This window comes from Theropithecus gelada, chromosome 2 (genome assembly GCF_003255815.1).
Source record: "Theropithecus gelada isolate Dixy chromosome 2, Tgel_1.0, whole genome shotgun sequence".
NCBI classification, from domain to species: domain Eukaryota; kingdom Metazoa; phylum Chordata; class Mammalia; order Primates; family Cercopithecidae; genus Theropithecus; species Theropithecus gelada.
Genome location: NC_037669.1, coordinates 185,812,846 through 185,884,934, shown reverse-complemented (window position 1 = coordinate 185,884,934; position 72,089 = coordinate 185,812,846).

Here is a 72,089-nt window from a genome sequence, read left to right as displayed (position 1 = left end):
AATTTTCATTTTTATTGCAATTGCCTTTGGGGACTTAGCCAAAAATTACTTGCCAAGGTCGATGTCCAGGAGGGTTCTCCCTGGGTTTTCTTCTAGGGTTTTTTATAGTTTGTGGTCTTACATTTAAATTTTTTATCCATCTTGAGGTAATTGTTGTATATGCTAATGAAACTTTATTTCTGGATTCTCCATTCTGTTCCATTGGTCTATACATCTGTTTTTGTACTTGTACTATGCTGTTTTGGTTATTGTAGCATTATAGCATAGTCTCAAGTCAGGTAATGTGATGCCTTTGGCTTTGTTCTTTTTGCTTAGGATTGATTTGACTTTTGGGGCTCTTTTTTGGTTCAAAACGAAATTTTAGAAATAGAATTAGTTTTTTCTAATTCTGTGGAAAATTATAGTGGTAATTTGATAGGAGTACCCTTGAATCTGTAAATTGATTTGGGCCAGGTAGTCATTTTAGTGATACTGATTTTTCCAATCCATAAGCATGGAATGTTTTTCCTTTTATTTGTGTTGTCTCTGATTTCTTTCAGCAGCGTCTTGTAATTCTCCATACAGAGATCTTTCACCTCCTTGGTTAGCTGTATTCCCAGATATTTCTCTTTTTTGTGGCTATTATAAATGGGATTATATTAATAAAATGACTCTTAGCTTGAATGCCATTGGTGTACAGAAATGCTACCGATTTTTGTACATTGACTTTGTATCCTAAAACCTTACTAAAGTAATTTATCAGTGCTAGCAGTCTTTTGACAGAGGCTTTAGGGTTTTCTATGTACACAAATTAGGAAAACTAGAGAAAATGGGTAAATTCCTGAAAACCTAAAAACTCCCAAGATTGAACCAGGAACAAAGTGAAAACTTGAACAGACCAATGACAAGTTCTGAAATTGAATTAGTAATAAACATCGTACCAAACAAGGAAAGCACTGGACCAGATGGATTCACAGCCAGATTACACCAGATACCCAGTGAAGAATTGGTACCAATCCTATTGAAACTATTCTTAAAAATTGAGAGGGAGGGGCTCCTCACTAACTCATTCTATAAAGCTAGCACAAGCCTGGTACCAAAATCTTGCAGAGAAATCATGGAAAAAGAAAACTTCAGGCCAATATCCCTGATGAACATAGATGCAAAAATCCTCAAGAAAATAGTCATAAACCGACTGGGTGCAGTGGCTCATGCCTGTAATCCCAGCACTTTGGGAGGTCAAGATGGAAGGATCACCTGAGGTCAAGAGTTGGCTCTACTAAAAAAAAAAAAAAATCTATAGATAGATAGATAGATAGATAATGCTGGGCACGTTGGCACAGGCCTGTAATCCCAGCTACTTGGGAGGCTGAGGCAGGAGAATTGCTGGAACCCGGGAGATGGAGGTTTCAGTGAGTCAAGATCACGCCACCGTACCCTAGTCTGGGTGACAGAGCAAGTCACCATCAAAAAAAAAAAAAAGAAAGAAAAAAGAAGAAGAGAAAAGAAAAGAAAAAATAGTAATAAACCGAGTCTAGCAGCACATCAAAAAGTTAACACACCATGATCAAGTAAGCTTTATTCCTAAGATGCAAGTCTCATTCAGTATACACAAACCAATAAATATAATTTATCACATAAACAGAATTAAAGGAAAAAAACATAAGATCATCTCAATAGATGCAGAAATAAATTTTAATAACATCCAACATCCCTTCATTAATAAAAGCCCTCTCAACAGACTAAGCATTGAACGAACACACCTCAAAATAATAAAAGCCATCTATGACAAACCCACAGTCCATATCATACTGAAAGGGCAAAAGCTAGAACCATTTCCCTTGGTAACTAGAACAAGATTAGGACGTCCACTCTTACCATTCCTATTCTGCATAGTACTGGAAGCCCTAGCCAGAGAAATCAACAGGCAAAAGAAGTAAATAAAAGGCATTTGAATAGCAAAATGAGTCAAACTATCTCTCTCTACTATAGAAGCTTTAAAAAAAAAAAAAGAAAAGAAAAGAAAAGAAAGGACCTTTACCAAGGTGTCATCCTCAGAGACTCTGATTTAATGGACCAAGACATTAGTATTTTTTAAAAGCTCCTAAATTGATTCTCATGTACAGCCGTAGTAGACAACCACTGCCTTAAACCAAATTATCCCAGCCCAGACCACAGAACAAGCATAGAATAAAACGGACATCAGGTCATACTGCTTTACTCTCCACACTGACCTGGTTAACAGACCACAGAGGAAGGTTAGACGTATCTCAGCAGAAAGAACAGGTTCTTCCTCATCTTTACTGGTGTCATTGAAGTGACCCAGCTACAGGGGGAAGAAGGGAACCCCCGCTTCAGACTAGCAACACTTTATTAAACTGAGAAGGAAAAGAATACATTACTGAAACAGGGTAAGAAAGGAACTTGATCCCTGTAACTCCATATGTAGGGGCGGCATCCTGTAAAAAGCGTATAGAAACCCAGAACTCCTAGCTTTAAAACCTCATCTACTTCCTCTGCAAACAATGACCCCTAGCAGGAGGCTTCCTCTCGTCTAGAGGCCTGGAAAAGTATCTCCTATTAAGAATGTGAACTGACATTTTGTGAGTGTTTGCTAGGAGTTGAGAACTCTGCTAAGCATATGCATGGATAGCATCCAGCCCTCTAGTCCCAAGGAAGAGTCTGCCAGCTTTCAAGGGGATTGAAGGTTAGTGAAGGTAAAGCAAGACCTCTCCAAAGGACTATAGAACAGACTTATTTCTGCCTGCCACACACTTGAGATCTCTCAGCTACTAAACACTCCAGGCCAAGTGGTTTTCAACCTTTAGCATTCATCAAAAATGGCTGTGAGGCTTTCAATTGACCATTTACGATGTATTGAGCCACAAAGATGAGCTCAATACATTTAAGAAAGCATAAATCATATAGATCATATGAAACAAATATAAAATATAAGGACATAAAAATGTAAAAATGCTCACCTAATTAAATATAGCCTTCTGGTCTTACCCCAGAATTTCTGATTCAGTAGGTCTGTGGAGGGGCTCTATAGTTTGAGCTACTGATGAGCTCTCAAGTGATGCTGATATTGCTGGACCAGGGACCAAACCTCTGATACCCTTCTTTCAAGGGCACTTGCACAATGGAGCTCTCTTCAGTGGGTTATCAAGAATCATATATGTTTGCTTCCCAAATTTGTTATGATTTTCCTCTTCTATATGTACATTAATTAAATATTATGTAACCAACAAATTACAAATATAAACAAGAAGGCTTGTTTTGGAGTTCTCTGAAAGTTAAGTAGAATATTTGGGAAGTTTCCCATAAGAAGTGTTGCTTTTAAAGAAAATGCTGTCAGATGAGTTTGCTGTCAGGTGAGAGGAGTGGGAGACTAGGAGACGGGGAGTGGGAAAGAGAACTATAAAACTCTTTAACTTCTGCACTCACGATACTTCAGGGGTGTTTTCTATTTGTTTTTTCCTTTTGCTCTTTAAATATACTGAACCTGGAGAAGGCCTTGGCACTACATCAAAGTAGTTTCAATTCATTGTATATGTACATGCTTTAAATTTTTAAAAATGTTTTCAAAAACCCTTCTGAAAAGGTGTGTATCATTTCTTATTCTCTTTAATTCACATATTTTCTTCATTCTTTATTTACATTTATATTTAATTCATAAATCAACTAATTATGAATATATGTAAATACTGAACTTAGAACTAATCATTTGCTTACATAGGAACAATGAAAATTTTTTACTTTAAGTACTAGCAAATAAAATTAATGTGGGTGGTATGAAAGTATTCTGAAGCAAAAGAGAAAATGAAGCCTTGTCCTGAGAACTTAGAAGAAAAAACTTTCATATATGCACATGTGCACGCACACATGCACACACACACACACACAGATATAGTGTATCCATATCTCTGGATACATCACAAATATTTTTATTCAGTTTTTTTTTTTTTTTTTTTTTGTAAATTGCTTCTGCCTCCTTTACCCAATATTTAATTAGGTGAGAGTTTAAAAAATTTCTAGATGCTATAACTTTGTATTTGTTTAATATAATAGATTCTCTTAAAAGTATTACTATTATTATTATTATTATAAATTATCCTTGAAGACTTCAGAAAACATTTTCTTTCTTGCATTCAAAGTCAGAGGTATGCCTGATAGTCAATTATTTGGTGCCTAATTGATTAAATAGTGTGATTAACTTTGACATATTTCCCTATTTAGACTTAGACTGTTGTGTTACAGTCTTCCATTGCCATTGTTTCCTCTACTACTTAAAAAACTCCTGTTAATTCTTAAAGCATCAATATAAACATTTCTTCTTCTTTACAAAAATCACAAGCATTCCTATACAACAATAATAAACAGAGAGCCAAATCATACGTGAACTCTCATTCACAATTTCTACAAAGAGAATGAGAATACAACTTACAAGGGATGTGAAGGACCTCTTCAATGAGAACTGCAAACCGCAGGAATAAGAGAGGACACAAACAAATGGAAAAACATTCCATCCCCAGGGATAGGAAGTATCAATATCATTAAAATGGCCATACTGCCCCAAGTAATTTATAGATTCAATGCTATCCCCATCAAGCTACCATTGACTTTCTTCACAGAATTAGAAAAAAATACTTTAAATATCATATGGAACCAAAAAAGAGCCCATATAGCCAAGACAGTCCTAAGCAAAAAGAACAAAGCTGGGTGCATCGCGCATGCTACCTGACTTCAAACTATACTACAAGGTTACCATAACCAAAACAGCATGGTACTGGTACCAAAACAGATATATAGACCAATGGAACAGAACCGAGGCCTCAGAAATAATGCCACACATCTACAACCATCTGATCTTTGACAAACCTGACAAAAACAAACAATGGGGAAATGATTCCCTATTTAATAAATGATGTTGGGAAAACTGGCTAGCCACATGCAGAAAACTGAAACTGGACCCCTTCTTTACACCTTACACAAAAATTAACTCAAGATGGATTAAAGACTTAAACATAAGACCTAAAACCATAAAAACCCTAGAAGAAAACCTAGGCAATATCATTCAGGACATAGGCGTGGGCAAAGACTTCATGACTAAAATGTCAAAAGCAATGGCAACATAAGCCAAAATTGACAAATGGGATCTAATTAAAGTAAAGAGCTTCTGCACAGCAAAAGAAACTATCATCAGAGTGAGCAGGCAACCTACAGAATGGGAGAAAATTTTTGCAATCTATCCATGTGACAAAGGGCTAATATCCAGAATCTACAAAGAACTTAAACAAATTTACAAGAAAAAAAAGCAAACAACCCCATTAAAAAGTGGGTGAAGAATATGAACAGACACTTCTCAAAAGAAGACATTTATGCGGCTAACAAACATGAATAAAAGCTCATACTGGTCATTAGAGAAATGCAAATCAAAACTGCAATGAGATAACATCTCACTCCAGTTAAAATGGTGATCATTAAAAAGTAAGGAAACAATAGATGCTGGAGAGGATATGGGGAAATAGGAACACTTTTACACTTTTACACTTTTGGTGGGAGTGTAAATTAGTTCAACCATCGTTGAAGATAATGTGTCGCTTCCTCAAGGATCTAGAACCAGAAATACCATTTGACCCAGCAATTCCATTACTGGGTATATATATCCAAAGGTTTATAAATCACTCTACTATAAAGATACATACACGCATATGTTTATTGCAGCACTATTCACAATAGCAAAGACTGGAACCAACCCAAATGCCCATCAGTGATAGACTCCATACACAAGTATGGAATGTTTTCATTAATGCATAAAGTAGTAAATAATATTTGTCAGTTGGATAAATATAAGTTAGATTTGCATTTAATACTATACATTCTTTATTTATAAACTTAAATCATTAAAAATGTATAATCATGTCAAGATGTAATCATGGAGCACATTTCAAACTTACTCTAAGTACAAAGGCCTGTGGCTAGAAATTGAAATAGGAAAACAGCTAAGACAGAATCTTAAATGAACATTTCTGTTGTCCTGGTGTATATTTGCCTTGAAGTAATCAATATATTTTTTAAATTATTTGTTTAACCACCACTTATATAGAACTTACCATGTGAAAGTTATTGTTCTAAGAATTCTGCAAACATTAACTCACTTAATCTTCATAACAAAACAATGAGAGATATTCTAGTATCCACATTTTAGTGGTGAGCTTAGGTAGCTTGCTCAAGATCACACAAGTAGTACATGATAAAACCAGAATTCAAATCCAGACAATATGACTCCCTGGTCTGCTCTCCAAGCTGCTAGGCTTTGCTGCCTCTCTCACCAAACCAAGGGAGAGAGGCCCATTAGTGTTATTTTTAATCCTCTCTCATATTAGTATAGCACAATTTTAATTTTACATACAGCAGTCACAGTGATTAAAAATAGATTCTCTCCATAGTCACAGGAGGCAAATAAGAGGGTATTTACTCTCATTTTACATATGAAATTGAGACTCAGAGAATCCAAGTAACATTCACATAGCTGAAATTCCGGCTCTGGTTGTTTGACTACTGATTCACTATTTTTCTCCTTCACTCTACACTAGCTTTCTCAATTCTCTATTTTCCTTTAAGGAGAATTTGAAATAAGAATTTTTTTTCTTCATCCTCACCAACACTGGCGGCATGATTAAATCAAAGAGATGACCTTTTTTTTTTCCTTAAACCAGAATGTTACGCGATTCTCAAAATTACTAGGAATGTTTGATTTCAATCTTTCAAGTAACCTATTTACTCATTAAGAGTCATGAGGGCTTTTGAAGCTTGACACAATTGTACAGGATGACTGGGTAGAACATGGCAGTCCCTTTTCCCCCTTCATCTTCAGCCAGGACGGTGGATTGCTCCTTTGCCAGCTAGTGAGGCAGGCATGTTGCAACACTGAATAGGCAGGAATCAAAAAATCTGGTAGAGGAAACCCTGGGGCTGCAATAAGGGGACCTGGGTTCAAGTCCCATATGAACTCACAACTTACTGGGGGAGCTTCAACAAATCACCCCAGCAGAACCCACCTCGGTGTTTTCATTTTTCTGAGTATACATATTTGACTAGGTGATTGCTGAAATCTGTCCCAACTTCTCTTCTCTTTTAGTGGTCTGAGCTCTTCCACCGTATGTGCATGTGACTTTTCACAAGTTGCACCTGGGTTTACTTATCAGTAAACTAGGACTAATAATATTTGTTATTAGTTATCATCCAATGCAGATTATCTCTCTGGATTGATGAATGCATCAAAGATGATACTAAATATCAATGTTTTCAAATATAAAATATACTTTATGATTTGCAAATACTTGCTACCATTAACTAATTAGAAAAATTAGTAATTAAGATTTCAGCAAATGAAAAAATTGCTACTGATCTTCATAAAGCTCTCAATGGGTTAACTGCTTGGACATCTGGTGAAATACTAGCCTCAGCTGTTTGAGTGACATCTTCTTGGGTCAAATTTCTCTCCTCACTTCAGTCCATCTGCTCACAGCCTATCATAATAAACACTTCTAAGTTAGAGAGCAAAGAGTACACAGCAACGAGAGAGGGACAGCATCTTGGATCTTGACTAGACAATAATATCAGAGCAAAAACAACAGCCAGCTATCTACTCTTCTTTCCTCCAGTTCCATTCCACACTGCCTATTCACCCCTGCCCTGACCCTTCCCTGCCCTGTGTGTGGCAGCCACATGCCAGGCAGGAGATAAGCTGAAGGTAAGAAATCAAAGCTGCCCATAAGTGACTGAAGAGAAGAGATAGGCCTAAGGGTAAGAATAATGCCAGGTGGAAAATCTACGTGTCACTTGCTTTTGAATCAATGAAAGTAGAATGTGTTATGTGACTGATACTACATAGAATAGAATCTTTTTTTTTTTTTTAATTATACTTCAAGTTCTAGGGTACATGTGCACAATGTGCAGGTTTGTTACATATGTATACATATGCCATGTTGTTGTGCTACACCCATTAACTCGTCATTTACATTAGGTATATCTCCTAATGCTATCCCTCCCCCCTACCCCCTCCCCACAACAGGACCCGGTGTGTGATGTTCCCCTTCCTGTGTCCAAGTGATCTCATTGTTCAATTCCCACCTATGAGTGAGAACATGTGGTATTTGGTTTTCTGTTCTTGTGATAGTTTGCTGAGAATGATGGTTTCCAGCTGCATCCCTGTCCCTACAGGGAGGGGATGCAACTCATCCTTTTTTATGGCTGCATAGTATTCCATGGCTTCTTAATGTAGTGTCTTGGGGATCAGAGCACTTGGCCTATCTAGGAACCATATCAAGTTATTCTGAGACTTTAGTAAAAAGTCTAAATAACTGAATATTCAACCTCAGTTTTCTCATTTGTAAAATAAGGTGGTAATTGTGGTAGCAATAAACACAACACTATTGTCATTGGGCTTAAATTTAAAAAAAAAAAAATCTGTGACAGAATTTGGCACATAGAAGGAGGTAAAATTTTTTTATTGACTTTGAATCTGGTATAATGGACAGAGATTGATACTGAGACACCCTTGGATGCTCACCTGAGGACACTGGCCTTTCAAATCTCTGGGAGTGATCTGAAGTTTCACACCAAGAGAGTACAATCATCAGAGTTGGGATCAGTATTTCTGGCTATTTCCTCTTACAAAAAATAAAGGGCCTATATAGCCACATGTAAATTCCTTCCTTGCTCTGATGTTCTGCGAGTCCATATGTTCTACTCTCTTGAATGTCTGATTACATTTAAAATCAAAAGGCACTTCATTCTATATACATTCTGTGTCAATATGCACATTCCCAGAAGCCACTTTTTCTTCCCTGAAGTCACGAACATAAAAATTACCTTAGTAACAAATAGATTATGGTGCATCCATACGATGCTCATAGTGGTTCTTTCTTTTCTTATCTCTTTTTCCTGAGATGGAGGCTGGCTCTGTCACCCAGGCAGGAGTGTAGTAGTACAATCTCAGCTCACTGAAACATCTGCCTCCTGAGTAGCTGGGATTATGGGGACGTGCCACCACACCCGGCTAATTTTTGTATTCTTAGTAGAGACAGGGTTTCACTATGTTGGCCAGGCTGGTCTCAAATTCCTGACCTTGTGGTCCGCCCACCTCAGCTTCCCAAAGTGCTAGGATTACAGGCATGAGCCACCATGCCCAGTCAATAGTGGTTATTTCTTAATGATACAATTTCTGATGATAATTTTTTAAAAAATTATCCATCACTATAACTTCTTCTTATTCATCTCTCATGAACACACATTCCTGACATGATAAAAATAATAAAAGAGATAGAGTGCTGTCCGGGGCAGGAAAAAAGGAAGAAATGATGGTAGCAAGATTCAGAGCCCAAGATGGAAATTGACTCAGCACTTACCCCACTAGGTGCAAAAAAAAAAAAAATGTAATTTTTTTGTGATAGTGCCTTCTTTATCAATAAAGTCATCTGTCTCCTCCCATTGGTGACACATAAATAAGACGGTCTTTGCTTTCAAGGACTGAAGTAATAGAAGTTTTCACACACTTCTGGTGGGAGAATAAATTGGCAAACTCACTTTGAAAAAAGCAGTTTGATTAGTTGTTACTCTTACAGGTGTGATTGCATAGGCCAGGACACAGCATTGCCATACTAGATCAAGCTCCTGCAAATATGCAAATGTTCAGTGTGTGCGACTAGCAGTAACATATAAACACGTTTAGAGTAGCACTATTTGTAACAGAAATGAATTAAACAGAAACATCCCAAACATACATATGAATGAACCACAGCTACATGGATCAATATTAATGAATTTTAAAAACATAGTGCTGAATACAAAACAAGTCACAAAAGATAACATCTATCATAGTTTCATTTATATAAGGTCAAAACAGTCAAAACTAAACAATATATTGATTAGGGATACCCATATCTGTGGTAAACTGCAAGAGAATGAATAATTAACTTTCCAGATAGTGATTAGTTTGGGAGTGAGGAAGTGAGATAATTTAAAAGATGAAGGACACTTGAAGAGCTTCAAAGGTGATGGGAATGTGATGGATATTGCAAGAATAATTATATTGTTATTCTTAAAATAATATAAAAGCAACATATATAGTATTTATATGTATAATAATATTTCAAGCAAAAGAAATAAAATAATATGCACAAAAATGAAACAAATCCATACCCCCCCAATCCATCTTTTTTTCAAAGCCCAAATCAAATATTTTCTGCAGTGTAGTCTCCCCTTACCTCACTGATATTTTCCTTCTCTCTTTTAATTGCTTTTTCTATTTTGTTTGTTTGCTTGTTTGTTTTACTTGTCTTATGATAACCTTCCATTTCTACTTTATGTGAGTATAGTTCCAGTAAAGATTTTATTTCCTGGAGACCACACATATCTCAAGTGTAGAATCTGTAACTCATTATCTCTGCTTCACCCACAGCAGCTATCTTGGTAACCGGTTGTGATGTAGTCCATGAATACTGGGGCTTATCCTCAAGAGTTTTGAGTTCAAATGCTTATTTAAAAAAAAAAAAAAATTTTGAGACAGAGTCTTGCTCTGTCATCCAGGTTGGAGTGCGTGACACAAGCTTGGCTCACTGCAACCTCCACCTCATGGGTCAAGCAATTCTCCTGCCTCAGTCTCCTGAGTAGCTGGTATTACAGGCACCTGCCACCACACCTGGCTAATTTTTATATTTTTAGTAGAGATGGGGTTTCACCTTGTTGACCAGGCTGGTCTCAAACTCCTGACCTCGTGATCCGCCTGCCTCAGCCTCCCAAACTGTTGGGATTACAGGCATGAGCCACTGCACCCGGCCTCATATCCTTATTTTATGGGTTAAAACTCCTGAGACCTTGAAAATAAGTCTTTACTTCTATGAAATGCTAATAACGTCTAACATTTTTTCTCAGTATTTATTGACATAATGTTTTAAATTGCGTTATGAAGTATTATATAAATGTATATTTGAACCCTTGTACATAGTAGGTTCTCAAAAAATATTCATTGACTGACTTTGACACAGTCTTAGCTTGTTACATTTAAGGACCCTAATCAATACACAGGACCAAGACAATGACTCGAAAAGGGTGAAATTACTTGTTCCATGGGAGGAAGACACTGAAACACACTAGAAGGACGCATCCAGGGATATCAACTTCACTGAAAAAGGTGGGTGGGACTTTTTCAACCTTGAACCTTCAGAGCTACAAGAGTCTGTTGAGCCCTTAGCTTCCCAACCTCTTGTGAGAAAGAGCTGTGAATGGCCACCACACATTGAAGGTAAGGCTACATAAAGTATGCTCTCAGACATAAAAGAGAATAATTAGGAAGCCAATGAATGATACATGACAGCGTTAATAGAAATTAAAGTAAATAGAACCTGCTTTTGCTTTGAAATGAAGTCATTATTTGTCAACTCTTTCCTGAAGATATATTAGTTATTTTAGACTCACTATCCTAGACGGTGTTAGAAAACCTTGGAAATTTACTTCCTTTTTTAAAAAAAAAATCTTAACACATGTTCTAAAGCTATGTATTAATGTTTTTCTCAAAAAAATATTTAAAGAGAATATTTGCAGCAAAATTGGGTTTATTTTGGATGTATGTACTTCAAAATGCTGACTTAATTAGTATTATCTTATTTCTAAAGTATTTTAGGAAATATTGTTTTATTTAAACATCTGTGAAGTGAGCATTATAAATCCCACTCTACACAATACAGATGAGAGGTGTAGACAGTAAGTGACAGAGCAAATGTCAACCTGAGTTTACTGACTCTAGATCCATACTATCCCACTTGCCACCCATTTACCTTCAGCATTTACCTTGGATAGATTACCTCTTCTTATTAAGACTCAGGCATTCTCTTCGAATGTGGAAACTATGCCTAGTATATAGTGGGCATACAGCACATAATTACTTAATACATGAACTCATTTTTTCACTCAACATCTTCAAGGACTTACTTGTGCTAAGTTTTAAGGAAGAATCACAGAACGCCCCTACCTTTACAGACACAGCACAATTAAATTAGCAGATGTAAACTAAAAATTACAAATGGCATTCATGTCCTTTAAAAAAATAATTCTCTGAATGCAAACTGAAATGTATTATTCATCTTTATATCCTCAAAGTATCTACCATCATATCCAACCCATAGTAGATGCTTTACAAAGATTTGCCAAAGAAGTTGGAGTGTTAAATCCTGTTATAATGGCTAAGGCCAGTAAGTAAGAAAAGGAGCAGAACTGTGTGTGTGTGTGTGTGTGTGTGTGTGTGTGTGTTTAGCAAATTTTTTATTTTGAAGTAATTTTAGATGTTTTAAAAGTTGCAAAAATACTATAAAGAGTTCCCATGTACCTCTCACCCAGTTTTCCCTAACATTAATATCTGACATATTTGTCAAAACTAAAGGGAAAAAAACATTAATCATTACTATCAACTAAATGTCAGACATTATTTGGATTTTATTAGTTTTTCCACTAATATCTTTGTTCTGTTACAGAATCCAACCCAAGGTACATTGGATTTAGGAATTTCTTGCTTGCAGAAATAATTTTAGAATGTAAGGGAGAGTTTGCATTACATTAGGTCTGTTGATCACTGAGGAATGTTTATGAACCCAAAATAGCAGTAGTACATACACACAAAAAGGAGCTTTGTGAAGATAAGGAAGGAAGACAATGAACTGGTCTCAGCTGTGTCTGGCAAAGCTTGAAAAACAAAGTCCTTGTATGGTATGTTCTGAACCACATTTGCATGCGCTATCCCAGTAAATTTACATGTAACAAAAAAAAGTAAACTATAGTTATTTAAATAACAAACAGTTCCTTTTATCAACTAATTTTTGACAAGGTCTCAAGAAAACACAATTGGGAAAGGACTGTCTCTTCAATAAATGGTGTTGAAAAAACTGAAAATCTACATGGAGAAGAACGAAATTAGACCCTTATCTTAGACCATACACAAAAATTAACTCAAAATGGATTACAGACTTAAATAGACCTAAAAATGTAAAACTACTAGAAGAAAACATAGGGGAAAAGCGCCATGACATTGATCTTGGCAACAATATTTTGAATATGACTCAAAAGAGATAAGAACAGACATTTTTCAAAAGAAGGCATACAAGTGGTCAAAGGGTACATGGAAAATGAGAAAATGCTCAACATCGCTAACCATCAGGGCAATGCAAATTAAAACCACCATGAAATGTCACTTAGCACCTGTTAAAATGGCTTTTATCAAAAATAAAAAAGGTAACAAATGTTGTTGCTAGGAATGTAAATCAGCATAGCCATTATAGAAATTGGTATGAAGGGTCCTCAAAAAACTCAAAATAGAATTACTATATGATTTAGTAATTCCACTTCTGATTATATAGTCAAAGAAACTGAAATCAGTATATCAAGGGATATCTGTTCATTGCAGCATTATTCACAATAGCCAAAATATGAAATCAACCTAAATATCCATTAATGGATGAATGAACAGTGAAAATGTGGTGTATATGCATGATGGAATACTATTTAGCTTTAAATTAAATTCTGTCATTTGCAACAACATGGATGAATCTTGAGAATATTCTATTAAGTGAAATAAGCAAGGTACAGTAAAACAAATACCACCTAATCTCACTTATATGTGGAATCTAATAAAGTTGAACTCAGAAGTAGAGTAGGCTGGAAGGTAAGAAGGGAGAAAATGGGAGGCTATTGACCAAAGCATACAAAGCTACAGGTCGACAGGAAAAATAGGTTTTGACATCTGCTGCACAACGAGAGGTGACTATAGTCAACAATAGTGTATTGTTGATTTCAGAATAACTGAATTTCAAATGGCTCATGATAAAAAAATGATAGGTAAGCCAGGTACTGGATATGTTAAGTAGCTTGATTAAATCATTCCACAATCTATATACATACATCAAAATATCACATTGTACCCCATAAAGGTACGTAAGGATGATTTGTTAGTAAAAAATAATATTAACAGTAAATTTAAAAATTCCTTTTCAATAGTCAGTCTTTTTAAAAATATAAAACAATACAAAGGATATCAGTTTTTGTATACCTCCCACACTACAAATAGTACCATTACAAAGGAACTTGAAAATCTCTTATAGTTTAAGTTAGCTTTCTGTTCAACAGTAACTAGAACACAGGTATTTTTTTTCTCTTTCTCTGGAAGGAGATTCTGTTGAAATAACAGATTGGAATTTTATTTAATGACAAGCTAGTAATAACAAAAAGAATAGAGATGTATGAGAGATTTTAACAAATTTCTATAATGTTAAATCTTATAGCTATGTGGAATGTAGCAGACAAAATCTCTGCCCATAATACTTGTGGGAGACAGTTTCCATGGAAGAAGCTAGAAGTTTCAAGGTCAGAAAATTCAGAAATTAGAACTCTCTTACTAACTACTTAGAGTCAGAATTTTAGCCAAAATTTGGGAGCAACTTTCTAAATAAAATGGATCCTTGGGATGGCTAAGATGTCCAAGATGGGTACTAGATCTCAAAGTGGGTGCTAGCAAACCCAAATTAAAATTCCTTTTTATTTTGCATTTGGAAATTCGTAGGTTAAAGGTTCATTTCTGGCCTGCCACTCAAATGTTAAGACTGGCAATTGATAAGTTTTGGTAAGTGCATTGAATGTCCCGTCAGCCTTCCATTCAGAAAGAAGTCCAGCAGGAAAAGAGCCCACATGTCACAAGGATGAAAGCAGGAGAGATCCACATCCACACAGTCAAATTGCCAGATGAATCTCTAATTTTTCTGTATGAATAGAAACACAGCAGCACGAGATAATGAAAAATACCATCAAAATAAAAGATGAGGAAAGAATAATGGATCCGGCAACACATACTTGACATAATAGGAACAATTTTTAATTATACTGTCGGAGTGTGTTGAGAAGATATTTCACTTATGAAATTTGAAAAAAGGTAAAAATAAATCATCAATTAATGAATTCAAAAGAGATATTGGGGACTAAAAATACACTCTTAGGAATAAAATTCAAATAAAACTTTTTGAAGAAAAATTTGAAAAAAAAAAAATCCCAGAATGTAGAGGTAAATAAAAAGAAATAGAAAATACAAGAAAAACAAATGAAGGAGACATAACGAAATAGTCAGGAACTATGGTATCCACCAAGAAGTTTCAGAAAGAGAAAATTATGGAAAAAATTATCAAAGCAATAATAGAATCTTTTACACAGGATCTTAGCCAAAAGGCTGAGAAGAAACAATAGAATATCTTATAGAGATAAAAGTGGACACCAGTCTTCTTATTCAGAAGGTTCATAAGGTGTACAGAGAGCAAAAATGAACAAATTAATATATTGACTACCTATGCCTTCCTTACTTGGGAAAATGAATAAAGGGAGAATCTTAAAATCCCAAAATCGGACAGAAAGAAAGGAAATAAAAATATACCCACAGAAGAATGAGCATGAGACTGACAGCAGGCTTCTCAATATTAGCTTTGTAAGTTAGAAGGCAGTAGAAAACACCTTCAAAGTTGTGAGGAAAGATTATATATAACAGAGTTTTATATCCTGTCAAATTGTTAGACCAGTGTTGCTATAAAATAAAGTGATTCTCAGATAAGCAACAACCCCAAAATTGTGTCTCCCATATGCTTTATATGAGCAAGTCAATTGATAACATACTCCAGAAAAACAAGCAAAAAAAGGAAAATATGGAATACAGGAAAAGAAGTTCTGATTTAGGAGCACAATGAAGCTAAGGTATGACACCCTTGCAAGTAGACATAAAAGATAAGTAGTTTCAACTATCATAGAACATGGGTGAGAGGGTTTCAAGAAAGAAAAGGAAAGAGAAGAGAAGAGAAAAGAATAGAAGAGAAAAAAGAGAGAAAAGAAAAGAGGAAGGGAGGGAGGGAGGGAAGGAGGGAGGAAGGGAGGGAGGGAGGAAGGGAGGAAGGGAAAGAAGGAAGGAAGGAAGGAAGGGAAGGAATTCCATGCAATTGACTGACCAAAAGCCTGAACAATGTCAGAATGGGGGAAGTCATGTTACATAGTTTTCAAGAATGACAAGATGTTAGATAAGATGCTAATTTTTAAAATTATTATACATAGAAAAATCATGGTATAAATGTAAAGGTAACAAGAACGGAACAAAATTTTGAGCAATTGATGAAATGTAAGAAAAGTGAACGCAGGTAACACAGATTCTAGGAAAAGTATCCACCAAATAACACAAAGGAATCATGGCATTCTATCTTTAGAAAAGGAAATTAATCTTAGAAAATGTTAGCATGCTTAGCCCTGACTGAAATGAACAAGATTTATAAAATCATAGTAATATTATATATTTTTTGGTATTCAACTTTTAAGGTCAACTTACATAAAAAGTACAAAAGGTATTTAGTTTCAGAAGATAATGCAAATGTTAACTTTAATTCATGTATAAAAGTATGGCTGACAGGAGTTGGGTGTTGGAAGGAGGAAGTGGTGTGAACATAAGGATAGGAATACAATTTTCTCATTTTACATAGTAAGGAGCTATGTCTGAAGTTGCTGAAACAAGAAATAGAGGTGTAGGAATTATATTCTTATGACCTTCAGTAGCATAACTTTTATTTAAAGTTATAAATATAATCATTGAAAGAACTAAAATAATAATAAAACTATTTAAATTTGGGGAAGAAAGGGGAAATTGTGTAATAATGCTAAATAGAAGGCCAATAAGTGTCATATAACATCTACAAATTTGAAGAAAACAGAGATATAAGTGCAGATTTAGAGTTTTAGAAATAACTAGCAGATGAACTAGATTCATAAATAGTTAAACATCCTGGACAGTATAGAATGATAATCCAGAGAAGTGCTGATTTTCCTTGGAATCCTTTTCGTATGTTACTTATCATTATATGCATGTATTTTACAATTATAAATATACATATATGTTAATTGTAGAAAATTTAATCTTTAATAGTTAAAAATAATTAAAAATATACCACAACATTTACACAAGGATTTTAGTTGCAGTATATGTCACAAAGTTTCAAATTGTATTAAAAAACATATCCGTCCATCAATCAATAAGAGAATATGGGACATTGTCATGTGAATTTTAATGCAGCCTTCAAAATAATTATATAGGAAAAGTGTGCTGACATAAGTGGATGTCTGACAAATGTTGTTTATGGCAATGAGGAAGGGAAGCTACAGAATACATCCAATGTGATAACACACATGTAAAAAACCATACGCTTCCATTTCTATAGGTATTAATGCATACAGAACTTCAGAGAACAGGTCTGGAAATGCCAATAGCATTGATGGAAATGGTAAAGGAGAACTCAAACTGCACTGTGATTTTTTTTCTATGAGTTGCTTTTCTAAAAATATAACATATATTTTCCACTTTTTATTGTGGGAAAGTAGAGACCAGTATGCTGAATCTGTATGATGAATTAATACATGCATCTCCCAGCTTCAAAAATTAATTCAAAGCCAATCTTATTTCATCTATACTCCTACCCATTTCCATCCTTTATAGATAGTATTGGAGAAAATTTCAGACATCAATTTATCTGTAAATATTTTAGTATAACATAAATACCACCTTAAAAAACAATTATTTCAGATAATCAAATATCTACTCTTCAGTATTCCAAAAGATTCATAAATGCATTTATTCACAATTTGTTAGTTTAAATAAATATCCAATAGGTCATGATTTTTAATGTTAATATTTATCATTAAATATCTCAAATATACAAATATAAAAAATAATTAATAGACATAGCATAAATACCACTCAGATTTATAATATTGCTATATTTTATACTGACTTCAGATTTAAAAAAATAAAACTTTTTAAAATAAAAAGTACATTCTTTTAAAAATTAAATATGATTTTAAAAACATAATACTGAGAAATAAAAGGTTAATGATACAAAATTATCATACACACCCCTGAAATTCTATTACCCTTCTCAAAGATCACATGTGCCCTAACGTTAATATGCATCTTTCCCATTATGTTATATACTTGATATTTATAATGTTTTGTACCAATTTTGACAAATTTTAAATGACATTAAACTATGTATTCCATTTTATTGTACTTTTCCATTCAACATTATGTGATCTGATATTTATCTATCTTGATACATGAAGAAAAAGTTTATTGATTTTAATTGCTTCCTAGAATTTCTCTGTGTTTATATGTTCTTTTTCCTTTGAAGGATGTTTACATTATCCCAACTTTAGTCTTATAAACTGTCATAATGATCATTCTTATAGACATTTATTCATGTAGATATGTGAGAGTTCTCCTAAGGAATATTCCTGGAAAGGAAATTTCTAAATCATAAGATATGGCATTTTCAAATTTACTTGATACTGTCAAATTGTGATCCCAAGTGACTTTTCTCATTTACCTTTCCACTAGCAGTATACGAGCCTTTGGGCTCTATCCTCAACAGCCCTTGATATTTGCCAAGTGTTAAATTTGCATATATAATGAATGTGAATGGTATGTCTTTGTGATTTGAATAAACATTTATCTGATTGCTATTGGGACTTCATATATTTTCATATATAGTCTCTCAGATTTCCCGTTCTTTGAAATTCCTGTATATAACATGTATTTATATTTATATTAGATTATTTGCCAATTTCTCATTATTTTTAGAAGTTCATTATAAATTTTAGACATAACTTTTATTATTCATTATTAATTTGTGTAGCAAGAATCTTCTTCCTCTCTGACTTAATTTTAGATTCACAGTGTACTTTCATCAATAAGCTTTAAATGTTAATGAAGTCAAAATTTTCAATAATATTATTTTTTGGTTTACAATATTGGGAACTTGTTTATTAAATCCTTCCTAATTCCTAATTCCACTAATATATAATCCTATGTTTTTTCCTAAAATGTTGAAAGGTTTGAGTTTTGCATTTTAATTTTATAATAAAAATATATATTTATGTATTACTTTTATGATCAGCAATCAATATCATTTTAAATGGACCAAAAATATTCAGTTTTAGCCCTCAGAAAATATTTATTTACTTTTATACCTATGTCTTGTTATTATATAAGTGAGATGATAATCTACATTTTTACACACTTTTTTCATTGAGTAGCACTTAATATTTTCAAAAACTCGTCATAATTCACAGAAGGAATGGATGAGGCTGGAGAATCCAGACATGTAAGGTTTGGAGAGGGAACTTTCATGAAAATTCTCTTTTACCTTATATATTTGGGATGCATGCAATCCAAACAAAGAGCACCTATTAGCTCTTTTGTTTCTACATACTCTTTATATGTTCCTCCACTGTGGAAACTTATATAGTCTTCCTAATATTTGTAATTCACATCTCTCCCTCTCCCATTAAATCATGAGCTCCTTTAAGTTAGAGATAAATCCTAGTAATCTTTCTATCACTAATTGGAAGCACCAAATAATAGGTGATCAGGAAATGTGAAATGGAAGATGGTGAAGTGGACATTTAACTAGGAGTGAGGAGACCTAAATTCTACATCAGCAAGTAGTTAGGTGTGTGTCTTTGGGCAAGTTCTCTCTCTCTTTGTCTCTCTCTCTTTCTCTCTCTCCTCCTTTTTTTTAAGAGACAGGTTTCACTCTACCACCGAGGCTGAAGTGCAGTGGCATGATCATAGTTCACTGCAGCCTTGAACTCTTGGGCTCAAGGGATCCTATAGCCTCATCCCCCTGAGTAGCTAGGACTACAGGTACATGCCATCATACCTGGCTAATTTTTTAATTTTTATTTTCTTTTCTTTTTGAGATGGAGATCTCACTATGTTGCCAAGGCTGAACTTGAACTCCTGGCCTCAAGCAGTCCTCCCTCTTCAGGCTCCCAAAGTGCCGGTATTACAGGTATGATCCACTATGCCTGGCCTAAATTTCTCTTAAGACTCAGACTTTTCATCTGCAAGCAGAGGGGATCAGACTAGATGATCTGTAAGTGTTCTACCTCCTCTGACATTCCAGACTCTGATTCTTTAAAAGATATTTAATGGAACCCATAAATCTTCTTTAAATTATTTATATTTCATGATCCTATTAAGTAGCTCAGTCTTCCATCAACCTGTGACATCTAATACTAACAGGTGTTTACTTAAATACAAATGAAACTTATGGTCCCTCAAGGCTGCCAGTTTTTCAGTAGAGATATCCCTGCAGGTTTGGATGGATGAGCTGTTTTCTGGTAAGTAGCCATCAGAATACCAGAGAGTGCACTTAATATAAGCTATCCATTGGTGCTCTGTTACTACTGCAATTTCTGGCAGGATACGAGACCATGTCATTTGCTGGCTAGTCTGTCTTTCCATCTGTCCCATGGACTACGACTTGATAAAGGGAGTTTGTGATTACATCTCTCTCTCTAATGACTAAAGCCTTCTTGTAGTGCAAAGTCTCCCATGGCACATGAGCAAGAATATTTGTTTTGAAAAATAAATTTAAAAGATAATTTATTAGACCTTTGATTATTCAAGGAACATTCTGTCACCACTGCTTTTTGGGACATGAAAAGTATATCATGTGTTCCATTTTGTGTTGAGCAAACTAAAGCTCAAAAGGCACTTTTAGTGTGTCCAAGAACCATATAGTCAGGAGTCCACCCCATTACTATAATGTACCAGACCAATCATCTGTCAAAGTCTCCTACCAACATATCATAGCATAATCTCCAGGGCACACATACCAGAAAATAATTCCTCATCTATTCATTCTAGGTATAATTGTCCACAAAACTGGTTCTGGTTGAAACGGTCATGGAATTTTTTTATGCCAAGTAAAGAAAAATATCAGTAATTCAAACTTTCAACCCAATAATCTACATTGATAAAACAAATTAATAATAATTGTTAGCCAAGATCAACTCAACAGTAAATCCCCACTTAACATCTATGGCAGGTTGTTGTTGTTGGATATTGCAACTTTAAGTGAAGCAATATACGGTATTTCCTTGAATAATGCCATTTTATTCAACATTGTTTTGTTATAATATTGATAAGGAAGAAAACTGGTTGTATTATATATCCTTTTGCTTAATGTCACAGTTTGTCAGAACCTATAAATGACATTAAGTGAAGACTTAGTATACTTGGAAAGTAAGATAGGCCAGAGAGAAGGCATTCACTTTTTAGGACTATGACTTCCCCTAAAAAAAAATGGTAGAAACCGCACCATCCTTTTTTTTTTTTTTTTTTTTTTTTTTTTTTTTTTGGTACTGTCACTATTCCTTTTTTTGGCAATAGCGCAGTGTGTTTCAAGGGACAATATTAGGCAAACAAATAGTTATTTGTTTAGGACTTATGACAAACAAAATAAGCAGAAAATTCCACTTGCATTGCATAGAACTTGCTCGACATTTCATAAGTAGGGAGCCAAGTGAGTGATATCATCTTCAGACTCTAGCCTCAGGATGTCTCACCTCTCACATCAAATACCCTAATCCTCTGTATGAAGTACAACTTCAGGTCAAGGTATTAGTGTGTCGTGGACTTTAAAGAAAATATTTGCAGTCACATATAGCTTCATTTGAGCAGGTTTGTTTTCATTAAAACTTTTATACCTGAAATGGAAGCTAGTAACTAGACTTTGGAGAAGAAGAGATTTTCACCAGCTCACTGGGAAGTCCCTGTGGTTTCTAAGTTCCATTTCTATTTCATTTCATGAAGGTATTACACAGTTGGTGCTGTCATTTCAAACCAGCAGAGTCAATTTTTTTCACCATTGACCTTGCAATTGCGGAGGTCAAGTCTGCAATTTTCGTCCAGTTGTACAATATTGGATTGCCCCAGATGTTATAGACTAATTTGTCAATGTTAATTTTATAGTACAGAAAATTAAGGACCAGAGTGAGTAAGAGAGCACCCAAGATCAACATAGAAAGTATAGAACTAGAAGCCAGACCTCAAAATTCCAAGGACAATGTCTTTTGCACCATGCTATACTGTGCATGTGTGGGTATATTTTAAGACCAGACCAGAGACAACACATCCAAATAAATGTAGATTCATTTTTATCCATTCAAAATAATACCCTTAGAAGTTCACAACTATTTTCATAATACTACTATTGTTTAAAACATAATTGGGGTGCTTTGGGAGCATTAACTCTAGTCTGTGGTACAATATACATACTTTATGGCACATTATTAGTGATTGCCTTTGCTGTCCAACTGTTAGCTCATTAAGGCTCAGTCTATATTTAATTTTGCCTGTATCTCCAGTACTTAGCATAACACTTGGTATAAAACACATCATTAAAAACATTTTTTTGAATAAAATTAGTATAAGTTTACTACTTATGGAAGATTTAATTATTGAAGATGGTCAATATCATGAAAAAGTTTAAGCTCATAAAATCAGTGGCTGGGTTGGGTCATGTTTCATATGATTCTTAGAGTACTTGTCTCACTCCCACACACCCAGAGTAATTTGAGCTCAGAGACTGTCTTATTCACCTTAGAGTCCCATAGCACCACTACCAATTCTTGCACAGAAATAAAACTCTCATGCATATTTAATGAATGTTTGATGAATAATGGAGCAGTAGGCAGTAATTTGGATGAAGGTACAGACCACTTGTTTACAGGTTGCTGAAATAAGAATGCAATAATATTTCTTAAGTTGGCAAATTAAAATTAACATAGGCTATTGCCAAAGTTATAATCCTCCACTAGCCACTCTGAACTGTGATCTAAAATGAAAACACATTGTATGGACTGAGAGCTGATGTCCAAATAAATTTAGCTGCCAATATCCTAATTGCATAGTGTTCTTAAAGAGAGAGTTTTCTATTTTGCAAAGATCTCTCCTCAGGCTCTTTTTAGGATGTGATATATATTTAATGTCACTAACCCCTCACCAGCAGGAAATTAAATGTTAATTAAGAATCATTTATGACAATAGTAAGTTTTCTGATACTTGCTGGTGCTGGTTACGCATGGTATTTAGAATTGAATATATCTGCACTTTCCTGGAATGTCAGGCTATTAACAAATGCTATCTAGGAATAGTGTACCATAGGAGATGTTCTAAAATACAAACAAAAACAACACACTTAAGTCATTAAAATCTGTTTGTATTAGTCCATTTTCATGCTGCTGATAAAGACATACCCAAGACTGCATAATTTATTTAAAAAAACAGAGGTTTAATTGACTCACAGTTCCACACGGCTGAGGAGGCCTCACAATCATGGTGGAAGATGAAGGAAGAGCAAAGGGACATCTTACATGTCCCTTTGTGACTGCCACAAAGGTGACTGGCAAAGAGAGAAAGAGACCAAGAGAAAGAGGAAACCCCTTATAAAACCATTAGATTTCATGATACTTACTACCATGAGAACAGTATGGGGAAAACCACCCCCATGATTCAGTTACCTCCCACTGGGTCGCTCCTACAACACATGGGAATTATAGGAGCTACAGTGCAAGATGAGATTTGGCTGAGGACACAGCCAAACCATATCACTGTTTAATAAATGTACTTGGGCAAAACCACTGAGACCTAGCTACCCAGGAGGTATCCCTTTTTAAAACATTGGTACAATAATGAGACTCAGGCTCACATTCCCATCAGATCCTGTATTCCTTTGGGAATAGGAATTAATAAACTCTATCTTTTGCCACACATTGTTCAGGGCAGAGTGGGCGGTGAGGCAGATAAACTTCAGGGCTTTGAAATCTCATGAAGCTTAATAAAAAAGTATAAAAAATAACTTCAATCTTGGGGGTAACTACAAGGAATAGTCAAGAGTACCTTGTAAGTTTTTTAATCTAAAATGATTTTTTTTTCCGTGGGAAGATATGCCCTGAACATTATGTCTTATTCCTTAAGGAGAATCTCCTCTACTTGAAATTCTTACTTTGTTCTACTTTAACATGCAGGACTTATTTTTTGTAAGGTGTGTTTTATTGCTGAACTTGTGTGTGTAGAAAATTAAGAGCTGGTTGCATTCAGTCCTGCCCATATACAAACATGGATGTTCAATGGGAAAAGATAGGAAGCTTGTTTTCCATACTGCTTCTGTCCCTCTAGTTACCCTGATGTAACTCTCCATCTAGAGGGCGTATCAATATTGTGGGATATTAAAATGAGTCCCTACACGAGGCAGGTCAGATGGGGACTGGGCAGGATAAATAACACTTCCATTGGACAGCCAGTGGGGCCACTTGCTGGCTCCTGTCTTGTTGGCTATATGCCAACATAAGAGGTAACCAAACCCCTCACTCCAGGTTATTTGTCTTTCTCATTCCAGTGGAAACTGAGTGAGTGGCTGTGAGTCTGATATTACTCTCGTGTGACTTTTAAGCCCTTGCCAGCAAAGCCCAACTTGAGAGTGAGCACAAGTGAGACAGAGTTAGGGGAGAAGGGTCATCAGCTGCTAACGCTGCTTCTGTCTGTATCATTCAAGATCAGTTTATCTCTTCCTGGGATCTGTTGAGCTCTCCATTCATCACATCATCACAACCTTTTTTTTCCATAATCCGAAGGATCTTTCCAAGATTTCAGAATGGAAAATAACCTCCTTTCCCCTCTCGTCCTATATGCCCTCAAATCTGTGACTTTAAGCACACTAATCCTATTTAGCCCCATGAAGTAAATAAAGTCTTTCAAAATTTAAAACCCAAAGACTGCCTCTCCCCTTCTTTTTTATTTTTGCTATGTCATTTTTTTTTTGAGGCAACATAAAGAATGTCTGCCTGCCTAAATGGAGGAAAGTAAAATTTACATCCTTAATGCTTCAAAAATATTATCTGACAGATCCTTTACATGCAATACAGAAAGAAAAAGGGGATATGAGCTCAAATAAGTGTATCTGTAGTTTATTTTAAGACTATAGAAATAAGTAGAGATCGCCTGGTTTAATTCTTCCGCTACAGTGAGGAAAACCAGGATCCAGAGAAAGAAAGTATGAATTTGGGGAAAAGAATGGAATTCTGAGCCCACAATAGATGTCTTCTCAACTTGGTTTAAGGAAGAGTATAGACTTTAATGTTAATAAAATCCATATTTAAATTCCTATCTGATAATATTTTTAATTAGAATTTGAAATGTATAGATTCTGCCATTTGCTAGAATGTGTGACCACAGACAACTACTAAACATTCTAAGGGCTCTCTGTAAGTGTTTAGTATATAAGTGTAAAGTAATATTATACTTGTAGACTTGTTATAATGAAACCTTATGTGAAGTATCTAAATAGCTGGCACAAAGTAGATGCTCCATAATTCATTGCCGTGATTTATGGTATGTTGCTATATTGTAACTCTGTATCATAAATGTAATTATAGATTGTCACATGAATTTGTATGTGAAAGATACTAGTTAGATGCCGTAATAAATAAATATTGTGACTTTGAGCAAATGAATCTTATTTAGCCCCATGAAGTAAAGGCTTTCCAAATTTAAAAGGTACTAGCTAGATACTAGTATATCTCTTAAGAGGCACATCTTTTAATTTCAATTATTCACTTCTTCCAAAATTTTAAGTTTCTAACACTGAAACATTTACAATTAGAATGTACTGACCTTTTTAGCTAGGACAGTTCATCCAATCAGAATACTTGTCAGTTGAAAAAGGACAGAATAAGACAGATTCAATAGCCAATATACTTTTTCACACAAGAAACCTGACCTCTACAGAGGAAAATTACTTTTCCAAGGTGGCAGAATTAGTTCCTTGTAGAACTAGGCTTAGAATTCCAACATCCAGGTATCTAGACTAGGTCATGTCACTCTCTCTGCCCTATTTGTAACATAAGAGTTGGGAGACATACACATCAAACTTCAAAGTAATCCAGACTCTTTTCCTGCTTTCATACTACACCTTATAACATCCATCAGATGTATTATAAAGTACCTTACAGAACTCTTTGGACTCACTTCACACCAACAAAACATAGATTGTAAGAGACAGATCTGGTTGCCTTAAACTTTTTGTTGACAGATCTTTTTTTCCCATCAGTTACTTTCTCTTATCTCCAATGTATACTAAAATGTGCTATTTTAAAATATCATTAAGGCTATTGTTATGCTTTGTTGAATTCTAATGATTCTGCGTTCTTGACATTTGCTCATTTTTATTTGCTCATATCATCATTTAAGATTTTTTTTAAATGGCTGCTTTACCAGAGTGTCAACTTCTTTCTAAAATAAAGGAGAAATACATTTTCTCATCACTTCCTTTAAATACTTGAAAAAATAAATAAATGCAAGCGTGATTCAGGAATAACAAAGAAATCTTACCCAAACAATTCCTATCACAAAGACAGAAAAATACTAGTTAAACATAAAGGACAATGTGAAGGATAGTGAGAACTGCCTTTAACACAGACACAACTGAAATATTTTCTCAGTCCAGTCATGTTCAACTTAACAATAGCTAATGTAAGCTGATGTTAAAGAGTATTTTTATAAAGATTTTTCTTTTATGAAACCTCACCCATTTATAATCCATGTAAACAGACTTAACGAAAAAACACAAAACTCTCAGTATCAGTATCTTTGCAAAGGCACAGTAAAACAATAAGTGAAAATAGCAATAGTGAAACTCGCAAACAGGTTCAAACACCATAAATTCAGATCAATGAGATCATAATTTCTCTCACGGAGAACTTATGAGGAAAAGGAATTTTTTTTTTTTTTTTTACAAACGAGAGAATTCATTACATGAAGCACAAATGCTTTATAACAACTGTTTTTGGTATGACACTACAAAAAATAATTTTTAGAGTAAGGAGGAATCTGTGTGGCTGATTATTTTCCTGTTTACATCTCCTAATTTTTTTAGAATACATTCCTTATCTGTGCGTATTTAATCTTAATCACTTAACCTGCTTGAGTCTCTCTAGTCTCAAAAATAAAAATGAAACAATAATATCTACTCACCTTTCATCTAATATAAATTTTTAATGAAGAGAAAATGTAATTTCTTAAAGGATAGGATGTAGAGACAAGAGAAAGAGAGGCGTTAGGAATAACTTCAAGGTATTTGGCCTGAGGGACTGAAAGGGTAGAGTTGGAAAAGCCGATGGAGGGGAAAGGTCTAAGATACATACTCTTCCAACAGACAGTGCCCCAGCTCACCGAGCACACTGAACTGTGAAAATCTAGGAATTTGAAGGAGTCAGAGCTCTATGAATCCATTTTTTAGCCAAGGCCTAGCAAACCTGAATTACCATTTACTGGACTCCATAGCAACATATTTCTATGTGTGGCTGTTCAAGATATTTCAGTATCAAAAGAACCTATTTATAGTTCTTTACTTCCAAATAAGATTACCTACAGAAAGGCGGTCACAATCATCTGAATGATAGACTCAGTTTCATGTGATACTTGCACTCCCTGATTATTTTATTATTGAATGCATTTCATGTTTGAGGAGGAAAATTTTGATAGGTGTTAGAAGTCATACCAAAAATATTATTTTTTTAATGACATAGATTTTTATACATAATAGTGATAAAATTCTGGCTAGAATGCAGGATACACTGATTGGAGGGCAAACGCAGTTTCAACACGATGTTTTTCTATTAATACTTGTAAGCATGCACAACTCTTTCTCTCTGGCTGATAAATTTCTTGCCTTAGGCACAGTAGGGTTGCTGAATTATTCATCTTTCCTATTGGGAAGTCAATGAATACCTGAAATGTATAAATGAAAAAAAAATACGAATTGCAGTCTACTATGTAGAATTATAAAGGTCTCTAGCAGGGCAATTAAAAAATTAAGATCTATAAATCTGTGAGTAGATGTTGAGAGGAAGTATAATTTTTGTAGAAGGGAATTATTAGGCATTATGTCAGTTGGAATCTGAGCAGAAAACAGATGGCACACTGTTGTTGAAGACAGTTGAATGAAAAACAATTTACAAAGCTGTGGACAATGTTTAGGTAAAACAATGAAAGATGATGAAGTACCCAGATTCTACTAAGGGGCAGAGGAAAGAGGCAATTACCAGCACTTGGCATGATACATCTATGGAGAAATGCCATTCTCAGGAGTTGGGGCTAAAACAAGTTGTAGTCATAGAGGGAAGTCATTGTCCACCCTTGGCCCCAAAAAAAGGCATTGAGGGGGACAAATTTTTTCCCTCTGATCTCCTGATGATGCTTCTCTTTGGCAAATCCTTTTGGAGGACAGAGAGCATAGGAGCATGGACAGTGAAATTCAGAGGTCAGCCTCCTTGGTCACAGTACAGGGTAGAGAATGATGGAGAATGGATTTGGAGAAGCACAAAGAATATCCAGCATAGATATTATCTAAAATGGCAAGTTTAAATAAAGTTGACTGAGAAAACACATAGAGGTCTACAAAGAAATAATTTTTTAAAATTTTATCTTGTGAATATACACACTAATAAAGTTTGTGGTAAAGAAATGTATGACAGTAAACCCATATCAGCAAATCCTTGAATTTCAAATACTATGTTGATATTTAATATTTATATTTTAAATATCTTAAATTTATCTTTCATTATATTCAAGTAGTACTCTATAAAAATTGTGATATTTTTCTGTCCATCTACATATATATTTTAATTATCTACCTAGTGAGATCTGAAATGACATGTAAATAATGAATAAGCAATCATTATTTCTGAGTAGTAAGGATTCTTTTTAAACTTTATTCTTTGAATTTTTCTGTATTGCTTGAGTCATATGTAACATTTTAATGAAATTATAAATGGTAAAAACTAAGAAAATATGTATTTCTATGTGGAGAGAAAATACGCCTAATAATTTCGGGGTGACTTATTGAAATGCTGTCTTTTCTATGAGGCCTTTACAGGCCATTACAGTCATAATAACTTTCCCTCTCTTCCGGTATTCCCATTATAATGTGAAATTGACAGGGTCAAAACAAGAAAACTATGATAAATGATGTCTGCTCATTTAGCATGTGTTTCAAGACAGAAAAATCAATATTGGGGGTAAAAATAAAAACCAATTACTGAGAAGAGGTCACTGGGAGATTCCGTGAAATAAGGAGGTGCCAAAACACAACATGATAAACAAGCTAAAGAGCAGGCACCACAAAACAGCTAAAGTAACTGAGAAACAAGAGCGCAGGAAATAGTCACTAAGAAAATCCAACAAGTTCTGGTGGCTGGCAGTCCTATCCTCCTGGAATAATTTCTATGGGCTCCTAGCCATGCTTCCGGGTCTTTGCCTGCACTGCCGTAAAGTTGCTGTCTTTTTCCTAGTGCACACTGAACCTTTAGAGCATTTGATTTGGACTTTCGTTAGGTGCCTTAGCATATTTTGCTTTGTTTTAAAATCTACACTTTATGTGACTCATTAAATTTTCCAGTTAATCATTTATATCTGTATGTATTCACGGATTTTTACATTATTCTATGACAATAAAATCCAGTCTTCTCATTATTTATGCAAATGCTTAAATTGCCACAGATTTGGCCAGTGGGGGACTCCTCCAAGCTGGCCTCTCTGTCCCTTTGACATGTCCCTGTCTTTCTTTGAGCACCCCCTTACTTTCCGACATTACAGAATGTTCCAGGATCATATTGTGCTTTCCCTGCCCAAGTCCTGGAGGTAGACATTTCTTCAAGGATCCCTGATTCCTGTTAGTGAAATTAATATTTAACAATATATTCTTAATTTTTTCCTGGTGCAAGTAGAAACATTATTTTTTTCCTTTTTGCTGAATTATCTGAAAAAGTCTCACCTATTTTTTTTTATTATTTAAGATAATCTTTTTATAATAACTTTTTTTCTCAAATTTCTTTATTTCAGGGCCCCATACTGATGAAATGAAAAGGAGTCTCAGAATGTCCATGTCTATCCTCTTTACTGCGTAACTGCTGAGAACAATCACTTGGGATTCAGTCTGGCCCTAGCATCTCTCAATATTATTTCCACATTTAAATTGTCATTTAATCTTCACATCAAACTATTGCCCATTCAATCACTTTCAAAGATTTGGGGACGAGATATTTTTAATCTATATTATGAAGAGCAAGGTGTTACTTTATAATGAAACATCAGCTCTTAATTGATATTGAGATATTGTTAGATATTAAATCGAAAAGGTAACAGGATATTGTTAGAGATATTGACATTAAATTGGGAAGGTAACATGAGATAGTCATATTAAATTAGAATACTATTAGAATGGATATTTAACAATATATATATTTTTTGTTTTTCCCTAGTGCAAGTAGAAAAGGGACTTATTTTTTTCTTTTTTGCTGAATGATCTAAAAAAGTCCTGCCTGTCTCCACAACAAACAGTCTCTCTTCTTGCTACACTCTGGGATCTTGCTCTATGCTGCTGAAAATGAGCTAAACACAGATATGACAGGGTACTGTTAGCAGGATTTGTATACCGTACAGGATACTATTACAACACTTGTCTTCCTTCCTTCTGTACATTTGTTCCAATTTTATATCCATATTCATTATAATAGTATTTATTGAGTCTATAGGAATAGAAAAATATAAAAGCACAATTACAGTATTTGATAATTGTGTTTACAGTTTGATGAACAAAAAAATAAATATGCCAGTAACTGAAATTACAGTGAAATCATAACTATGAAAAGATTGTACAAATTGCCAAAGGGTAAATGGATCGCAGAAGCCTGGGGAAGAGGGCAGCCAGAAATGGGTGAAAGGAGAAGAAAGTTATGAAGGAAAGGTGATAAATCAATAGCAGGGCAAGGAGAGAAAATGTATTCCAAATAAGGGATCACCATAAGCAGAAACATAGTGACTTAGAAGAGCATAGGGTGTTCAGGGAACAGCAGGTAATTTAGTATAGCTAAAGAAACATATGGTAGACAGACACGGAATGAGGCTCAGGAGATAAAATGTCCAGGATTTGGAGTTTTATCCTGAGGTTACAGAACCATGGAAGGTTTTATACATTGGGGTAATTTATTGGTACTGCTTCACTAATCCAGCCCATGTTAGGGTCAGGATGATAATTAAAAGGCTTTTACAGCCTTTCACAGAAAAAAAAAATGATGTGGGGCAAATCGAAGAGCATAAAATTAAGATTTAAAAGACAATTTAAGGATATTGAAGAGGCAGAATCAATAGAAATTAGCAAACATTTGGATGTGCAGAGGCTGTTGAAGAAGAGTGTTGAGGCTCACTGAGAAACTTTTGGCAGAGGCAGCTTGATGAACAAAAGTCTTGCTAAAGGATAACTTTGATTTGATCATCCTTGAAGTTGCAGAATGATATACAAGGGATACCAAAGCATAAGAGAAGTAGAACTGAAGTTTCATAATGAAAATTGTATCTACACTTCCTTTGTGAATTACACTTCGACAAAATAAGAGCAACTCTGAATTTTCTAAACGTTGACTTTCCCAAATGACAGAATGACCACTGTCAACTCTGACAATCCTAGTTTGACTCAGAGCCTAATATGTCAATTTTCCTTGCCATGAAGACTCAGATATGTAATTTCTTTCTAAACATTGTGAATAATTCATTGTATCTGTCTGATGACCCAAGATTGGGTAAAAGAGAAGAAGAGGAGAATTTACCATGTAATAGATGAAGTGAGGTCAAGCAAATATGTTTAATGTGAACACCTGCTGTTCCACACATAATGAGCTATTTTAGAAGTTTCAAGTTGAATGAGCACAAAAGCCCCTGCGGAAACAGAAATATCTCCACCCAAAACGGTCTTTCTTCTTGCTATATTCTGGGACCTTGCTCTGTTGCTGAAAATGAACTAAACACAGACATGACCGTGTACTGTTGGCATTATTCACATACAGTACAGAACATTATTAAAATGTGATCTCCGCTCACTTATCTTCCTTCTTTCTCCACATTTGTTCATACCCCGACCTATCTTCTGCTTCTTCCACAATTTCAACCAAATTCCAGAATTCAGCCGTATAGCCTTTGTTTGACTTGAAGGCACTGTTTTTCAGAAAGCTTCTTATACCTGGGCCACCCTGTACCTGTTTGACTTGAAGGCACTGTTTTTCAGAAAGCTTCTTATACCTGGGCCACCCTGTACAGCACAGATTGCTGGCTTACTGGGAAGGCCCAGGACTGAAGATCAAGGGATCTGAACTACCATAGTTCCAACTCACCTTATCTCAAATTTTTATTTCTTAAATTAGAAACAGTCATTACTCAGCTGCTACATCATAGTAAAAACTGAACAGAATTATATTTTAAGATGTACTTTGTAAGCTTAAAATGCTATACAAATGTGAGAGATTAAAATTGTCATCCAATCTTTCTTAGCCAGTTTATATACTTTGTCTTCATTATATTAAAGTTAACTTCAGTATCTTCATTTGTATTATAGGGATAAAAACATTGCATTACCAGAAGTGGTTATAAGAACAAAATGAGTGTTGCACAAGTCTTGGATGTATTAAATGTTAAATAAAAGGTGGTACTCTTGGTAGAAGTATTGGTATTATTGATATTATTCTTATTGATCCATTGCAAAGCAATTGCAGGATACAAATGCCCTGGTCGCTGAAGACTCTGCAGAACAGATTGTGCAAAGGAGATGATGCAATTGCACAATGTATGGGGAGTAATAATGTTGCTCATTTAAATAATAAGTGCAGCCCAAGTCATGGCCTTTGCTTTGTACTAGTACAGCATTACCCACTGCTAATACGCAAAGCTTCACGAGACAGCAAGGCTAATCTTTCTTAGGCTCTGAGCCTCAATGAGATGAGGGCTAAGACAGTATCCTGTGTGCATTTTAAGCCATCACTGTCAGTGAACTTGAGCTGTTACTTCTGCTCCTTCCCCTGAAGATGGAGTTGCTACAGCCAAGTAGGTATCATTGCCATTTCAGGTATGAGAAAGGCTTAGCCTGCCTTTGATTTTAGATCCTAGAACCTGAGAATTGAACAAAAGTCTAGAGGTCATTTGACTCAACCCCTTAACTGTCCAGGTGATGAAAACAGGCCCAGAGGAAAAGCGACTGGCCAAAGGTTAAAGAGCTTGCTTTTATCAATTCAGAAACTAGGCAAGATTTCCTGACTCCCATCTAGGGCTTGCTTACTCCTTTATTCTTCACTAGTTTTACTGGGTCTCCGTTGGCCAAGACCACCTCATTGCTGGCTTTCTGAGGCCAAGCACCTGGGTGGTTTCTTATCTGAGTATTGGACTGCAGCCAGGCATGTGAATGGACAGGGATGGCTGACTCAGACTTTGGAACACTTTGTGCCTAAGGGGCAAGGTACAGCCTAAAAGAAGGGTGTGGGCTCTGGGCACTTCCCCATAGCTCCTAAGTGGTGTCAGCATGACTGGCTCAGTAAGGAGGAAGGAGCATGGTCTCATCCTGCAGGGTTCCAGCTAGTAGATTCTGGGACATGGAGCAACTTTGATTGCTTAGCCAACTTGGGACATGTTTAGCACAAGTAAACAGAGCAGTGAACTAGCAGGGAAGTCAGTGCAGAAAAAGTGAAAAAGCTTTATTATCATTCATGCATTTATTCACTTTTGCAAGAGGTATTTATTACACAAATATTCCAGTCTACACAACCAAATAATATGACCCATATTCTCAAAAATTTTACAGTGAAACGTGAGAGATGGCAACTAGAGAGCCAGGTTTTGGCCGGGCGCGGTAGCTCACACCTGTAATCCTAGCATGTTGGAAGGCTGAGGCGAGTGGATCACCTAAGGTGAGGAGTTCGAGATCAACCTGGCCAACATGGCGAAACCCTCGTCTCTACCCAAAATACAAAAACTAGCCAGGCATGGCAGCGGTTGCCTGTAACCCCAGCTACTCAGGAGGCTGAGGCAGGAGAATCGCTTAAACCCAGGAGGCAGAGGTTGCAGTGAACGGAGATTGTGCCATTGCACTCCAGCCTGGGTGACAAAGGGAGACTCTGTCTCTAAATAAATAAATAAATAAATAATAAGCCAGATTTTATGCAGTGAGGTATGTGCTGTAACAGTGGTAAACACGAGGCACTGTAGAAATTCCAAGGAAGGCTATATTGGATATGTTTGTATTGTGCTTGTGTGTGGTGTTCAGGAAGGTTTTCCTGAAAGTGATGTCTGAGCTGAATCTGTAAAGATGCAGCAGGGGTTTAATGTCAGAGGTGTGAGAAAGCATGGTTGTTCTGGAAAATGGGTAATTCAATATGGCCAGAGAATGGAATCAGAAGTAGGGATTATTACAAGATGCTTAGTATGTCACTTTCAACTCGTAAAAATGGTCCACTTCACCTTGCTACTGAGCAAACAGAAGTTTAGGGAGATTAAGCCATTCTCCCAAGAGTGCCAAAGATATCAAGCACCAAACCAGGATTAGTTCAGATCTTCATTTTTCAAATGCCTTTTATACTATAAACTCTGAAGAAAATATTTAAAGAAAATTATCTCCAGGACTTCCTCAACTTAGAGAAGAAGCAGTACTTTGGAACTGAAGTCCCATTTTCTTATGGAAACCATGGCATATATGTTGGTCCAGGTTTCAGGTTTGTCCTGCACAAAGCTACTCAGTCCATGAAGTACCTATAATAATTTACAAAAATAATTAGTAACTGGCTGTCAAATATAACCAAGTTTGTATGAGAAAATGTGCTTCAATTTGGAATGCTTGAAAAGTCTCACCCTCCCAAAGTGGGAGATGGACACTTGCAGATCCTGATTGATAGGGCCCAGGAGGCCAGGCAGGATGAATGTGCATGAAGAACATGACCATGGGATCCTGAGGACCTGAAAAGTGTGGGGCCAAACAGCTTTCTAGGACAAATTCCCCAGGGACACCTTGCAGCCTGCAATCTTTTGTCTTCTTATCCTTTCTTTTCTTCAGGAAACCCTTCCATGATGCCATCCAAGACGTGTGACTATGTTTTTCTCCTCTCTGATGTCCCACAGATCCTTCCTGCCTGCCTGACACAAGCACCAAAAAATTCGGAAGTTCCATTAAGTACTAGAAACTCTGAAAAGTTAAGGAATAAAAAGATATCCGGCCAGGTGCAGTGGCTCACGACTGTAATCCCAACACTCTGGGAAGCGGATCATCTGAGGTCAGGAGTTTGAGACCAGCCTGGTCAACATGGTGAACCCCATGTCTACTAAAAATACAAAAATTAACCAGGCGTGGTGGTGGCGCCTGTGGTCCCAGTTACTCACGAGTCTGAGGCAGGAGAATTGCTTGAACCCAGGAGGCGAATAATGAAAAACAGTGTGAGGGAAAGTTGGCGTGCAGGTGCTTTTCTGTGTCTGAATCCCTGAGGCCTCCTGTAACCATACTCCTGGGTACTCAGAAGCAGAAAAGGAGATCGTGGAGAGAAAACATAATTAAAAAACACATGGCAGACCCTGCTATTACTGTCCTTTCACTAACTTTATCTTCCTGCTCTTACAATAACAACAAATACATATCTTGTGCTTTAGCATTTCCCCCCAAATGTCTAGCCACTTAAACATTTTAAGATACAGTTCATTAAATGTGAATCATGGATTACTTCAGTGTAAATACTGGAAGGAATCTCAGAGGTGATTAGTGAAACCTTTTTATTTTACTCATGAGGTAACTGAGGCACACAGAGAGACCTGAATTTTTTTCGGGTTCACAAAGGGAGCGAGAGGCACATGCAGAACCAGAACTTTTCACTTGCCTGACCCCAGACAGAGGCACTCTGCCGCTCTGCGCTGTTATTGAAATTGATAGTCAACAGAGCATTTTCAAATTTATTATTCAAAAAACTCTGGGTTTGCCACAAATCAGATGGGTTAAAGTGATTTGCCTGAAGTCACACAGTTACTGAGTCAGCTGTAAACAGATCCCACTTTTCTTAGATTCCAAATCCAATGCCCATAAGACTGTTAAGATGGCCATGTGGAGTTTCCCCCAAAAATGTCTGACCCATGGAATAAGTTGAGAACTTAAAAACAAATGATCATGGCAGACAGTTTCTCTTTTGGGTAATCCCGGATAGTGAAAACAAAATCCCCCCGAAAAATCAAAGTTTTAAATAGTACTCTTCACAGAATGAATGTTAAATGAATCATCTTGTTTTCATTTTTTAAATAGGTGATAGTTTACATGGCCCATGGTGTAGCAATTCAGAACACTTTCAAATGTGCGCATTCTTTACTAACACACATGGCCTGTGAGTCAAGGATGGAGAATTATTCCCTCTGTTTTATACGTGAAACTGGTTTCATAATGTTTACTTTTTCATTTACTATTAATTTGGGGTCATACCACTGAAAATTAATTAATGTGGATTTCTATGTTTTTTTAACATAGAAATGAGTTAATGTACATGAGAATAATTTTATTAATTTTTTAATTAGAAAACACTCTCATGTACATTAACTCATTTGATGTTATCATTCCTTGAAATAAATTTGCCATTTTTATTATGATGATGATGATGATCTCTTTTCACATAAGAAACTGAAGTCCAAAACCTCAAAGTTAATAAACAATAGCAGAAACCTATGTTTTCCAATTCTAAATTTAATAGGTTAAACATTGATTCTGGCACATTTCTAACTATTTTTGTTGTATCTGTTTCAATCTCAAGGATAAAAACATTTCACAACCACATTCCCACATAATACTTGTATATTTAATTACCTACTCGCTTCTAGGTAGGCAGTGGCCCTGTAGCTTTCAGGCTGTTGGATCATTGTGTGTTGTATAATGATTGGTTCTGCTATAAACACTGCCACTGACAAGGTTGTCAAAATGTATTCAGAAAGAGTCAGCTGCCAAATACAGTAGTCGCCCCTTATGCATGGGAGATATATTTTAAGACCGCCAGTGGATGATTGAACCATGGATAGTACCAAAGCTCACATATACTATGGACTTTTTTTTTTTTTAATCTGATAACCTAGACAACTACTAAGTGACTGATGGGCAGCTAATGTAAACAGCATGGATACATCGGACAAAGGAATGATTCATATGCTGAGCAAGATGGAGCAAGATTTTATTATGCTTTTCGGAATGGTGCACAATTAAAAACTTATGGATTTCTGGAATATTCCATTTAATGCTTTTGGACTGTGGTTAACCACTAGTAACTGAAACTATGGAAAGTGAAGCCATGGATGAGAAGTAAGTACTAGTGAACAAGTTTCCAGTTAAATATTCAAATTCAATCTGTTCCTCAGTTAAACATATGAATTATTTTTCAAATGTAAAACTTTGTATATATTCCTCTGGACAATGAAGATTAAACAGAAGAAAGATGGTAAAAAATAATTTTAAACTCATGGAGTACTTTAGTATCCATTTTTTATCTTTTTAAATAAATTTATTATTCTTTTATACTTGGTCAACATAAAGTTTTGTTAAATCTGATTTTATTCAATTAGGTCCATACTTAACCTACTTTTAGTATAAAATATGATTTTTTTCCAGGTTCCAAGCAAGTAGGTTTATTTTCAGTTGCCTGAGTAGATATATCTATGGCCAGTATATGTAATAGATAGAAGCTCAAAGTCAGAGAAGTTTCATTCTCCTGGGTCCATGTGATGTGTTTGATTCAACTGATTATAAAGTACCCTGAAAAAAATACCTTGTCAATGTTGTATGCTGTAGTTTATTTCAAAATAAGATACACACAAACATTGGGACTGAGAGTTAGGCTGAGTTGTTTTGTCAAGGTCAACATTTAACTCTATTCTGGAACTGCTCTCAGAATTATGAAAACCAGAATTGCACTCAGAACTCTTTTTTTTTTTTTTTTTTTTTTTTTGAGATGAAGTCTTGCTCTGTCCCTAGGCTGGAACGCAGTGGCACCATCTAGGCTCCCTGCAACCTCCACCTCCCAGGTTCAAGCAATTCTCCTGCCTCAGCCTCCCAAGTAGCTGATACAACAGGCACGTGGCATCACGCCCAGCTAATATTTGTATTTTTAGTAGAGACGGGGTTTCACCATGTTGGTCAGGCTGGTCTTGAACTCCTGACCACATGATCCGCCCGCCTTGGCCTCCCAAAGTGTTGGGATTACAGGCGTGAGCCACTGCACCTGGCCAGAACTCATTTTTAACCATTGACAAGCAGCAATTTAAAAACAAATATGAATAAAATTTAACTTTTATATAAAACAAAATCAACTTATAAGGTTTTTACATCTTAAATTACAAAGGAAGATTGCATTTTGATCAATAACTTTTCTAAACAAATTCTTTTTTCTTTTTCGGAAGCTTTCTTTTGCAAACAGTAAGCCCATCTAAATTAATTCATATGATAAGGGGATTCCTATCTCTATAAATCCTGAGGTCAGTTAATTCTAGGAAAATATAGCTGCCTATGGGGTTAAATTCATGATAATTTCATAGCATTGACAACACCACCATTAAAGAGATAGCCAGAAAAGTAGTTAATGGAATATGCTCAAGAACATGGTTTATTATAGACAATTTAATATTTTCATGGTAAAATGTAACTATGATAAGACATTAGCTATTTATATCTTTACTAATGTACATGCCATAAAATATTTATGAAATGCCAGTAACGCATTAGACTTCTAAAATTAAACACTGGACTTAAACAAGTTAAAAGCACATAAGTCTAATTTCAATTATTCTAATACTGATATACTTACAGTCTTTCTATTAAGTGTATCCTATATGAAGTACAACTTTAAAAAAAAAAAAAAAAGTGACTATAATCTCAGCTTAAAGAGATAGAGAGTAAGAATAAATCAAAGGGTGAACTGAGGATGTATATCTACCTCCTTCTCACGTTTTACACATTTAGAAATCACTATAGGCCAGGCGTGGTGGCTCACGCCTGTAATCCTAGCACTTTGAGAGAGAGAGGTGGGCAGATTGCTTGAGGTCAATAGTTCGAGACCACCCTGGCCAACATGGTGAAAACCCGTCCCTATTAAAAATACAAAAAATTAGCCAGGAGGGGTGGCGCACACCTGTAGTTCTAGCTACTCAGGAGAATCTGAGGCAGGAGAATCTCTTGAACCAGGAGGCGGAGGTTGCAGGGAGCCAAGATTGTGCCACTGCATTCCAGCCTGGGTGACACAGCGAGATTCTATCTCGAAATAAAAGAAATCGCTGTATATCTGTATGCATGTATGTACACATACATGTAAAATTATAAGCATATGATATATAAGGCACTTATCTTTATTACATATATAAAGTTTTAATCAATATGAATGAGTTACACTGCTGAAAAACAGGGAAACTTCCCTTCTGTTGAGAAGTTGTAATAGATCATAATTATAATATATACATATATTACAAAACAGGATTTGGTTATTGTGATCATAGCTCTATAATTATACAAGGAAGCACAGTTGTAAAAGGAAGAAATGACTCTGTAGGTGTGTTTGCCACGTTCAAATGTAACACAGCCTTAAGCAGGGAAGTGTCCTAGGGCAACCTTTAGGGTAATTTGTAGAGAGATCTTCTCTCCACATGTCTTACTCTGTTGTCAGACAATGAACCGTCGGGTAAAATGCGCTTCTTTTCCAAGAAAGAAGCAGTAACTGACTGCTAAGGCGTGAGACACAGGGTGGGCTTTGGGTAACTCGTTACATTTAAAAGGATAAAGAAACCCTCATATTTGCAATGCTATTAGGATAATCCGACATATATCACATTTCTTTCTCTTTTACAAATTTAAAGATACTCTGAGGAAGACAAAAATGATACTGTTCGAAAGGGTAATCATTCTTAAATACAAAGATAAAAAGACAAGCTGGATTCATCCAACACTTGAAGAAAACCAATAACATGCGAGAGAGAGAGAGAGAGAATCACCAACTTCAATAAACATATGAACTATCATCCTAGGAACTAGAGTTCCTAATGCAAAAAGATACTTTGAAATGTATTAGTATCTTCAGAATAATAAGAGAGTTTAACATATTCATGAATCAATAACTCGGTTGTAAAAAATATTACCAACTAGAGATCTTGAAAACGATTGCCAAAAGTAAAATCACAATAAATGAATGGGATAGTATAATAGCTGCAGCTGAAGATGAATCTGATCAATTTTTCCAAAATGCAGGGGAAAGGTACAAAATAAAGTACATAAGAAAAATTAAAAGACAAAATGGATCCAAATTTTAATACTCATTTCAAAGGAAGAAAAATAATGTAATAGAGGCAATAACCCAATAATGATACTACTATTGCTACTACAACTAACAACATAAATACACAGAACTGACCACATCATTCTTTACATTGAAAAGTCTACCAATTATGGGCCAGGCACAATGGCTCACACCTGTAATCTCAGCACTTTCAGAGCCCAAAGCAGGCGAATTGCTTGAGCTTAGAAATTCAATACCATCCTGGGGAACATGGTGAAACTCCCTCTCTTCAAAATAAAAAAAAAAAAAATTAGCCAGGCATGGTGGCACGTATCTATAGTCCCAGGTACACAGGAAGCTGAGGTAGGAGAATCGCTTGAGCCTGGGAGGTCGAGGCTGCAGTGAGCCAGCCCTGCTTGTGCCACTGCACTGCAGCTTGGGTGACAAAGCGAGATTCTATCTCAAAAAAAAAAAAAAAGAAATGAAAAGAAAAAAAGTCAACTGATTATCAAGCAAGATGGAGAAGGTAGTCTCCAATCTAAATGCATCAAAAGCCCGAGTAAGAGAAACAATCTTAAAATCTTTCGGAGAGAAGCAACGAGCAAAGATGCAGGAACAAGGAATATTGAGCACAGACAGCAATCAATTTAGAATCTAAGTAATTATGTATTATAAAAAAGACTAATACGTATTTAAAAGTAAAACCTGAGATCTTTTCAATAAGAGATGTGTTAGGAAGTTGGGGGAAGAAAAAGTAGTAGGAAATTAAAGTTATTGACTAGTTCAAGGGGACAATAGAGATACTGAGTAAGTTAATTTCTTAATAGAAACAATAATATTGTTTCCATAATATTAATGGTGTTTTATTTTTATTACTCAGTAAAGTAGAATAATAATAAAATAATTACCTTAGATCCTATGACATCACATCATGATGGAAGAAAATAACTTCAGAGGGCAGGTGCGGTGGCTCTCGCCTGTAATCCCAGCTCTTTAGGAGGCCTTGGGGGACGGATCACGAGGTCAGGAGTTGGAGACCAGCCCTAGCCAACATGGTGAAACCCTGTCTCTACTAAAAAAAAAAAAAAAAAAAAAAATACAAAAATTAGCCAGGCATGGTGGCGGGCACCTGTAACCCCAGCTCCTTGGGAGGCTGAGGCAGGAGAATTGCTTGAACCTGGGAGGTGGAGGTTGCAGTGAGCCAAGATCACACCATTGCACTCCAGCCTGGGCAACAAGAGCAAGACTCTGTCTCAAAAAAAAAAAAAAAAAGGAAAAGAAGAAAAAAAACTTCAGACATCATTTTACTTATATATCTTGACCAAAATAGAGAGCTAGAGGTATATAACACAGAGAAATAGAAAAGCATTTTTAAGAAAAAAAATGTAGTTTATACATCTATATCTATCGATATATATAAATTATTTTAAGTAACAAACTGTACTTTGGCAGTGTTTGGGTGAGGAAGAAAGGACAAGATGGAGGAAGGTGAACAAGAAGGCACAATCCATGTTGCCTCCGGGTTCTTCCTCACCAACTTTCCCGCACGCGGGAAAATGCAGCCCGCCCGGGGAAGATGCAGATCAACCGAGCATGCGCCAGGTGATGTCAATCCAAAGAGATCGAAACTCACCCGGCCACGCCTATGGAGACGCCCCTATCACACCCTTATCCCGCCCACTGCCCGCCCCCTTCCAGTACCAATGCATAAAAGTCCGCTGCCGGCAGAAACCAGTGTGATTTCTTCCGCTCCCGCATTTGTGGACTGGAGAACATCACCGGAGAGCTCCCGCGGGACTTCCCGCGGGACTTCCCTGGCCCCCTACACCTGAGGACCAGAGAACCTCCCCTGAGAGTGTGTGCATATTTGCAATAAAAGACTGCCACTTTCTTACGTACTTTGGCCTCATGTTTAATTACTTAGCTCTCCTAAATTAAGTTACATTAAATTAAATTAAAACAGGCAGCAGCAACACAAAGTAAAATAAACCCAAAGTTGCTGATATTTTTAGAAAATGTTTCTTTGGTACAAAAAATTGTTTTCATAAAAGTTTCCCTGGGTGTAAAAATCAGTTATGAAGACAAGTGGTGCACTTCCGGTTTCTTGTCCAGCATGTAAGGAGCTTAGCAGTCGTTACTCCATCCCAGCAAGTAAAAAGTTAAACAAACTGAAAAATTAATAACTCTTCTTAGAGTATGAGAAAAATGCGGTCACTGAATATGTCACTGCCCCCAAAATTGGAGAGAGAGAATGGCAGAGAACCACAACTTTACCCAAACAGAAATCCAGGAACAGAAACTTTCATAGAAAGCAGTAACACGGTAGGAAAACCTAAATTGTAATTGATGAATCACTGAAGGCTGATTATGGACGAGCCTGAGAGAGAAAATCTCCGGGGGAACTGAGCCATAGCGCGGGGCATACAGCAGGGCACCTTTGTGAGTTTTACCACCAGAAATTCTACCGAGTTCTCACAGTGAATAATGGAGAAAATTTTTCTCATGCTCCCAGCAGGAGGAGGACAAACAGAATTATTTTGTAATACTCTAGAGCATTTTGTTCTAAGAAGGCTTGTCTTCAGGAGAAATTATTTTAGCAGAGCCTCACCTGCTAGGTTATAGCCAGGTCTAATCTACCTGGGGGAAGGGAAATAGTCAACTCCAGCTCTCTCTAGACTCACCTGGGCAAATGGAAATACGTAATTTCAGCGCCCCCCAGTCGTTCTATCCCATCTGCTGGGGGAGAAACCAAAAACAAAGCAAAACAGACTTACTTGTGACGTTCACAGTCCAGGATTGCAGGCTCACCAAAAGACTGAGGCTTGATCATAGAACTACAGAATGTTTCTCCTCTTCCAACACCTAACCACTACATTACTAAAGGCCTACTGACCACAGTTACTTTTACCCAGTCCATCATCGGCCTTCTCCCAAAAAATTACAAGACACACCAAAACACAAAAAACACGGTTTGAAGAGACTGAACAAGCATCAGAACCAGAGTCAAATATGGCAGGAGTGTTGGAATTATCAGATAAGAAATTTAAAAATTAACTATAATTAATATGCTAACAGATTTACTGAAAAAGAAAGGAGATAATATTGTTAGAGTAGGTAGTTAGGCAGACACGAGCAGGACAGGTGAGGCCCCTCCCCAACCAGGAAGGTCAGGCAACCATTAGGTGATGGGCAGGTGGTTGTTAAACTGTCTCTCTAAAGCAGTAATTGGTTGCAGCCAGCACCAGAGAAGGGCAGTCTCCCAATAGATAGGAAACACCTGAAGCTGGGGTCAGCAACTTCCTGATAATATCTCAGGGGTTGGGCAAGTGGGCTCAAGCATGCACCCTAAGAGGCAAAATGACAAAGTTTAACTGGTATATGATCTTCCTCTCGGAACACTTGACAGGTAAGGGAAAAATGACTCAAATGAGCATGTGTGCAACTTCAGTAAATACACAGCCCCTTCCAAGTGCTGGCAGGCCACTGTGCATGCAGACAGCCCACCCCAAGGGAAGATCAGGGGAGAAGAGATGCAAAACCCACAAGCATGCTAACAAAACCCCAAGTCAAAAGTCAAACTGTGTACTTGGATGTCTCAAGTTACCCCCTCAGCCCTCTTCTAAGTAAAGGTAAAATAACAACTTAACTTCCTTTTGTTCCTGCTCTAAAACTTTTTAATAAACTTTCACTCCTGCTCTAAAATTTGCTTCAGTCTCTGCCTCTGCCTTGTGCCCTTCAGCCGAATTCTTTTTTCTTAGGGGGCAAGTATTGAGGTTGTTGCAGACCCATTCAGATTCGCTGCTGCTAACAATATGAAATAACAGATGAACAATGTAAGCAGAAAGATGTAAATTCTTAGAAAGAATAAAAAGATGCTTAAGATAAAAAAAAATTTCTAAAACACATGAGGAATCCCATTGCTGGGCTCGTTAGTGGGATTAACATAGCTGGGGAAACAATCTCTGAGCTTGAGGATGTGACAATAGAAACATCTAAAACTGAAAAGAAGAATGAAAAACTAAAAAACAAAACCAAAACAGAACAGAATATCCAAGAACTGTGGGAAAACCACAAAAGATGTGACACATACAAACAAAAATACCAGGAGAGAAAATGGAGAAAGAAACAGAAGCAATGCATATTTGCAGCAACAATGCCTGATAATTTTCATGAATTAATGTCAGACACCAAACCACAGATGCAGGAGATCAGAAAATTCCAAGCAAAATAAATGCCCAAAGAAAGCAAAACTACACCTAGGCATGTCATATTCAGATTTTAGAAAATCAGAGATAAAGAAAAAAATCTTTAAAGAAGCCAGAGAAAAATCACCTTATCTATAGAGAAATGAGGACAAGAATTACATTAAACTTCTTCTCAGAAACTACGAAAACATAAAGTTGAGTTAAATATTTGAACAGTTGATATATTTGAAAAACAAAAACGCCAACCAGCCAACCAGAATTCTGTCTGTTAACTTATTCTTCAAAAGTGAAGGAGACATATACATTTTAGCCAAAAATTGATGGGATTTGTTACCAGTGTATCTGCCTTGCAAGAAATGTTAAAAGACATTTTTTTAACATCGAGGAGAGGAAGAAGAAGAAAGGTTCCAAACTCAGATCTATAGAAAGAAAGGAAGAGCATTTAAGAATAACTAAGTGAAGGTAAAATTACAACTTTTATTTTTTTAATTCTTAATTGATTTAATAATAGTGTTCAAAATAATAATATCAACAATGTATTCAATTATATATACATATTTGTATATGTATATGCAGATATATATAGTATTAGTCTGTTCTCACACTGGTAATAAAGACATACCCAAGACTGGGTAATTTATAAAGGAAAGAGGTTTAATTGACTCATGGTTCAGCATAGCTGGGGAGGCCTCAGGAAATTTACAATCATGGTGGAAGGGGAAGCAAACACATCTTTCTTCACGGGACGGCAGGATGGAGAAGTGTCGAGCAATAGGGGGTTACAAAACCGTCAGATCTCGTGAGAATTCGCTCACGATCACAAGAACAGCATGGAGGTAAGTACCCCCATGATTCAATTACCTCCCACTGGATTCCTCCCATGAGGGGATTATGAGAAATACAATTCAAGGTGAGATTTGGGTTGGGACATAGCCAAACTATATCACATATGTGTATGCACATATATACATATGTATCACATAAGCATGAAATGAATGACACCAATGATATAAAGAACAGTAAGGAAGAATTAAAGATAGTTTTTTTTGTATTATAAGATTCTTGTACAACCACTTATAGTGGTATAATGTTATTGAAAGTGTATGTGGATTACTTTTTAATGTATATTGCAAATTCCAAGGAAACCACTGAACACAGTAAAAAAAATTATAATTGATATTGTAAAAAAGAAAAATAGAATCATATAAACTGTTCAATTAAAACAATAACATGCAGACAAAGTATGTACAAAAAAGAAAAAACATAGAACAAGTGCAAGAAATAAAAACCAGTAACAAATATGGTGGATATTAATCCAACTATGTCAATAATCACCTTTAATTGTTGATCTAAGTACACAAATTAAAAGACAGATTTTGTTAGAGCGGATTATAAAACAAGATGTTGCCCACAAGAAACCCGCTTTAAATTTAAAAACGTGTATAGATTAAAAGTGAAGAGATGTTTTGCTATGAACCTAAAACTGCTCTTAAAATATAGTTTATTATTTATTTTAAAAGAATAAATGGATGGAGAAAGTGTTATACATTCTAACAGTAATCTATTAAAAAGCACAAAATAAGACATTAGATCAGGAAACATCATTTGGGATAAAAAATACTGTTACATAATGATAAAAGGTTCAATACTCCAAAGAGACATATTCCTTAATGTATACACACCCAACAAGAGAACATGAAAATAAGTGAGGTGCAAATTGATTTTGTGCCTGTTGAATCTGTTCTTTCAAAATCAGTAAGGACATGGCCGTACTCAACAGTATCACTGATCAACTAAATGTTATCGACAGCTATAGCCCAGTTCATCGAACACCAGCAGAATACACGTTCTTCTCAAGCTTACCTAAAACATTCATAAAGATAGACCACATTTTGGGTCACCAAAGACTGCATAATAAATTTAAAACAATACAAATTATTCAATGTCTGCTCTGACTACCATGGAATTAAACTAGAAATTAATAACAAAAAATAGCTGGAAAATTCTAAAATATTTGGGGATTAAACAACACACTTCTAAGTAACACATGGGTGGAAAACAAAATTTAAAGAACATTTAAAAAATATTTAGAATTACATAAAAATTAAAAATACTTTATCAAAATTTGTGTGATACAGTAAGAGCAGTGCTGTGGAGAAAATTTATAGCATTGAATGCATATGTTACAAAGAAAGAAATTTACAAAATCAGTAATTCAAGCTTCTACACTAGGAAATTAGAAAAATAAGTGCAAGTTAAATCCAATGCAGGCAGAATAAAATGAATACTAAAAATTACTGTAGAAATCAATACAGTTGCAAACAGGGAATCAATAGAGGACATCAACAAAACCGAAAGCTAGTTCTTTGAAGAGATCAGTAAGGTGAATACATTTCTAGCAAAGCCAACAAAATAATAATAAATAAAAAGAGAGAGAGAAGACACAAAATACTAATATCAGAAATGGTAGTAGGGACATCACTACAGATTCCATGGACAATGAAATGAAAATAAATACTATGAATAATTGTATGACCACAAATTTGACAGTCTAAATGAAATGGACCAAATTTCTTGAAAGACAGAATCTGCCAAAACTCACAGAAGACAAAATAGACCATCTGAACCAGTTCATATCTATTAAAGAAACTGAATCAAAAATTAATAATTTTCAATCACTGAAACTATCAGTAATAGGTGAGTTCACTGGTGAATTCTACCAAACATTTAAAGAATAAATTATATAGATTATCTACAATCTCTTTCAGAAGACAGAATCAGAGGAACACTTCCTAACTCATTCCATGAGGCCAGTATTACTCTAGAACCAAAACCAGACAAAATATACTGCAAGAAAATAAAACTACAAACCGGTATCTCTCAGGAACATAAATGCAATAACCCTCAAAAATATTAGCAAATCAAATTAGAGAATGTATAAAAAGGATTCTATACCACAACCAAGTAGGATTTATCCCAGGTATGCATTCAAGTTTATTATTTGAGAATCAATAAATGTAATCAATCTCATCAACAAGCTAAAGAAGAAAAATCACATTATATCAATAGGTGCAGATAAATTATTTGGCAAAATCAAACACCAATTTATGATAAAAAATTTTTTCAAGCTAGGAGTAGAGTAGAGCTTCCCCAATTTGATTTTTAAAAATCTACAAAATCCTATAGCTAACTTTGTATTTGATGGTGAGAAACTTTCTGTTAACATCAGGAATGAAGCAAGGGTGTTCTCTCACTACCTCACTACTGCTTTTCTTTCTTTCTTTTTTTTTTCTTTAAGAGAGAATCTCACTTTGTCACCCAGGCTAGAGTGCAGTGGTATGATCTCAGCTCACTGCAACCTGCAACTTCCACCTCTCAGGTTCAAGTAATTCTTCTGCCTCAGCCTCCCAAGTATCTGGAATGACAGGCAGGTGCCACCATGCCGTGCTAACTTTTCTATTTTTAGTAGAGACAAAGTTTTACTATGTTGGCCAAGCTGGTCTTGAACTCCTGACCTCAAGTGATCCACCCGCTTTGGCCTCCCAAAGTGCTGGGATTACAGGCGTAATCCACCATGCCCAGCTCTTCACCACTGCTTTTCAACATCGTACTAGAAATGCATAATGCAATAAGACAAGATACAGAAATAAAGAGTATATAAACTGGAAAAGAAGAGATCAAATTTTCTTTGTTCACAGATGACATAATTAGCTATTTGGAAAATCTGAAAAAACTGACAAAAAAATTGCTTGCACAAATAAGCAATTCTATCAAGGCTACAGGATACAAGGCTAGAATACAAATGTCAATCACTTTCTTATATACAAGCCATAAAATAAGTGGAATTTGAAATTAAAAACACATTACCATTTACATTAGCACTTAAAAATGAAAAATTTAGGTATAAATCTAACAAGATGTATACAATATCTATATAAGGAAAATTACAAAACTCTGATAAAAGAAATTAAAGAAGAACAAAATAAACAAAGAAATAGTCCATGTTTATGTGTAGGAAAACTCAATATTGTCAAGACATCAGTTCTTCCCAACTTAATCTATGGATTCAACACAAACTTAACCAAAATCCTAGAAAGTTATTTTGTGGATATAAAAAGCTGATTCTAAAACTGATTCTAAAGTTTATATGGAGAGGCAGAAACTCAGAAGAGCCAACTCAGTAATAAAGGAGAAGAAGAATATAGGATAGCTGACACTACCTAACTACAAGTCTTGTTATAAAACTACAGTAATCAAGATACTATGGTATTGGTGAAAGAACAAACAAATAGATCAATGGAACAGAATACAGAGCCCAGAAATAGACCCATATAAATGTAGTCAAATGGATCTTTGGCATTCTAGCAATCTTTTCAACAAATAGGGCTGGAAAAATTGTCCATCCACATGCAAAAAAATAAAAATAAAAGAATTTATATACAGACCTTATGCCCTTCACAAAAATTAACTCAAAATGGATCAGAAAACTAAATGTAAAACACAAAAACAAAATTTATAGAACATAACATAAGGAAAAGCTTAGCTGACCTTGAGGGTGTCAATGACTTTTTGAAAACATCAAAAGCATGATCTGAGAATGACATAATCAATAAGATGTACTTCATTAAAATTAAAAACCTCTGCTCTGAGAAAGACAATGTCAACAGAATGAGAAGACAAGTCATGGACAGAAGAAATATTTGCAAAAGACACATCAAATAAATAACTTTTATCCAAAGCACACAAATAACTCATGGAGCTAAGCAATAAGAAAATGAAAAACCCAATTAAAAAATAAACCAACAAAACTGAATAGACACCTTACAAAGAAGATAAGGAGATGGCAAGTAAGCAGATAAAAATGTTCAACATCATATGTCATTAGGGAATTTCAAATTAACACAATGAGATACCACTACATAGTGTTTACAACGCTCACAATCCAAAACATGGATGATACCAAAAATTTGGCAGGATATGGAGCAACAGGAACTCATTCATTGCTGGTGGGAGTGCAAAATGGTACAGCCACTTTGGAAGACAGTGTGGCAGTTTTTTATAAAACTAAACATATTTCTATGATATGCAATCACATTCCTTGCTACTCACTGAAGGAACTGAAAACTTATGGCCACACACACACACAATTGTGCACATGGATGTTTAAAGAAGGTTTATTCCTAATTGTCAAAACTTAGAAGCAACTAAGATGTCCTTCAGGAGGTGAGTGCCTAAATAAACAGTGGTAAATCTAAACACAAAAATAATATTCAGTTCTAGAAAGAAATGAGCGATCAAGGCAAGTAAAGAACTTAAAAATATACCACTCTATCATACTGATGATTTAAGTTAAAGCCACTTGAAAAACAGCAGGTGCAAAAAGATCACTCTGACTTTAGTGCTTTCTTTAAAGCAGAAGATGAAACTTTTATGTGGAAGATGTCCTCCCTATACTAGGGGAAAAGAAACATTCTTATCATCACAGATGAGGAAATTGATGAGGAAGTCATAGGAATTCTGTACAAACAAGCCGTGTTAAACTAACTCTTACCTTCCTAGATACATCTCTACTCAATTAACTACCCTAGCCTAATCTCCTTTTCCTTATCATATTTCCACACTTTATTATTCTTTGTCTAGTTAAATAAATATGTATCTGACTCTAATGCTTCTTCGGGTCTTCATTTTCTTATGCCATGTAAAACCTGTGTTAAATAAATCTGTATGCTTTTCTCCCATTAATCTACTAAATCCTATTTTTTAAAATCTACAAAATCTTATAGCTAACTTTGTATTTAATGATAAGAAACCTTCTATTAACATCAGGAATTAAGCAAAGTTGTTCTGTCTCACCACATCACTACTGCTTTTCTTTCTACTAATCTACTAATTCTCAGACACAGCCAGGACCCTAAGATGGTGAAGGTAGAATTTTGCCTCCCCTACACATGAAAAGACATAGAGGAATCTTGAATCATATTACTAAGTGGAAAAAGCTGATCTTAAAAGGCTACATACTTATGATTTCGATGCTATAACATTTTGGAAAAGGCAAAATTCTCGAGATAGTAAACATATCAGTGGTTGCCAAGAGTTAGAAGAGAGAAAGGGATGAATAGATGGAGCAAGGAGGGTTTTTAGGACAGTGAAACTGTTCTGTATAACACTGCAATAGTGAATGCATGTCATTATACATTTGTCAAAACCCAAAGATTTTACACCGAAAATGAACCCTAATGTAAACCATGGACTTTGGGTGAAAATGTGTCAATGTAGGTTCATTAACTGTAACAAATGTGCTCCTCTGGTGAGATATGTTGATAGTGGGAGATTACGTATGGAGGCAGTGGGTACATGGAAATTCAGTATTTTGCGCTTAATTTTGCTGTAAACTCAAACCTGCTCTAAAAAGTAAAGTTTATCATAAAAAATGAGGTGAAATAATTATGTTTTAACTACATTTTTTTGAACGTAGATAGAATTGTGAATCACTTGGCCAAAAAGATGAATATATGGCTACTCTAGCAATTACACATCACCCCTACTCCTAGCTTTTAGTTTTTATTCATTTTATGTTGATTACACTTATAAAATGTACATTTTGTTCTGTTTTCGTAATTAACAAAATTGTCTAATATTTGTTCTCTTCTTAAGTGAAGTTACCAGTTACCAGCCTTCTTTTGCTATGCTTTATTTTAATATTTCTTAATTCCTGGGTTCTCTATTTTGATTCATCCTTTAACTGGTTAGATTTTCTTGACAGAAAATGCTTTGCAAAGGGTCAATGTGTGATACATTCCCCTACTTTTTCGTATGTGAGAATGTCTGCCTGATGCTGTCTTTATACGTGAATGGTATCTTGGCTTGTACGATATTCTTGAGTCACAGATTCTTTCCTTAGAAACCTAGAAAGGACACTTGTGTTAGTCCAGTCTCACATCACTATAAAGAAATACCTGAGACTGGGTAATTTATAAAGAAAAGAGGTTTAATTCATTCACAGTTCTGCAGGCTGTACAAGAAACATGGTAGGATGAGCTTCCAGGGAGGCTCAGAATACATACAACCATGGTGGAAGGCAAAGTGGGAGCAGCACTTCACATGGCTGGAGCAGGAGGAAGAGAGGGCAGCGGGAGGTGCTACACACTTTCAAATGACCAGATCTCACGAGAATTCTACAATTAGAACAGCACCAAGGGGGATGGTACTATACAATTACGGAAGGATTTACCCCCATGATTCAGTTACCTCCCACCCACCAGGTCCTACCTATGACACTGGAGATTACAATAAAACATGAGATTTGGATGGGGACACAGATCTAAGCCATATCAATACTGGTCCATTATAATTCACAATTGAATGTTACTAGAGCAACAGCTGATACTGACCCTTGTAGGTTTGCTTTCTCTACCTGGATGCTGGGATAATTTCTATATTATTTTTCTTCAGATTTTTTTTTTGGTCTTTATTTTTTCAGGTGATAAAACATCACAGATATGATTCAAGCTACTTATGGTTTTCTTCCAAATTCTAATCCACCCCCTTCCTCCACAGAACCTCTACATTGACTTTTTATTCATCAATTTTCTACCAGCTGCCTTACTTTCAATTCACAAATTCCACATTCTATTTTTGAGATGAGTCCATATTTATATATGCAGCCTTTGTTTATAAGTATTAACTGTATATTCTTTTGGTAGCTATTAGTTTGTTTCCAACTTTACATTGATGTGGTTTTGCAATGAACACTCCAGTGCTTGTTTCTTAGGGCACAAATACAAAAGCATCTCTTGTTGAGGAATTGATGGTTCCAGGAATTTTATGTTCAGCTTTATTAGATATATCTAAAATGGTTATATAATATTATTTTTCTATCAGCAGTGTAAAAGAATTCTCATTTTGCAACTTACTCTTAAAATAATATGTGACATACAACAAAGTGCCATACAAAATTAACTGTTATTGAAATTGAGGTAATATCTACCTCATAACATGAGTTAAGTGGTTTTCTTTAAATATACTAGTTAATATATTTATGATATATTCCTTAAAGTTTTGATAGAAATAAAAATAAAAACACCTAGATTCTATATATCCTAGAGGGTACATTGAATTATTAACTAAATTTTTATAATTGTTATTCATTTAATTCAAGGTTTTTATTAAAATTTATAATTCTTTCTGGGAAACAGTCATCTCTTTTAATTCCTAATATTTATTAATAACAGTATTACTTATTAAATATTTAATATTTATTATTAATATTTAGAACATTTTTTCATGCCATTTCTTTTCTTGATTAGTGTGTCTTTTATACAAGTTCTTTGCATTTTTTTAAAGAGTCAGTTTTTGATTTTACTGTTTAGCTCCTTGTTTTAAATTATTATTGATGCCTGTATTTGTGTTTACTTCCTCCAGATTTCTTAAGTTTTATGTAATTTTTAAATAATTTCTTGAGTTGAATGTGGTTTGCTTGTTAACTCATGGCTTATCTCAAAATATATTTTTTCATTTGCAAATATATATTATTGTTGAGTGAGGGGTGTGCTTTTTCTTATGTAGATGATTTCTAAATTAATCCTACTTTGGTTCACAATCTCGTGTTATTCATTATTTCCAAAACTTGGAATTGACAAAAACATGTTGTATGCGATATTCATTTTTTGAAACTTAGTTCAACTTTTTTGTGACCAATTGCCTTTTTAGTTGCAAAAGGTAGATTAAACTAGTTAATTTTGTTTTCAAATCTTTTATATTTGTAGCTAAATTTTGTCTGATAGATGATACATGTGTGTTAAAAATCTCCTACCGTGATTATGAATTTGTCCAATTCGCCTAGAGAATTGTTTATTTTCAGGCAATATTGTTTAGTAACTACAAGCTTATGATTGTAATCTGTCTTTGCTAGGTTATTGCACTTATCATTATAATTTTTATTATGGTATGCCTGTGTGTTTCTTAATTCCATTGAACTAAAATAATTGCTAATTGGCATTTTTATAGAGTATATATCTACAAAATTATCTAAGATATTTTAGGTTGTATATTCATCTGCATTTTACGTATTCCCAAGGGTGTTAAGAAAATGTTTTATGTTGCTCAGCAATCTCGAATCCGTGAAAATGGTTAACTGAGAAAATTAATGAGATGTTGCATTGCATTCATGGGAAAGCAACAGTGGTGTCGATGGTATGTGTGTAACCATGTGTGTGAGTGTAAATATAGGACTGTGTAAAGGGCTTGAGACTAGATAATACTTGTTAGGCTAAAAGCTTTTGAAGTATGGTGAAAATATCATGCTATAAATCTTCATAATTTTAGAAAAACTTGATTGTGACGGTTGTGGAGGAAACCATGAAATAATTATTTTCATACTCAACAAAAATGTATTGGCACTAATAACCATAAAAGTATCACTTATTCTTGAAACATCTCTTCTTATCAAAGCTAAACCTTTCTGTTACAATCCTGCATGCTTATTAATTTACTGAAATTCTTGTTTTTATACAGCTGGGCAAACTTCAGTGCTATCTTTATTGGAATTCTCATAATTTTTCATAGTTTTTCTTTTTCTGGCATCACTATGTACAGTGACCATGTAATTAATTAATTCCATAAATATAAATATGCTGTTTATTTGGAACAAGATCCTATCTAAATCTGTGGAAAGAGAGAGACCAAGGGGCAACATTTTGTGCATTCAAGAAGCTCACATTTTTAGTGGTGAAGACCAACAAATAATGTTGATGCAATATTGAAAATGTTATGGGAGCACAGAAGAGAATTTAGTTCACTCTGTCAAAGGTTTCTGGAAGAAGGCTTGGTGTGAGAATACTGTACAAATGACATATCACAAGATCCAAACTTTAAAGCATAAAACAATTTTAATAAGAGGTTTAGTAAGGGAAGCTCATTTCATCAGAATGAACTATGTGAGCAGAAGTGGGAATGCACCTTGCTTAATTGGGAAGAACAGGTAGTCCAGTGTAGCTGGAATAGGGACAGGGCAAAAACAGTGGCTGTTGCAAATAAGTTAATTAATGAACAATAATAATTATTATTGTGATTATAATTATAGCCAACCCTTTTATGATGCTTACGATCTGCCAGGCACCATTCTGTGTCCCTTCCTTCCTTCCTTCCTTCCTTCCTTCCTTCCTTCCTTCCTTCCTTCCTTCCTTCCTTCCTTCCTTCCTTCCTTCCTTCCTTCCTTCCTTCCTTTCTCTCTCTCTCTTTCTTTCTTCTCTTTTTCTTTCTGACAGAGTCTTGCTCTGTCACCCAGGCTAGTATGCAGCGGCACGATCGAGGCTCACTGCAACCTCCACCTCCCAGGTTCAAGCAATTTTTCTGCCTTGGCCTCCCAAGTAGCTGGGATTACATACCACCACGCTCGGCTAATTTTTTGTATTCTTAGTAGAGATGGGGTTTTGCCATGTTGGCCAGGCTGATCTCGAACTCCTGACCTCAGGTGATCCACCTGCCTTGGCCTCCCAAAGTTCTAGGATTACAATCATGAGCCATCGCACCGGCCCATTCTATGTTCTTTATATATGATAACTCATTTAAAGCCTCAAAACATCTTTGTAAGATAACTAGTATTATTACCTCCATATTATAGATAAAGAAACTACAGTACAGAGAAGTTAAAAGTTTGCCAAAATCTCAGAAAGTAGCAGAAATGGCATTAAAATTTAGGTATTGGATTCCAGAGCCAAAGCTCTTAAAAACTTACACAATCTTTCAAGTAACTACATACAGAAGACATTTTTACAAGATCAGTTGCTATCATGGAAAGGCATACACGTTTAATTTGTTTTTCTATTTCCTTGGCATAAATGACTCCCCCAGGAAAATAGTTATTTGTAAGTACCATCCCAACACAAAGGCAGAGGCAACACAGATGGAAACTGACAAAAGCCCTGAAACTTGATGAACCTGTTGTCCTTTTTTTCTTTTTAGAATTGGTTATTGGTTTTCATTACAAGAAGCTGTAACTCACATGCTGTGAAAGTAGGACAATGTTAAACTAAGCCCTCTGTGGGGTGTTGCGGGGTGGGGAGAAACATAGTTGACAATGTCAGCTGCTCCTGTCACTGTGAAAATGCAAAATTGTGAATATTTCAGGCTTCTACACAACCATAAAGCTCTCAAGGGCAAATAGTTTTATTTAAAACTATCTAAACCACTTTAAGTTCAATTACCAATGTATTTCTGAGCTCTGGCCTGCAGCCAGTATCTTCTGGTCCTAATTTAGTCCCTAGTAGAATACAAACTTTAAATTTAATGTTCTCAATTAAGCTAACCCCAATTTCATCTGCCTCTTTAGGGACTTAAAGAAAGTGCTTCTCTAATTTTTTTTTTTTTCACAGCTAGGTGTGCTGTACTGAGACGTGCACATGTGTCTGTCCAAACAGGGATGTAGTTAACCTTGCCAACCTAAAGCCTCTTCAAAACTCTGAAATTGAGTTTAAGAGACTGTATTCACAACACTTTCATCGTTGCTTGTGTCCTTTAGCTACTTTCATAATAACTTAACTATTCCTTCTTGCCTGAGAAAATCCAAACCTGAGGTCTAAATTTCTAGCCTTACCATGACTTTATGCACATCAGTCTAATGGAGGTTTCCCTCGAACACTGTACAATACCTTTTTATCGGGTTTCATTTATGCTGCTCTTTTTATCTGTAATATCGTTCCTCATTTCTCCCACCGCAAGTTTGACAAAATTGTAAACAAATTGCAGGGCCCAGCTCAAATAACACTCTTCTCTCAGAAGGCTCTTTCTCAACTTTATACTCAAAGCATTTTTTTTAAAACCTGAAGAAAGCCCTCATCGAAGTCCAGTTGGAATCACATCACCTGGTACAATTAATTAGCATCGGTGCTTCTTCCCTCTCAACCGTTACCCACCCTCTGTGGTGACTCACATTGCTTGTACAGAAGCTTTCTCTGTGCTCTGTATACAGCAGATGCTTCATAATGGTATTCAGTATTGAATAACAATAATAGATATATTGAAATCTACTGCTTTATATTTGAGGCCAGAAGGAATAAGGAAAAAATAACAGAACCCTAAGTCAAAAAACACTCAAGTTCAGAGCGTGAGCTCTACCGCTAATACTGTGTAATGTCAGACAAATATTATTGTCTCTGGGTCACAGGAGAATACACTAGGTAATCTATAGGACTCATCATGAATTTAGCATTTGTCATTTTAGGATTTCCCCAGCAATATCATGGGAGTACTGATTACTTCAATCCTCAGCTCCCAATCCAGCTTGAGAAAATTCCATTCTAGATGATGATCAATGAAGCCTCATATATGGGGTCAACTAGTACATCTACACAATATAGCCTGACATTTTCTGATACTCCTGGAACCACATATGCACACAAAAACTCATTCTACAAAAGAATTTGAGTGTAGATTGGGAATAAAAACTTTATTTCACTGACAAAGAAACTCATGTCCAAAGAGTTCCATTATTTTCTCGAGTCATGCAAATAGCTACTAGCAGAATCCAGGCACTAACCCAGAGTTTTCATCTCCCAGGAGGAGCTTTTCTAAATAAACTCAGAATTTAAATATTTAACTGAGTTAAAAAGCTGAGATAAAGGTAATGAAGAGGAAAAATAAAGTGAGAAAGACTGTGTTTAGAGCTTTAGCTAGGATATTTAAATGTAGTGGAAGTAATCACTGGGTTTTTTGAGAGGCATTGTAATTGTGTAAGAATTGCAGTTCAAACACACAGGTGGGAAAACATTTTAAATTTTTGTATTTGTATATGATTCAACCTAATGTATATGTTGGAATCCCATTTCAGTAAGTAGTGGAAACTTAATCTTGATCACTTTAGGGTTCTTCTCCTTTCCTAGGTTTTTTTGCAAGCTCCAAAGGCTTTATTTCATGCCAAGACACCAGTAAGCATCTGAGTCTCTATCGCTATCTAATTATGCACTGAAATATCCACCACGACTTTGACTGATGACCGTAGGTTCATGCAAATCATTGCTCAGTCATCCCTTATTCTCATAGTCAGTGAGTCCTTTCTCTGTGTCTCCTTTGTTTCCTTCTGCATCTCCTGGTCCACACGGGGCCATAGGAGACTCTGAGCTAAGTCCTGATTTGCATAAACCACGCAGTTATTTCTGAACTGGGTTTTGCTACCTGCTCAGGCTTTCCTGGAAAGCAAGGCACAGGCCTCTCAGTTCCCTAATTTTTAAACTTATGTGAGGATTTGATTGTATTCCCCAAAATTTTGGTCTACAGTGGAGAAAGCATCAGAGAAACGTTTCCATTGCTCTGGGACTCAGTACTCTTCTCAACCCAGGAATTTTTTTAAAATTTTAATTATAGAAAATTTCAAACATGCATAACTATAGAGAAAGAATACTATAATAAACCCCATGTACCGATCTCCCAGCTTCAGCAATCATCTACTCAACGCTAATCTTGTTTTAATTACACTCCCACCCATTCCCTGCCAATGTACTTTTGAAACAAATTTCAGACATTATTTCTTTCCATTTGAAAGCATTAAATAATCTATAAATGATAGGGTTTAAAAAAAATTACACAGTACTGTTATCAGAAAAAACAACATTAATTCCTAAATATCATCAAATGGCTACTTAGTATTCGCATATTTCACACTTCTTTGAGTGTCTAATAAATATTTTGCCTTTAAAACAATGTGTGTGCTTGAATTCGGATCCAAGTAAGAATGATTTATTGCTATTAATTGATATATCTTTTAAGTCTGTTTTCAGTAGGTAAGGTTCTTATCAATCTTTGTGCTCCACCCTAACCCCTAAGATCTTTTCTTGAAGAGACCAGGTCACTTGTCTTGTAGATTTTCAGGAAATCCTCCTCTGGACTGTGGACTCTTATATAAACATACCTGTCAGATATCCTCCCAGATTTTTCAAATTCCTTTTCATTGTTATCTACGATAGTGTGTGACACAAAACCTCAACTCGGACTGTCTTAACACAATAGAAACATATTTCTTCACAGGAAAGTTTAAAACCACTATTACGGCTCCTCTGAACAGTGACTCCCCTCCATATAATGATCCAGGGACCCAGGATTTTTACCTTTGTTGACTCCCCTGTGTCTAATATATGCCTTTTAGTGATTACCCAGCAGGTCCTCTCATTCCAGTCAGCCAGCAGGGGAAGAGAAAGGATAATTCATAATTATCCCATGTGAGAGGTGTTTATTTTCTTTAATACACCAGAGCTGGATAGGGATCTGAATAGGGAGGGAGCAGATCACTTCTACGCATATTCCTGGGCCACACTCCACTGCAAAGGAAGCTGGAAAGTAACATTTAGCCGTGTGCCAAGTGGAAGAAGAAATGGGATTAGTGTAAAATCGGCCAGTCTCTGACCCTCTCCAAGGGCTACGTTTTTGAAACTCAAAAGCCAAAAATAAAAAGTAGAAAGTTAAAAATCATCCTGCTCTATTATCTCTTTTCTTAATTAATAAATCCAGATTTACCTAATTTGTCAGGGCAACATAGTAGGTTTAAAAAAGAAAAATGTCAGTTATAATTTCAATTGTTTTTTTCTGCCATGTAATGTAGTAGTTTATTAAACAGGCCTATAGTTTAGGTGGATTGAGTTTAGATCATTAATCTACCACTGTCTAGTTGTATAAACTAGGTTAATACAGTTTCTCTGAGCTTTGCATCCTACATTTATATGACACTAATAATGTCTTACTCCAAAATGTAACAGTAAAGATTAAATGAAATAATACCACAATGCCTTATAAAATGCAGAGTCTCAATAAATATTAAGTAATAATATCAAGCAAATATGACTTCTCTAACTGCTAAGTCATTTGCCATTATTTTAATCCTGGTGTTACATACCAAGCCTCTACATAGAATTAGCTCATTTTCTTAATGTAGTTGTCAAAATCTATCTGCAAAGTTTTGGATACCTGTCTCCTCATCCTGAATATTGAAAAACTAATATATTCAGAAGCAATTGAGTTAAGAAAACTATAGAAAGATATAAAATGTGTGTCACTTAAAATAGTACAGAATACACTGTGTGTATTTTTCACACTTTTAAATGGATTATTTCCTTTAAAAAAAAATTAGGTTGAAATACTTTTTATTATTGTTTTGATTCTTGTTTTCTGTTTTGTTCTGCTTTGAACTTGTCAACCTTTTGCCTTGAGCAATATGTACAGTTGATCTCCAGATGCCTGGAAATGAGAATCTGTCAAGGTAACTCTCGCCTTCATTGCCAAGCTGAAGGATCCAGCTGGAAGTAAGAGCAGCTGCTCTTGGTGCCCTAGTTTGGGTCACTTCAAACACAGCTTTAACTTTATCCTGTTTTAAATGTAGACATTTCAAGATCCCATGGAATGGGACACGACCCATCTATTTTATATTTGGATGCCACTTTTACTGAGGATACACTGCAGGGGTGGGGGTAGGAGGAAGGGAAGGATGAGATAAGAGCCTATTGGTGCCAGGTCAATGATATCTATATTTTTAGAGTACCTTTCCACATCCAAGAATGTGTCTGTTATATCTCAGCATTCTTAGTCATAGAAGGCCCTCAAAAGTTAGGTGGCTTAAAAAAAAAAAAAAAAGTTGGATGGTGCTTCCCTTGTGTTGAAAAAAGGTGAGCCTGGTTGGGAATTGGACCCGTCCACCTTACCGAAAAAAAACCCTTTCTTCCTAGGGTGGAAGAGAGCCACCATTTCTCTGCTCTACTTACAGCCTATTTTTACATTCAGGAAGTAGAGTTATTGCAGAATCATGAGAATTGGAGATGGAAAGAATTTACAAAGCAATTCATTCCAACTAGAGGCCTCTTGAGAATTTTTAGTCTGCTCTCCAGTGGTGGTTTGGGCCACTACATTCCTCTCATTGTGTGCTGATTTCACCCAAAGCTAAAATTCTATCAATTTCATAAACAAAACCAAATAGGTATTTAACAGTCTATTCACAGTTAGATTTAAATGAATTACTTCCCATGAATTAAACTACCTTTCTGCAGTTATTTTCTTTTACAGGACAAAAACCTTTTGGTAAACAAGGTCCAAAACCACTATATATTGATAAGACTATATAAACGTTCAAAATTAAAACAAAAATTTGATATGAAGTGCATAATAAATAATGAGACAAATCAAAATTTCTGTCACACAGTTTACTCACCCTTTAAGATAATGGGATTCATCTTGTCATTATCATTCTGAATATCTGTAAAATAACCAAATTTGAGTCATGCTGTCTGAAAGTCAGAAAAAAAAATGAAATCTCGAAAAAGGTCTCATAATTTTACTAATGGTAAAATAAAGATCCAGAGAAATTAAGGGACTTGCTTAAGGACTGCCAGAAAATTATTGGTAAAAGTTTATTCCTCACTGACTCCTAAACCAAAGCTCTCTGCATTTGAGGATACTATTGTCAATGAATTGCTTAGGAACTCTACAAATATCTGATTAAAATTTCGAAGCATTATTGTTACCAAATTGCTTCAGTAGGATTTGGTACAGTATCTGGTGAATTATAAGTCTCTAAAGAACCTATGATTGAGTTGTTTGTGGTGAAATAGTTGAGATCAAGAAAATTACCTGCTTGAAAATACCATTGGCCTTACGTGAGTTACAGGGAGATAGCATCTGAAGGTAGAAACCAGCACTGTAATGTTTTAGTGCAATCCTCTGACTGAATTGTTGGGTGAATTATGGTCATTACTGGACTTCTCTAAGATAAAGAAATTTAATTAAATCATTTCTAAGGTCCCTTTGAGAGCTCTATTAGTTTACCCAGCATAGCTATTGTTGCTCAATAAGCACTTACTGAAGGAATTTTACACATATGTTCACTGAAAGATTTTTTCATATTAAATTTAGAGCACATCTTTCATTGGAAGAAATTAATGAGGAAATGTTAACCAGGCATATTGATTTATTTTGCAAATGACTATTTTCTATATAACTTTTGTGAGGTTGTGTCCTCATGCTCTAGAATAATAAATGCACATATTTAGCTTTAAATAAGAGTTGAAGACTTGAAAAAGAATATAACAAATAAGTAAATTCTCTGCATTTGCCACAGTTCTCATGTGAAACAGAACCAAGAGGATATGTGTGCGTGCGTGTGTATGTGTGTGTCTGTGTTTGTGTGTATAAATAATAAAGAAATGTATTATAAGAAATTGGCCCACACAATTGTGGAGGCTAGCAAGTCTCAGGACCTGCAGGGTGAGTCAGCAAGCTGGAGACCAGGAGAGTCAGTGCTGTAGTTTCAATTGAAAAGTTGGCAGACTCAAACCCAGGAAGAGCCAATGTTTCCGTTTTAGTCTGAAGACAGAAAAAAAGCCAAAAGCCAATATCCTAGTTCAAGGACCCCCAGGCAGAAAGAATTCTGTTTTACTTGGGGCGGGGGGGGGGGGGGGGGGGCAGTCAGCCTTTATGTTCTATGCAGGTCTTCAATTGATTGGATGAGGCCCACCCCCATTAGAGAAAGCAGTTTGCTTTATTCACTCTACCGATTTAAATGTTAAACTCATCCAAAAACGTCCTCACAGAAACATCCACAGTAATGTTTGACTAAATATCTGGGCTCCCTGTGACCGAGGCTTCTGACTCCCCAGAAACGTAAGTAATAATGAAACCTTACTGATAACACAGACAATTAACACATATTTTGTCTGTTACGTGTATTATTTACTGTATTCTTAAAATAAGCTAGATAAAAGACAATGTTCTTAAGAAAATAGATCTACTATTCATTAAGTGGAAGTGAATTATCATAAAGTTTGTCATGTAGAGTAGGCTGAGGAGGAGGAGGAAGAGAAGGGCTCCATCTTGCTGTCTTGGGGGCAGAGATGGAACAGGTAGAGGAGCTGGAAGAGGAAGCAGAAGAGGAGGGCACACTTTGTGTCAGTGTTATTGAAAAACATCCACATGTAAGTGGTCCTGTGCAGTTCAAGCGTGTGTTGTTCAATGACCAACTGTAATTAGTAAAAATTAAAATCTGTGTTTTGGTGACATTACCACACAGTATCTGTGTGAGCTTAGCAAATAACTTAGCAAACTTCATATTTTCATATGAAGAATGGAAATAACAATGATTACTTGGCCACCTCATAGAGTTATTGTTTTAAACAAATGAAATGACATAAATTAGGCTTATGGTTGTGGAGTAAATAAATAAAAACAGAGTATTTTGATCCTAATGGCGGGGTGAGGGGGCAGTGGGGTGAGAAATTAGGGACAAGAAGAGAGAGAGAGGCAGACAAATGAAATAAAGGGTATGACTATGTATTATAAACTGTAATTGGCTCTAAAAAGTGAATTGTTATCTAATGCAATTTTTTATCTTTTTTTTTCTTTTTGGTAGTTACCACTTGGTAAGAGAAAATATTAGGGCTCTACAAAGAAAAAATAAATTAGGCTTACAGGAGTGCACTTCAGGCATTAAGAAGGAATTTTTCTTTAGCAAAATATGACACTAACCACTTCCCAGAAAGATTATCTAGTAATGTGAGAAATCAGTATGATTGAATTGAAAACTTCACCAAGCAGTTCATTAATTTCACACATTCTGTCATTTCCCCACTACTGTCTGCATGACTCTGCTTTTATACTGAAGGTTGATTTTGCTCAGAACATGGATATGAAGGAAAGAAGACAGCATAGGGTCTAGTTGCTTTCATTCTGTTTCACATTAATTCTTCTTTCATACTGATTCTCTTTCCTGTACCAGTTCCCAGTTGAGTGTCTTTTCCACCACTGGTGAAATTAATCCTGTTTCAGGCTGCCTCCCTCAAATCTCCTTTAGACATGTTCCTTGCTGAATACATCCTCATTGGTTGATTTATTAATGTATATTGCTTTCATTATCCTAGTTTCTGACTCAAAATCCTACTTCCTGTTTTTACAGTTATTGCAGTGAAAACTCCCTAGAACCCAATCTGAGATCACCATGTGTATGTGAAACTACCATATGGGAATCAAACATTCAATGAAATTTTCACATATCTATAACTTAGATCCACTGAAAATAGAACATTGGGAATCATCAAGTCTACTATTTTCAACTTAAAGATAAGTGAGAAAGGAGAAAGAGAGTGAGTGAGAAGAGAGCGAGAAGGGAAAAGACAAGGAAAAATACTGAGAGAAAGGATGTTCTTCAAGGTCACTCAGCTTATTAGTGGCAAAGCTGAAATTAGAACTTCAGTTTCTTGACTCCGAATTTAGAGTTCTTTCCACTGAACTGTTCTGTCTCCTTTGCTAGTGCTAACATTTTAAATACTCAGAATTGTTCAATACCTTTAAATGGCTTGGTGCAAATTCCGAGGACCATTAGGCTTCTTCATTCCTCCTGGGGTCACCCTGACACACAGCCCCAAGCCTCCCATTTTCAGACAAACCCAGGGACCAAGGAAGGTGCCTGTGTTATTGACTATGTGTCCATCGGTTACTACAAGTATCTGCAGTTTTAAGGACTCACCATGGATCGCATTTCCCTGCAAGCTGCACTGCAGTAACCCAGACACAACACTGACAGCTGTGGAGTAAATAAATAAAAACAGAGTATTTTGATCCTAATGGAGGGGTTGGGGGGGCAGTGGGGTGAGAGGTTGGGGACAAGAAGAGAGAGAGGCAGACAGAATGAAACAGCCACAGCTGTGAAAAGAACAGATGCCAGCCAGGAGAGAGGCAAAGAGTGAGAAGGGGAGGGGAGAAAAGATCAGGGTTCTACCAATGTCAGAAATGTTGAAGCTCTTGGAAAGGGATACACATACTTGGGACAGGTGGGAAGTGTTTACATTAAAACCAGAATATCAAATGCCTTCCTAAATGCTGGCCAGATCATTCAAGACCCAAGTTGACACAAAGGAAAAAGCTGAATTCCTTGCCCAGAAAGCCCATTACAGAGAGAGCTTCCAGAATTCTTTATATTCCATTCAAATTACTGGATATCAGCTGTGTGTTGCCAGCTATCAGCTGTGTGCATCAACACATCATGTTGTATTCCAGTGGCTCTTAAAGTGCAATCTCCTGACCAGTAGTGTCAGCATCATCAAGGAAATTTTGACAGAAATGCAAATTTTCACACCCCATTCAGATGTACTGAACCAGAAACCCTGAGGGTGGGACCTGAATTCTGTTTTAACAAACCTTTCAGGAGCCTCTGATGCATGTTTAAGATGGAGGCCCTCAGCTTTCTGTGCGTGATACTGCTTAGGTTCCTCAGGATTCTCCATAAACCTGTCACCCCCAGTCCAACAGGCCTCCATTTGACTTTATACCTTGGTCTGCCAGGGTTCTGTCATATCCATGCCCTGATATTACCAAGCATCAGTCTCCATACAGGGGCAACAGAGGCAAGAGAGACTGTGCAGTATCTCCAATAGCTGGGGCAACAGAGCAGCTGAGCCTACAGTACAAAAGTCCATGAGCCCAACACATAACGCTGACCAAAGATTGACCTCATGTAAGGGTAATGGCCTCAGTCTCAAGGCCATTTAAAATAGCCTTCTGCAGTGCCTTTTATTTAAGGAATGCAAAACACTTTCCAAGCCATTAAGTTATTGAACTCGAGCACATCAGTGTCTAGAGAAGATTTGGAAAATTTGGCTTGAAGGAAATTCAGTTTAACGTGAAGAAACACTTGTTCTCTCTCCCTTGACATTATTTTTAGGCATTGGTCATACAGGAGCTAGGATCCAGAGACCCAGCCTCCAATCACACCTCTTCTTCTGATCCTTGACTCCTGGATAGTTACTTTTACTGTCTCATATCTTCATAAAATGAAGCACTTGATTAGAGAGGATACTTAAGGTCCTTTTTCTTTTTTCCTTAGCTCTAACAGATAATATCTTTGTAGGGGAGCTGGCTTGTTAGTAGAGCCAATTTGAGCAATGAATTGCATAAGAGTGCTAAATTCAATTCTCTGTGTGGTCTGCAGAGCTTGGTTCAGTAGTCTCCTTTTACAAATACGCACGCTGGTTTCCGGAGGGCTCTGGTGGCTCACTTTGTATGACATGGCACCAACATATCAATCACCACCTTGAGGAAAAACTACTCAGTCCTTACTGCTTTGTACCCAATAGTATTATGACTCCAACTGCAAAAAAAAAGTCACAACATTATTATTAAGGAAGTTGTTTTAGAGGTCGACTAGAAAAGAGTTTCCAAGTTCAGTAAACCATCTTTTGATTTCCTGGTATTTTTCCCACTAGATTCTGCCCTTATGTTAAATATCTCAACACATCTAAATCAAGTCTTACTTTGCCAAGGGATGCAACTCTTACATTACAGAACATCATATGGGAGAAAGAGGATAATTATTTATTTAGTAATAACTCTGTGCCAGAATCTGTATTAGATGCTTTACTATGACTATCATTTTATTTCAGTTTTCTACATTGAGGAAATCTAGTCATGCTCTTCTCATTTCATCAATGGAAAACCAGAATTCTCAAGAAAGAGACCTAAGGTGACAGATCACATCCTGAGTTAGGAGCATATGTAGGACCAGACATCCAGTCTAGTGATCTTTCCAATCTGCTTTTCTCCTTTTTCTGATATATGTTTATTCTCTTAAAGCCTCATTATACTCCCTGAAACGTTTAAAGATAATGCATAAATAGGAAAACATTTGAAAGGAAAAAAGTTCTTTGGATTTTTTTATTTCTACTGCCCACTATAAAAATAACCGCATTTTAAACCTTGGGAACAGTGAAATTCCCCAGGATAATTAAGATGGAGCTCAGAAAATTACCAAAGCAATTCCTCCACTGTAAGGAATTCCTGCTTGAACTTCCAGAGAGGCCGTGCTCCTTCAGACTTTCAGACTCACAGCGGCCAGTTTGCAGATACAGAGTAATTGCATTAGTAAAATGTGTCTGTTGCTTACTGCATCTCAGCCACTGTGACATTGCTTAATTTAACCCCCAAAATAATCCACTGTGAGAAGGTAGGAACTATTATTATTGCCATTGAAGAATAAAGAAACTGAGACATAGCAAGATTACACAACACACCTGAATTCAAACAGCTTATAAGTGGAAAATGTAGCCTAATTAGAGTAAGCTTAGTTTAATTGTGGATCTTGAGTTTCTAATCCTCATTCTTTACTCCCTCTGGGAACAGAAGATGATAATTAATACCTACACTGTCCTTCAGAGTTTGTCAATCTCAGTGCCCTCTATCTTATTTAATCCTCATAAAAATGTGAGAAGGTGTCATGGTAAGAACTGTTACACCCCATGTGAGGGATGAAAAAACTGAGGCCACGTGAGGCTAGGGAACTGGTCTGGATCTTACAGGTGGAAAGTGCAGAAACAGAACTCAGTTCTAGTACGTTGCATTTTGGGTTACAGCACAATAACAGACCGTAGCTACTAGGTCGGGCATAGAGATGTGTCATAAAGCCTCAGTCCATGTCATGGCACAGGAGGCTACGGGAGAATTTTCAGCTTGCTCTGGGAAAGATGAAAAGGGGCTGGGACAGTGCCTCAGGTCATAGCAGTGGTATAATACTCATGGGCTCTCCTCTTACCCCTGAGTCCTAGGTGGATCGGAACAAGTAGTGGGACCCCAGTCACTCTTCCAAATAAGGGAGGAGGGGAGAACAAAACACAGAAGACAGCAGTTTATCCTGGTATCTGAAATTCTTTTTTCTTCTTTGGGTCCTTTTTTTTCCTGTTTGTAAGTGGACCACGGAATCGCTAAGCACTGACTGCTGCTCATTCCACTGGCTCTGGGCAGTCAGTTTTAAAGGAGGAGTCACGGCTCTCCCCTTCACCTTTATTACAGCCTCCTCAGTGACAGGGGCCATCGCTGCCTTCCCTACTCATTCTGCACCACCAAGTGCCATACCATCCTTCTAGCTGTCTATGCTAACTGCGTTCTCATCACATTCTTCTGTCAAAGTATAACTCATGGTCTCATAAGTACACACCACTTTTTTCTCATGCTCTAATGAGTCCACATCGCTTTTTTTTTTTTTCTTTTTTGGGACAGGGTCTTACTCTGTTGCCCAGGCTGGAGTGCAGTGGCACGATCACTACTCACTGTAACCTCAACTTCCCTGGGTCAGGTGATTCTTCCACCTCAACCTCCCAGGTAGCTGAGACTACAGGCACATGCCACCATGGCAGGCTAATTTTTTGTATTTTTGTGGACACAGGGTTTAGCCATGTTGCATAGGCTGATCTGGAACTCTTGGGCTCAAGTGATCCACCTGCCTCAGCCTCCCAAAATGCTAGGATTACATCCATGTCACATTTTAAAATACATTTCAAAAATACAATATAAATAACTATGTTAAATTTAACCCTTAATGGATATTGATTTTTTCTATAATGACAAAAGTCCTCTTTTTATAAGCAAATTTTACAAATGCTGGGACTTCATATTCTTAATAATAAAACAAACAAAACATTTTTAAATAGTCAAAAGAGAAAGGAAGAATTTACAGTAACACAGTTCTTGAATTATTCAAATGCTAGTTGAATTGAAAAGTTTGCATTGATTTTCAATAGAAAGCAAAATTATTTTGCAATTATTCCACTGGTGCCTTAAGATGTCAAAGATCCATTATTTTACTTTTTTTCATATGTCCATATTTATTGGCCATCAAAACTCTATATTTCATGTGTTTATACACATGCGCGCGCGTGCACACACACACACACACACACACATGCCCTTGGACATGCATGCTATCATAAAATGCCAAGATATAAATGCACAAGCACTAATCAAAAGCTAAAAATGCAGGAACTGATTATCAACTTCTCTTTTCTATTTATATAACCTTGGGCTTTTAACTTTTAACTCTTAACACATCTGGTCCTTGGTTTCCATGCCAATACAATGGATACAATAATCTCAACCCTGCTTCCTTTACTACATCACAGAATTTTTGAAAAGATGAAAAGGCATCATTTATATTGAATAGCTTTGAAAACTATATGGCATTTTACATCGGCGTTTTTATTACGGTTATGGTTATTTCTCTTTTTGGTATTTTCCTGTTTCATATAATGTGAATCTGCCATCGTATTAGAGATGTTGCTCTCTTTAACTGTTTTTATGACCAATAAATCTATGACTATTTAACTTCAATGAATACAAAAAATTTTGTTATTATTATTTATTTTCTCAGTTTCTTGTAATTTGTTACTTTTGTGTCATTGTTTCAACAATTAAGCATGCCAAGCAATAATCTTATTAAGAAGATTCAGTTACAATTGTCTATTAATTTATTAATGATTTAAAAAGTCCATTTTTCTTTTTATTCATTTTTCTATTATGCTGTGAATTTTTGTTTTTTATTGAAAACATTATATCCAATATTTTAATCTGTATTTTTTGTTCCAGCTATCCCATGCTGCAGCTTCCAGCACCTGATAGTAAACATAACACAGATATATATATACACATATATATATGTATATATAGAGAGAGAGAGTAAAGGAAGCAGGAACCACTAGGGGCCATCTTAGATGTCAGCCTGACACTCATCTTAACCCACTAAATTAGCAATCAGACATATACACATACAGAGAGTGAACTAATACCCAATGCCAGAAAAAATTAAAATTGTTTACTTATACAGCGGTAGCAACTGGGGAAGTCATTTCATCTCTCTGAGCCTCAGTTTCTTCTTAAAATAAGATTCATCTTATCATTTATATATATAAAATATCATTTATCTTATTAAAATAGCTCCTTTATATGCCTTACAGGTTGCTGTGGGGAATGATGATGACAGTAACTATGAGTGCAATTGACAAACTGTAAAAAACGAGAGATTTGTTTCATGAATTTGTTGGCCCTGGTGGTGTTCGCAGGTCGACCTAAGCCAGGGACTGGGGCTGGCACTCACAGTCCATGAATCATCATTCAAACCCTCAGCTATAAAGCAAAAGACAAGCCTGAGCTACTCTTTGATTTGTTGTGGTTTTGTGCTCTTTAAAGCCACACCCACCACATAAAGAAACCAACAACTTACGAGAAATTTATTTAAAATGCTTGTTCTATTGAGTATAGCAACCTTAGGTCCAACCCTTTGATGATTAGCCCAGGTTGATTTTGTTAACAGCTTGCCTTGGGTTTGCAAAATTGCCCTTACATGACCCCAGTGAGTCTTAATTCAGCCTCAAACTTTAATGAAGACAGAAACCTTACACATTAGGGCAAAGAGCCCTTGTTCTCACCACGTCCAATCAGCACAGCTTGGGCTTCCAAAGCTACACAAAAGATGTTAGTGTTTCATCAGTTTAACAACCAGGCAGAGGCACCCAGATCTCACCCTGGATTCATTACCATAACCCAGCTTAAGAGCACAGAGACCACAAAGCTAATGCTGTGTGTGCTGCAGCAGGTACTGCAGTAATCCTCAGCTCCTGGATCACTGCAGGGCCAGGGAAATGTTAAAAAGCACAAGGCCTCGGGTAGCTCTAGGGGAACTGCTGGAATGTTGTTTATCTTCAGAGGGCAACAACTGGTCCAGTATTTCACAACAGGAAGGTCTGTCCTGGAGCTCAGACATTGAAGGCTTAGAGAAGCAAGGCCTGAAATAACCCCCTTCCCCTCTAACTTCTATCTCCCCACCCTGCTGAACCCCCTCTCCTCCCAACATTTCAGATTTAAAAAAATAGAAGACACAGCCAGGGCTACAACCTTGAAATAGATGTAGCTTTCTGAGTAGCTTGCAGTTAACTTAGTACTCTAGCTGAGATGGGAGACTGGCTGATGCAACAGGACTTTAGGTGATAGGGAAGCCAGAAACGATGGCCTTCTTTTATTATCTTAACCCCCGGCTTCATAAAAATTACCCATTCTTATTCCTCTGTGTTTTTAGTTCCAAAATTTTCTCTCTGAGCTCTTGTATGAAAGAAGGAACTGATTATGATTTAAATTCTAAAATAAGAGGCAATGCCTAGTAGCTTTAATTTAGCTCCATGTGATTTGAGGGAGTTCATTCTACAAAGTCCTAATAAATAGCCCTATGATCTTGCACAATCAATTTACCTCCCCAAGACTCTGTGCAAACAGTCAGAGAAATGACAATAGCCTACATTTGGGCCCATAAAATGAGGCAGTTCTATGATCTCTGGGGATCCTCTCAATCTCCTTGGCAGAGAGCACAGAACTGGGAAAAATCTCAATAGTTGTATTCCTTAATGTGGTGGAATAAAATTGTTGTTGAGAAAGAAATATTTATATACCAGACTATGGGGACGTTTCTGGGCTTTTGGGAGGTTATAATAGGGAAACAGGCTGGGCTCAAGCCTATAATCTCAGCACTTTGGAAGGCAGAAGTGGGAGGACTGCTTAAGACCAGCCTGGACAACACAGGGAGACCCCATCTCTACAAAAAATAAAAAATTAGCCAGGTGTGGTACCACGCACCTATAGTCCCAGCTACTCAGGAGGCTGAGGTGGAAGGATCACTTGAGTCCAGGAGGTTGAGGCTGCAGTGAGCTATGATTCTGCCACGGTACTCCAACATGGGTCACAGAGTGAGACCCTGTCTCAAAAAAAATAAATAGGTAAACATTGGTCTATAACATTTATGATCAGTTCTCGTCATCTCAACTGCTTTTGTGCAACCGGCCTCAAGCCGGCTCTTTTTTCCTATAAAGAAGGGAGAAGGAAGAAAACTGGATCCAATAAAAAATTTCTTTTTTCAGGACATGTCAGGATGAGAAAGCAGTTTACCTGAAGATAATGATTCTTCAAGAAAAATGTAACTCCTTCATTCCAGACTCTGTCTTGGAAACATTTAACCCTTAGTGAGCACTCCAGCAGGTCATAGTACACCTACTTCTGCACAAACTGACAAATGAGGTTAGTCACTTACTCAGCAAGCAACTACCATGCCCTGTATTCATAAGAGATAAACAAAACTCAGTTTGCACTCAGAAAGGCACAGAAAGAATAAATGTGTAAAAAGTCAACTCTAATATTTGGCAAAATAAACTGTGGCTACAAGTAACTGGTGATAGTGATAGAATGCAGAGGAAAAACAAACAATTCTGACTGTAGGTTTCAAGAAGAATTTCATGAAATCAACACCATTAGACCTCCACTTTAATGGACAAGTAGAATTTGATAAGGAGACTACAGATGTGAACTCATTTCAGCTAAAGTTGACGCAGCAAAAGCAGAAAAGTGTGAAAGAATTTGTGATACGTGTGGAAAACAATGAGTAATTGTTTGAGACCATACTGGATTGCTGGCAACACCCTTACCAAAGCCTCTAGAAAGACTTCTACTTTCAAACTGCCCAGCACACCTATGAAATTCCAACATTCTTTTCAGGAACAGCAGAGTGGGAAGGTTAAAAACCTTGGTCCTTGGGTCCATTTGTCTGGGTTTAAATCCTAGCTCTGCCTCTTACTGGTTGTGTTACTTTGAGCAAGTTGACTAACTTCTCTAGATCTCAGGTTTCTCTTCTATAAAATAGTGAGAATCATATTACCTGCTGTGTGGATTAAATCATAAAAGTAATATGAAATACTTGGCATGATTCCCAATACATAATAAGGAATCAGTATTACCGTTGTTATTACTCGCCTATTTTATTTCTCTTATTAGACAGGTGATTCCTAAAGGTCAAAGAATGATCCATTCCTATTTTACTCTCATGGCCCAGAATCTAGAAGTGCTTTTGCATAAAAGTAGAACTTATAAACACATGAATGAATGTGTGGATGTATGAATGAATGAATAAGTAGAATACCAAATTTCAGATCCAAACTTTCCTAATGGTAGGGTTTGACTTTGATTCATCTCGTTGAGCTGGGCATCTGCCTTAAAGCTTTTGTGTTTTATAGATTCAGC